The following is a 60,948-nucleotide window of genomic DNA, read 5'->3' as shown; positions in this document are numbered from 1 at the left end:
AATGTTGAGTTTTCTAGAAAATAATCTACATCATTAATATGTATTATATAGCTTTTTTATTCCCATCTTTTTAAAAGATTTATTTATTATTTGAAAGGCAGAGGCAGACAGAGAGAGAGAGAGAGAGAGAGAGAGAGAGAGAGAGGTCTTCCATCCGTTGGTTCACTCCCCAGATGACCGCAATGGCTGGAGTTGTGCCAATCCGAAGCCAGGAGCCAGGAGCTTCTTCCAGGTCTCCCACGTGGGTGCAGGGGCCCAAGCACTTGGGCCATGCTCTGCTGCTTTCCCCGGTGCATTTGCAGGGAGCTGGATCAGAGGTGAAGCATCTTGGTTTCCAACCGGTTCCCATATGGGATGCCGGTACTGCAGGCGGCTGCTCTACCTGCTACCCTGCAGCGTGGGCCTCCCCAACCTTTCTTAGTTTTACTAAGAATGGTTGCTGTTGATCTTTTGGAAATATTTTCAGGGTAAAAGACAATACAGTGAATGGAGTTACTGCTACTCAGCATATAAAAAATACACAAATCATTGTGAGACCATGACTACAAGAGAGATAACTATCCAAGCAGAGCTAGAAATTTAGCTTTTCTAACATTCAACCCATGGAGACGAACTAGGATCTCATTATCTTTCTTCCTTTTTAATACCGGCTTTTCTGAGTTGCATTTCAAGTGCTGTAGAGACACATTTACCACTTCAAACACAAACAAAAGGGACTCTGTGGGAAATGAAGAAAACCAGTGGCAGCTCTCCCAGACCCAGGCTGCTTCAGCCCCACTACTCCATGTGGTTTTAGCAGGCAGATCTGTCTCCTAAAACGGTTTGACAGCAGCGCCAGGAGCTCGCCAGGTTTACAAACATTTGCTTCCACTTCCCTCATTCACAGCCTTCGATTTACCAGAAGTCTGTCTGATGAAACTCCGGTTGAAGCTAAAATTACCATTAGAGGTACTGTTAAAAAGGCTATCTAGAAAGACATTCAGTGGTTCAAGGTGACATGGTGGACGGGGTGGCCTTTGGCAGAGGCAGGTTTTTCTTTTTCTTCCCCAGCCCTCTCATTAAACTTCGCCCCGCAGCCCCCAAAGCAAGCGGCGAAGACCCTCTCGGGCGCTCAGCCTGGGCCAGGCCTAGAGCCGCGCAGAGCCACAGGAAACGCCCGCTCCCGGGCGTCCGGCCTCTCGGCCCCAAGGCCGCCGCCCGGCGCCGACGCGCTCGCCCGGTGCATTGTGGGCACTGTAGTCCGGCCGGAACCTGTGCCCGGCCACGGGCCCCGTGACAGCGCAGCGACTCAGGTCCCCAGCCGCAGAGCCCCTCCCTGCCTGCGCTGGGCCTCCCGGCCCGGGGCGCGACTTTGCGGCGAGTCAGCTGTTTCTCTCCTGGACTCCGAGGCGGAAACCCGAAGGGGCGTGGGGAGGAGCTTCGCGCGCGGGGGTGAACGCCCGCCCTACGTGCTCGTTCCCTCGCGACCGCAGCGCGCGAGCCCCGTGTCCCCGCGGCGGGCGGCAGCGGCGGCGTCCAGCGGAGGGGGCAGAGGGAGCCCGCGGCGGCGGCGGCGGCTACAGCGAAATGGCGGAGACCGTGGCGGACACCCGGCGGCTGATCACCAAGCCGCAGAACCTGAATGACGCCTACGGGCCGCCCAGCAACTTCCTCGAGATCGACGTGAGCAACCCACAGACCGTGGGGGTCGGCCGGGGCCGCTTCACCACCTACGAAATCAGAGTCAAGGTGAGGCCGTCTTCCGTCTCCCCCAGACTCCGCCCGCCGGCCCTGGAGCCCCCCACCCCCGCCTTGGGGTCGGCTCCCAGCGCCCAGGCCTGGAGCCCCCTGCAGACGCGGCGGGCCAGCCCTGTCCCCGGGCCGGGGTCTTGAGGAGCCAGGGCCCCTCTTGGTTGGGGGGGCTTTTCTGGGGGCTGCGGCGCTGGCCCTTGAAGAAGGTGCTGGGAGAAGAGGGCGTGGGCCGAGCGCCGCTGGCCCCTCTGGCAGCTGATCTGGGAATGACATTTAAGTTGGGAACGGGTGGATCTTTCGAGAACGCAGCGTTTCGCGGGGAGGGTGGCCGCGCGAAGTTGGAGCCTGCCAAGGTTCTCGGCCGGGCTGAGCGCCCCAGGCCGCCCCACCAGCCTTCTGGACGGAGCTGGGAGGGAGCTCTCGGAGGCCAGACCGGTTCTTGGTGGGGCTGAACCGGCCGCCCAGGGCCTTTGGAAGCCCTTGACCGCAGCGCGGTGACCACAGTGGCCGCAAAGGCCGAGCGAGGTGTGGGGGGCGTCGCCTCCCTCGCTTTAAGGAAAGCCTGTTCATTTGGGGATCTTACTCTCTTTGGTTCGCGATTTACTTCACTGAGTGAAGGCGTCAGCTCAAGTAGAGACATAGAGACACACTTTGAACCTCATAGCTGGTATTTGTTGGCAGTAAGTCATTCAGATGGTTTGAAAGGTGCTGCTCTGTATTTCAGGATTAAAGACCTTTGCCCATGTGTGGAAGTCTATAAAAATTAATGTGTAGAACTAATCCAGCCGTTGAAGACAACATCAAGAAGTTACTTTATTAGAAGAAGTTACTTTGTTAAAAATTAAGCGTAACATTTCGGCCTTAGAGTAATCAAAATTTATGTAAACAGTTACCATCAACATTTAAGTGGAATAATTTCTCATTAACTTAACACATTTGTGTGTGTATGTGGTTTCCCACGTGGGAAACCCGGAGAAAGCTCCTGGCTCCTGGCTTCTGATTGGCACAGCTCTGGCTGTTGTGGCCATTTGGGGAGTGAACCAGTGGATGAAAGATTCTCTCTCTCCCTCTCTCTCCCTCTCTCTCCCTCTCTCTCCCTCTCTCTCCCTCTCTCTCCCTCTCTCCCCCTCCCTCTCTCCCTCTCCCCCTCCCCCTCCCTCGCTCCCTTTCTCCCTCTCTCTCCCTCTCCCCCTCCCCCCTCCCTCTCTCTGTCTCCCCCTCCCTCTCTCCCTCTCTCCCTCTCTCCCTCTCTCCCTCTCTCCCTCTCTCCCTCTCTCCCTCTCCCCCTCTCCCCCTCTCCCTCCCTGTGACTCTGCCTTTCAAATAAATAAAATCTTAAAAAAAAAGGCTAATCATCTAATTGTATTTGAAGATAAAGAGCTGTTACCAGTCACCTGGAGGCTTTCTTCAAGTCCAGGCTCCATTCCATGTGGGGAAGTACCCTTTCATGTAAGACTCCTGAAAAAGTGGTTTTCTTCTTCTTCTTCTTTTTTTAATACAACTTTTGGAATGATTTTGGATTGTCCTTAATATGTGGCAGCTGGTTCACTAAAAAGAACTTCCTCTTTTGCTCTCATTTGCCAGCATGTTTTCCTTTTATTCTTGTACTAAAACAGAACTGGAATTCCTGTTTCTAAACTTCCATAGCTAGAGCTTCCTGTCACACAATTGGAGTCTCCTGCCTCCACTTCCTCCTCTTAAAAACTTTGTGTTTACCTTTCTGAAAGCATTATTTTAAGTGGATTATAGTGTGATGATTTAATCCTCTTTTTTTAATGCATCTGATACAGTATTACCAGATAATGTGAGAAATTGTTTATGGTATTGTCATTTGCATATTAGGAAGAATAATCCTTTTTAAGAGTGATTTATGAGTTAGGGAATTAAAAAACTCCTACTTCGGTTTGTATTTTTATGTAAACCAATTCACTGCCTGCTAATGACTGTTACAGTCTTGAAATGCAGTTGCCCTGTAAGAAAATATAATTGAGTTTTTAACATTTTTGAAATGCCATTGGAGTTTCCTTTAATGTGCAATGTGTTAGCTTAAAATTCAGGATACCAAAGGAGAGTTAGACATTAGGCCTTATTTCAGCAGTGTGTGATTTTTGAGAATAATTACAATCTTATATTAAGGTGGAATGACCATGAGATGAGTAGGTTAATCATTTGGTAATTTTATTTATTACTGCTTGCCTAAACTGTTGCTGCTCTCCTTAGCCCCTACGTCCTGCCTTTTGCTGTTGAATTTGCCATGTAGAAAACCATTTTCTGTTCTAGAGTTTGGGCCCTTAAACAATTTTGTAGTTACTCTGTAATTCTGGTCTTGAGAAAAATGTTCAATTTTATAGGATCTGATTGAAATTACTCTAATTCACAGGGTAATTTTATCTGGATGGTGGCACTTTGTAGTGCAAGTTTCCCAATCTCCATTTATCTTTTGGTTTGAGGATGGTGTTTAAAACTATTAGGATCGCTTGATTGGTATCTCTGGGCTTTTGAAAATAATTGGCACAGTGTTCTTTTTTTTTTTTTTTTTTTTTAAATTGTTCTAATGGATAGGTACAGCACAGAGCACCATAAATGATTAAAGGTTTGGCAAAGCTCAGGGGCTAGAATTATTTTGGCATATTAAAGGGAAGGCTGAAAGGGAAATGCAGTCACTCTTTATGAAGTTTCTGTTGTAACTTTAATTTTCTAATATTTTTAATTAAGATCTGCTATTTTACCTGGAGACAGTGTTTTGAACCGGATTGAGTTAAAGAGCTTTCTGGAGCTCTGAGCTAGTTCTAAGTTCAAAGAATAGATACATACTAGCAGCATACTGTACAAACTCAAAGCTGTACTTCCCCTCTGTGAAATAGGTTTGCTGGTAGTTGTACTTAATACGTAGGACTGAAATAATGCAGTCAACCCCTTGAGCACTGCCACACATGAAAAGGTTAAAGCCAACACTCTGGAGTGCTGGCGGAGCAGGTTAAGCCTCTGCCTGCAATGCTGACATCCCCTGTGGGTGCTGGTTGAGTCTGGGCTGCTCCACTTCTGATCCAGCTGTCTGCCAATGCACCTGGGCAAAGCAGCAGCAGATGGCCCAAGTGCTTGGGCACCTGGCCCCATGTGGGAGACCCACAAGAAGCTCCTGTCTCTTGACTTCGGCCTGGCCCAGCCCTGGCTGTTCCAGGCGTTTGTGGAGTAAACCAGCAAATGGAAGATCTCTTTGTCTCTCCTCCTCTCTAACTCTGCCTTTAAAATAAATAAAAAATATCTTCAGCACCCAGGTATATTTTCTGTGTTAATATGCAGTTGAACTACTAAAATCACGAGATTTCCTTTCAGGAAATCTACTTGGCCTGGAAATACACTTTTGCTGAAGCAAATGTGATATAAAAAGAAGCCGCCACCTCTTTTAGTACTTAACCAAATAGACTTTTGAAGTTTAGATTTTTTAAAACATCCCCTTGGGGCCAGTGTTGTGGCACAGCAGCTTAAACTGTGACTTGAGATAACTTGCATCCGATCTCGGAGTGCTGGTTCATGTCCTTGTTCTCTGCTTCCAGTCCAGCTTCCTGCTAACGTACCTGGGAAGACAGCTAATTGTGGCACAAGTGTTTGGGTCCTTGCCACCCACATGGGAGATCCAGGTGGAGCTCCAGGATCCTGGCTTTGGCCTGGCCTAGCCCTGATTGTTATAAGCATTTGGGGAATGAACCAATTGATGGAGCATCTTTCTCTGTCTCTCAAATAAAATGAAAATAAATAAAAAATAACTCTGTTCTGTTATTTTGAGCCATTAGGGACTCTGTTCTTTATTCATTTTAACTTACCAGGAAACAAGGCACAAATGGTTTTCTCTCACCCAGGGTAAGTTATCTAATTAGTCTTGGAGCCAGTGCTCAAGTATTCTGTTCTTGGTTTGGAATTGGTCAGCAGCTGCAGTTCATTTAATTAAAGCAGTGCATTAAGAACTGTGTTATATATAGCCTAGTCTTGGGGCCCCCTCCAATGTCTGAACCCTTTGAAGGAAATATCAGTGTTGACACCCTTGAGACCTGGAAGCTGACTTCATTTCAGTAATTCACCATAGGTAAGATGCACCCAGGAAAAATGAGCTGAAAAGAGCAAGCTTACCATTAAATTCTGTGCTCAGGTGAGGTGACCTCAAAAGGAAGGCATGCTAGTGATCATCTAGTGATGCCTATAGAAGGCAAGTTATTTTTCTGTATTAAAGTTGAGTCGTGAAGGGATCTATCATTTGAATACCTACTCTGTGCAAGGCATTGTGTTACATATATGTATATATTATGTGTGTGCATACATATAGAAATAGATAATTCCATCTTTGAGGGGACCAAAATCAGGATGTCCTGATTTTGCAGGTGTAGAAGCTTTTTTTTTTTTTTTTTAAAGATTTATTTCTATTTATTTGGAAGAGTTACAGAGAAAGGGAGAGACAGAGAGATCTTCCATCTGCTGGGTCACTCCCTAAATGGCTGCAACAGCCAGGGCTGGGCCAGGCTGAAGCCAGGAGCTTCATCCAGGTGTCCTGTACAGATGCAGGGACCCAAGCACTTTGGCCACCTGCTGCTGCCTTTCCCAGGCACTTTATTAGGGAGCCGGATCAGAAGTGGAGCAGCCGGGACTCAGCCGGCACCCACATGGGGCCCGTGCTGAGGGTGGTGGCTTAACCCGCTATGCCACAACACTGGCCTCTGAAGTCAGTACTGATTCTCATCTCTTGTGCCTTCCTTGTTATTGTATGCTCCAGTCTGCCATCTAAGCTGAGTTCTGTTATATGCGGACCTCTGCACACACTTCCCCTTCTGTTGAAAGCGGCCTGCCTTTAGCAGGTGCTACTGTGCTTATCCTGCAGTACCCAGACCTGATGGCCCCATTTCAGAGGCTTTGCTGATACCTCTACTGCAGACTGGATTGACTTTCTGTGTGCACTAACAGCTGTGTTGGGATTAAGTTTGCTTGTCTGTAGCTTTCTGTAATTCCTGTATTTTTCCTCTGTAAACTCCTAGAGGACAGGGACTGTTAACAATCACCTGAACACAACACCTGATATTTTGTAGCACACAAAGGGCACTAAGAAAGATGAAGTTTAGAAAAGTTCCAGGGTCACAGCCATTAAACAGCAAAGCTGTGATATAAATGTGGATTTTTCTGAGCTTAAGAACCATAATTTTGGGGCCGGCACAGAGGTGTAGGCTGAATCCTCCACCTGCAGCGCTGGCATCCCATGTGGATGCCAGTTCGTGTCCCGGCTGCTTCTCCTCCAATCCAGCTCTCTGCTTATGGCATGGGAAAGCGGTGGAAGATGGTCCAAGTGTTTGCACCCACTTTGGAGACCTGGAAGAAGTTCCTAGCTCCTGGCTTTGGATCGGCCCAGCTCCGGCCATTACGGCCATTTGGGGAGTGAACTAGCAAATGGAAGACCTGTCTCTCCCTCTCTCTGTAACTCAACCTCTCAATTAAATAAATCTTAAAAAAAAAAAAAAATACCATAATGTTGGGGCTGGCGCTGTGGTGTAGAAGGTTAAGCCTCTGCAGTGCCAGCATCCTTCATGGACAGTGGTTCAAGTCCTGGCTGCTTCACTTCTATCCAGCTCCCTGTTAATGTGCCTGGGAAAGCAGCAGAAGATGGCCCAAGACCTTGGGCCCCTCCACCCATGTGAGAGACCCAGAAGAAGTTCCTGACTCCTGGCTTCGGCCTGGTAAGGCCCCAGTTGTGGCCGTTTGGGAAGTGAACCAGCAGATGGTAGAGATATTTCTCTTTTTCTCTCTCTTGTCCTCCTCTTTCTGTATCCCTTCCTTTCAAATAAATAAATTAATAAATCTTTAATAATAATTTTAAAAACCCATAATTTTTCTTTCACCCTCACTGAACAGATTGCCTGGGCAGCTTTTGAAACCATTGGATATTTTTGAATTGGGATGAGGTCAGATATGGCAATGGAAACTTAAAAAAGAGCACCCCAGTAAGGGTATTGACTGATTCACAGCAAGAATTTCTTCTGATGTGCGCCGTGTTTTCTGTCTCACTGAGAAATGACATGGAATAGAGAAATAATGAGAACATAGAGAGCCACAGTGATTGGAAGCCTTCATGGAGTTTAAAAAAGCAGATTCTAAAATTGTAGTAAGTACATAAAACAAAACCAGAAAATAGCAGATCCTGACAGCAGAGAGAAAACCCAGTGGCATTTTTCAGAACTGTTTTGGAAGGGCAGAGGATTTAAGTATGTGCTGCAAGCATGCTGACTTCTATAGCTTAGGTTTGGGAAAGGGTGGCCAGTGACTGTATGCAGCCAAACCAGATCATTTGCCCCTGTCTTGGAACAAGCGTGTCTTATATACCCATATAAAGATCATGTAAGTAAGCCAAAAGTCAGGAAAACACAAAATATTCATTTAAGAAAGGAATCTATATTTTATAAATATTGCTATTCTTTACAGTTTTAGAGCAAAGTCTAAACATGTTTAACTTAGCTACCCTGGTGATTGCCTGTGATAGAGGTTTTCCTTTACTGCTCACATTCATAATCATGGTTGCCACCCCACCCTCAACAATACTGGACTGTTACTGTTAGTTTCTCTGATGTTTGTGCTATATTGTGCTATTGCCATGCAAGAGTCAGCAACTTTCTGAACATCAGGTAAAGATAGTGTCCAAGAAAATCTTGGAGTAGCTGTTTATCGATTTGATTTTTTTTTTTTTTGACAGGCAGAGTGGACAGAGAGAGAGAGACAGAGAGAAAGGTCTTCCTTTTGCCGTTGGTTCACCCTCCAATGGCCGCTGTGGCCGGCGTACTGCAGCCAGTGCATCGTGCTGATCCAAAGCCAGGAGCCAGGTGCTTCTCCTGGTCTCCCATGCGGGTGCAGGGCCCAAGCACTTGGGCCATCCTCCACTGCACTCCCGGGCCACAGCAGAGAGCTGGACTGGAAGAGGGGAACCGGGACAGAATCCGGTGCTCTGACTGGGACTAGAACGCGGTGTGCCGGCGCCGCAAGGTGGAGGATTAGCCTAGTGAGCCGCGGCGCTGGCCTCAATTTGATTTCTTAGCTAGAAGGTTTAAAGTGTTCAACTAAAGTTCTCATTCTTTCTTAAAAATGTATGTATTTAACTTAGAACCTAGGAATTTGGACGTGTTAGTAGAATGTGACATTTGCTCTAGCTTGCCAATAAGATTGTATCAGAATACTGTTGGGGCGCTACTCACAGATACCTCAAAGTAAAGAAGAGAGGGTTGTTTTTGTTCTGTTTTTTATACATGAAAAAGTCTTGGTGCAGTACATGGCTGGTATCATGGCTGACTGGGAGCTCCTAACTTTCCCCCAGGAACCAGGAGCTTCATCTGGGTTTCCCACCTGCGTGGCAGGAGCCCAATCACTTGGGCCATTTTCCGCTTCTTTTCCCAGACCATTAGCAGGGAGCTGGATCAGAAGTGGAGCAGCCAGGATATGAACCAGCACCCACATGGGATACTAGTGTCTCAGGTAGCAGCAGTGGGTAAAGCTGGTTCCTGGCTTCGGCCTGGCCCAGCACTAGCCATTGAAGCCATCTGGGAAGTGACCCAGTGGATGGAAGATCTCTTTTCCCTCCCCCCCCCCCACTCCCACCATGTAACTCTTTCAAAATAAGTATATTTTTAAATAAAATTGTAGGGGCCGGCGCTGTGGCATAGCAGGTAAAACTTCCGCCTGCAGTGCCAGCATCCCATACGGGCCCCCGTTCGAGTCTTGGCTGGTCCATTTCCGATCCAGCTCTCTGCTCTGGCCTGGGAAAGCAATAAAACATGGCCCAAGTCCTTGGGCCTTTACACCTTTGTGGGAGACCTGGAAAAATCTCCTGGCTTCAGATAGGCACAGCTCCGGCCATTATGGCCAATTGGAGAGTGAACCAGCAGGGCCGGCGCCTCGGCTCACTAGGCTAATCCTCCGCCTGCAGCGCTGGCACCCCAGGTTCTAGTCCCGGTTGGGGTACCAGTCCTGTCCCGGTTGCTCCTCTTCCAGTCCAGCTCTCTGCTGGCCCAGGTCCTTGGGCCCTGCACCCGCATGGGAGACCAGGAGGAAGCACCTGGCTCCTGGCTTCGGATCAGCGCAACCCGCCGGCTGTAGTGGCCATTTGGGGTGTGAACCAACGGAAAAAGGAAGACCTTTCTCTGTCTCTCTCTCTCACTGTATCTCTGCCCGTCAAAATAAATAAATAAATAAATGAATAAATAGAGTGAACCAGCGGATGGAAGACCTCTCTCTCTCTGCCTCTCCTTCTCTATGTAACTCTGACTTTCAAATAAAATAATTCTTTGAAAAAAAAATACATTTATCAGCTATGAATAGGACCTCCTCCCTCCCTCCATTTTATTTGAAAGGCAGAGGGAGAGAGAGATCTCCCATCTATGGGTTCACTCCCCAAGTGCCCACAACAGCCAGGGCTGAGAACTCAATCCTGGTCTCCCACGTGGGTGTTGGGGGCCCAAATCAGTCATCATCTTTTGGCTCCCAAGGGTGCTCATCAGCAGCAAGCTGGATCAGAAATGGAGGAGCTGGGACTTAGCCAGGCATGCCGATACAGGGTCCTGTGCCAAACTACCCACCCATGACGCTCTTGATGCATACACCTGTTGATGAGTGAATGAAATATTAGTCACCGCTTTTTGTTCTAATAGAGATCTAAGTCTTTTGTAGACTTTGTATTATTACTCTACTGTTTGTTTACAAAACTTGTTTTCTCACACCTCTTATAAACTCTGAATAACCATGTAAAGTAGCAAAAGTTGGTGCTGATAAAACTAACAGGTAGCTAGATTCATGGTGGTTAGAGTCAATCATCAAACCAGTGATAAAACTGAAGAATGGTGTCTAACAGAATTTTTTTCCTTAAGGAGTTATCTATTTATTTGAAAGGCAGAGTTATAGAGAAAGAGAATGAGAGAGGGTGAGAGAGAGATCTTCCATTGGCTGATTCACTCCCCAAATTGCTGCAATGGCCAGGAATGGGCCAGGCTGATGCCAGGAGCTTCATTTGGGTCTCCCACATGAGTGCAGGGGCCCAGGCACTTGAGCCATCCTCTGTTGGTTTCCCAGGTGCATTGGCAAGGAGCTGGATCCGAAGTGGAGCAGTTGGATTCCAACTGGTGCCCATATGGGATGCTGGTGCTGCAAACAGCAGCTTAACCCACTGTGCCACAGCACTAGCCCCAATATCAGTGATTTTTTTATTACTTAAGTTGGTTTTAGTTGAACTAGTGACATAGAAAATTTACTTTATTTGAGAGAGAAAGAGCTCCCATATGCTGGTTCACCCCTCAAGCCAGGAAGTACTGGTCAGGACGAAGCCAGGAGCCCAGAACTCAGTCTGGATCTGCCAGTTGGGTTCAGGAGCCCGTGCACTTGGGTATTGTTCCACTGCTTTTTGCAGGTCTTTAGCAGGGAGCTGGATCAGAAGTGGAACAGGTGGGATGAGAACTGGCACCCAAATGGGATGTCTCAGGAGTCAGCTTTACCTGCTCTGCCACAACACTAGTCCCTGTTTTATTTATTTCCAAAGCAGAATGACGGAGAGACACAGAGAGAGATCTTCCATCCATTGATTTATACCACAAATGGCTGCAACAGCCAGAGCTGAGCTGGGCTGAAGCCAGGAACTTGGAACTCCATCCAGTCTCCCACATTGATGGCAGGGCCCAGTCACTTGGGCCATCTTCCACTGCTTTCCCATATGCTTGAGCAGGGAGGTGGGTGGGAAGTGGAGCACTGGGACTTGAACCGAACTCACATGGGATGCTGGCATTGCCTGTTGATTAAAATTTAACTTAGGAAAGATTTCTTATTTTTATTTATTTTTTTTAAGTTTTTTAAATTTTTTATTTATTTGAAAGAGAGTTAGAGATAGAGAGGTCTTCATCTGCTGGTTCATTCCTCAGGTGGCCACAACGGCTGGAGCTGCGCTGATCCGAAACCAGGAGCCGGGTGCTTCTTCCGGGTCTCCCACGCGGGTGCAGGGGCCCAAGGACTTGGGCCATCCTCTACTGCTTTCCCAGGCCATAGCAGAGAGCTGGATCGGAAGAGGAGCAGCCGGGACTAGAACCAGCGCCCATATGGGATGCCAGTGCTTTAGACCAGGGCTTTAACCCACTGTGCCGCAGCACCGGCCCCTCATATTTTTATTAATCCTTTGAACCATCATAATTCCAAAAGAGGTGTTAGAAGCAATATATTGTCTTCCTTTTTTTTTTTTTTTTTTTTAAGATTTATTTATTTATTTGAAAGGCAGAGGCAGAGAGAGAGAGAGAAAGTTCTGCCATCTGCTGGTTCACTCCCCGGATGGCCACAACAGCCACAGCTGCACTGATCCTAAGCCAGGAGCCCAGAACTCAGTCTGGGTCTGCCACCTGGGTGCAGGGGTCCAAGGCTTTGGGCCGTCTTCTACTGCTTTCCCAGGTCATAGCAGAGAGCTGGATTGGAAGTGGAGGAGCTGGGATTTGAACTGGTGCACATAGTGGATGCCAGGTGTTGGCTTTACCTGCTGTGCCACAGCGCTGACCCCTATTGTCTTCCTTTTACTACACACAGTAGGAGAAAAATCCTTTGAAATTTTTTAAAAAATATTTTTTTGTTTTTTTGTAAGGCAGAGTGACACAGAGAGAGAGAGCGCGAGCAAATTTTTCCATCTGCTGGTTCATTCCCCAAATGGCTACAACAGCAGGGGCTGGTCTGGGCTAAAGACAGGGCCCAGGGACCCAGGTACTTTGGCCATCTTCTGCTGTTTACCCAGGTGCACTGGGGCAAGAGAGGGAGCTGGATCTGAAGCAGAACAACTGGGACTCCAGCCTGCACTCCCATACTGGATGCTGGCATTGAAAGCAGCTTAACCAACCTACTGTGCCACAATCCCAGTCCTGGGATTTTTTTTTTTCCTTAAGCTTTACTGGGGCCTGCTCTGTGACATAACAGGTAAAGCTACTGCCTGCAGTGCTGGCATCCCATATGGGCACCAGTTTGAGTCCCAGCTGCTCCACTTTCGATCCAGCTCTCCTCTACGGCCTGGGAACTGGGCTGGAAGAACAGCAGCCAGTACTCAAACCCGTGCACATATGGGATACTGGCGCCACAGGTAGAGGCATAACTTACTACTACATAATGCCACCCCCACCCCCCCACCCCCCGTCACACCCCAGAGAGGTACACACAGATCTTCCATTGCTGGTTTACTCCCCAGATGGCTGCAATGGCCAGAGCTGCACCAGGACAAACCCAGAAGCCAGGAGCTTTATCCTGATCTCCCATGTGGGTGTAGGGGCCCAAGGACCTGCGCCATCTTCCACGGTTTTTCCCAGGTCATTAGCAGGGACCTGGATAAGAAATGGCATATCCAGGATGTGAACTGGCACCCATATGGGATGACAGCATCACACGCTGTGGCTCTACCTGCTTGGCCACAGTGCAGCCCTAGTTGATTATTTTCTGAAATATCTTCCTTTGCACTTAAAAATAGTTACTTATTTTGGTTATTTGAAAGGCAGAGGAAGAAAAAGCGATTGAGTCTGTTTGGTAGATTAGTCCAAAATGCCTGCATAATAAATAAATCTTCAAAAAAAATTGAAAATACTGTGGAGGTGGGTGTATAAATAGTATAGTGGTTAAGATACTAGTTCAGGATCCAGCATTGTGGTGCAGCATGTTAAGCCGCTGTTTGTGACTCCAGTGTCCCATATAGGAGTGCCAGTTTGAGTTCTAGCTGCTCTACTTTGCATCCAGCTTCCTGCTAATGCACCTGATAAAGCAGCAGAAGATGGCCAAGTACTTGGGCTCTGCCACCCAAGTGGAGGACTTGAATGGAGTTCCTGGTTTCTGTCTTCTGCCTGGCCCAGATCTGGTTGTTGTAGCCATTTGGGGAGTAAACCAACAGATAGAAGATCGGTCTCTCTCTCTTTCTCATTTTCTGTCACTCTGCCTTTCAAGTAAGTAAATAACATAAATCTTTTTAAAAAATAAGATGCGGCCAGCGCTGTGGCTTAACAGGCTAATCCTCCACCTTGCGGCGCCAGCACACCGGGTTCTAGTCCCGGTTGGGGCACCGGATTCTATCCCGGTTGCCCTTCTTCCAGGCCAGCTCTCTGCTATGGCTGGGGAAGGCAGTGGAGGATGGTCCAAGTGCTTGGGTCCTGCACCCCATGGGAGACCAGGAGAAGCACCTGGCTCCTGGCTTCGGATCAGCGAGATGCGCCGGCCGCAGCGGCCATTGGAGAGTGAACCAACGGCAAAAAGGAAGACCTTTCTCTCTGTCTCTCTCACTATCCACTCTGCCTGTCAAACAAAAAGGAAACACTGAAGTGTACAGAAAATGTTAACTATAGATATATATATATAAAAAAATAAGATGCAAATTGAGGTGCCTGAGCGTCACATCAGAGTACCAGTCCAGCTCCTGACTCTAGCTTCGTACTAATTTAGACCCTAGGAATTAGCAGTGACCGCTCAAGTAATTGGGTTCCTGCCACCCACATGGGAGACCTGTGTGTGATCCTGGCTCCTGGCTTCAGCTCCTGTCCATTGCAGACAGTTGGGCAGTAATCCAGCAGATGAGAGAGTTTGTTCTGTCTCTCTTTCTCCTTTACCCCTTTTTCAGAAAAAACGATTATTTACAGCTATCGGGTATGTTTTAAGAAAGAAAAAAATTTTATGAAGTATATCAAAGTCAAATATATAAAGATCCCAGTGATTCTACATAGAGAAGGTTAAGGAATGTCAAAAAGCTGAGGAAACAATAGGGCCTGTGTTGAGGTGTAGCAGGTAAAGCCACTGCCTGTGACACCGGCAGCCCAAATGGGTGCCAGTTCTCATCCCAACTGCTCCACTTCTGATCCAGCTTCCTGCTAATGGCTTGGAAAAAGCAGTGTAAAATGGCCCAAGTGTTTAGGCCCTTGCCACGCACTTGGGAGACCTGGAAGAAGCTCCTGGCTTCTGGCTTTGGCCTGGCCCAGCCCTGGCCGTTGAAGCCATCTGGGGAGTGAACAAGCAGATGGAAGATATCTCTTTCACTCTCTCTGTCTCTCTGTCTCTTGTTCTGTGTGTCTCCCTCTGTCTTAACTGTCAAAAACAAGCAAAAAAAGCTATAGGACCATTGTAGAAATATATTTATAATTATATAGAATCAGATAAAACATTCATAAAATTGAGAAAAGCTTTAAAGGCTGAAATAGGCCATCAGTTTTGGATTTAGTTATTTGATTCTTTAAAAGGAGCATGTTCATTGATCTGCTTTCCTTTTTTTTTTTTTTTTTTTTTTTTTTTGACAGGCAGAGTTAGACAGTGAGACAGAGAGACATGTCTTCCTTCTGTTGGTTCACTCCCCAAATGGCCACTGTGGCCGTTGCGCTGCGCCGGGTGCTTCCTCCTGGTCTCCCAAGCGGGTGCAGGGCCCAAGGACTTGGACCATCCTCCACTGCCTTCCTGGGCCACAGCAGAGCTGGACTGGAAGAGGAGCAACCGGGACAGAATCCGGCACCCCAATCGGATCTAGAACCCAGGGTGCTGGTGCCGCAGGCGGAGGATTAGCCTAGTGAGCCGCGGCTCTGGCCCAATCTGCTTTCCTTTAAAACTGCCCTAAATACTATAGCCGTTAGCCACACATGACTATTTGAATTGAAATGTTGGGCGCCAGCCTCCAGACATTGTCCAGTTTCCTCGACTTGAAGTTGACTTGTTAGACTTGTCCTTAGTGATTGTAAGTAACACTGGCTTCTCTGGAATATATGAGATTGCTCATAGGGGAAGGGGCAGTGTATGGTGCAGGACCTTTTCTCCTGAGCTGTTATGATCAGTTTGCCACGTCTCACTGTGACTGTCGTTACTGATCACTCAGTCTGGTCGCTGTTACCTTTGTGCCATTCTGTGTATAGACTGACTATACACACCCCATTCTGTGTAGATCAAGACAAAGGAGAAAAGATTTCTTAACCAGAAGTTAAAGACTTATTTTCTTGACCATAATATTTTATTATGTTAGGATATTAAACATCATTTTACATAGTCTGCTGAGACTGTAGCTTAGTTAAAAGTGAACCAGGATGAGTAAATGGCACCTCTCGGAGTGCACAGTATCTTAACTCCTTTCTTTTCAGTCCCAGTAAGATGGTGAAGATTTGAAAGTGCCTGGTCCTAGATGGATTTCAGTTAGATCTGCTCTGTTGAGGACTCCAGTCTGTCCCTGGATACTTCAGCTCAGGGCCCCGAAGGAATTTCCTGTTCTGTGTCTGTGCTGCCAGTGGGAGAGGAAGTGCTCCCCCAGTCCCCTTCCTGTCCCACCTAATCAAAGTTTCTTTGCAGTTTACACACAACGCCCTCAAAGTCTGCTAGATCAAAACATTGAAGTCTTACGACTTAAGTTCTCATGTAGGCAAACCTAAGGTTAGTCAGCATGGGTATTAAGTTTAGATTTTAAAGCACTTCTATGAGTCATTTTTGTCATAAGTTGTGCACACTGACACTTATATGTTCTTTTCTTAAACACCTGAGATTGGTAAGGAATCAGGGTGGGCCATCTTGAGTAAGCTGCAAAACAAAAATAACTTCAGTTGTTGCTTTGTTAAAATGCTCTAGAGAACTTCCATTTTTATACTTCCTAATTTCAGTTCTTGTTGCCGAGTCACTTTCTGTAAAGGTTGTTTGAATTGCTTCAACACTTTTTCTTTGGCAAGTTTTTTTCTTTTGATTATTTATTTCAGTGGCAAGGAGACAGAGATCTCCCATCTGCTGGTTCACTCTCCAGATGCCTGCAGCAGCTGGGACTGGACCAGGATGAAGCCAGGAGCTGGGAACTCAGTCCAGGTCTCTCATGTGGGTGTCAGGGACCACCTACTTGAGCCATCACTCTTGTCTCCCTGGGTCCACTTGAGCAAAAAGCTGGAGTTTGGAGCCAGAGCTAGGAATTGAATCCAGGCACTTGGATATGGGACTCATGCATATTTATAGCAGGCCAAAGGTGCCCCTCCCTTACTTGTCTGCTTACATTATTTTAAACATGGATGTTCTGGAGATGGATGGTGGTGGCGGATGCATAATATTATGAACGTACTTGATACCATAAAGCTCTGTACATTTAAAAATCACTAAAATGGTACATTATATGTTATGTATATTTCACTGCAGTGATAAAAAACAGGTAACAAATAATGGGGAAGACAATTGCTTAAGTTAGATAATCTTGCCCTTCAAGTTACCAAAGCAAGGGAGAACAGTTCTTTATGGCCTTTTATCAAGAATCTTAGTACTTTTTTTTTTTTTTTAAAGATTTATTCATTCATTTGAAAGGCAGAGTTACAGAGAGGCAGACGCAGAGAGAGAGGTCTTCTATCCGCTGGTTCACTCCCCAGATGGCCACAATGCCCAAACCTGTGTGGACCCCAAGCCAGGAGCCAAGAGCTTCTTCCAGGTCTTCCACGCAGGTGCAGGGGCCCTGCTTTTTCAGCAATAGCAGAGAGCTGGATTGGAAATGGAGCAGCCAGGACTTGAACCAGCACCCATATGGGATTCTGGCACTGCAAGTGGCGACTTAACCCGCTACACCACAGCGCCGGCCCCAATACTTATTGTTTATCAAGTCTTCAAGTCTGTTTTATCAGATTAAAACTTTTTTTTTAATGACACATGATGATGGTACTTGTTATGGGGTACAGTGTGGCTTTTCAATACTGGTATCTAATGATGGGATTAGGGTGGTTGGCGTATCTGTTACCTCAGATATTTACCACTTCTTTGTTTTGGGAACCAAATCTTCTCTACTAGCTCTTTAGAAATATCCAGTTGTCAACCAGCTATCCTGCACTGTGGATCATTAGAAGTTCCTCCTAAACAACTGCACCACTGTCCCACTAACCATCCCTTTCCCCTCTGCCCACCTCCCTCTCCCCTTTGCCCTTCCTGGTAACCACTATGAGATCAACATTTTAGCTTTCACATAAAAGTGAGAACATGTGGTATTTATCTGACTTATTTCAATTTTTAAAATTAATTATTTATTTATTTGAAAGGCAGAATTAGAAGTATCTTCCATCTGCTGGTTCAGTCCCCAAAATGGCTACCAAGGCTGGGCTGGGCTGGGCGGGAGGCAGGAGCCAGGAACTTCATCCCCCACATGGGTGCAGGGAGAGACCCAAGCACATGGACCATCTTCCACTGCTTTTTCCAGGCCATTAGCAGGGAGCTGGGTCAGAAGTGGAATGGCTGGGACTTGATGCAGGTCCGATGGTTTAACCCACTAAGCCGCAATGCTGGTGCTGGCCTCCCTCACTTATTTCATGTAACATAATGTCCTCAGTCTGATGCTAATATTGCTACTCCAAGTTACTTATTTTTAATTGACAAACAAAAAATGTACATATTTATGAGGTACTAACTGATGTTTTAATACATACGTGTTTTGTGTACTGTTCAAATCAAGGTAAGCATATCTGTCCTGAGACATGATGGTGAAAACATTCATCCCATGTGGGATACCTTTCTTCCAGCTTTTTTGAGCTGTGTATTATTGTTATTTGTGGTCACCCTGCTATGCATAGAACACTGCCATTCTAGCATTTTTGTTTCCTAAATGTTTACTTATTGTTTCCATCTACTTGGAAGGCAGAGCAACAGAGAGAGGGAGAGGCAAAGATTAGAGGGATCTTCCATCTGCCAGTTCAATCCTCAAATGCCTACGACAGCCAGGGCTGGGTCAGGCTAAAGCTAGGGGCCTGGAACTGCATCTGGGTCTCTTTGTGGGTTTCCGGAATCCAAGTAGTTGAGTCATGATCTGCTCCCTTCCAAGCATATTAGCATGAAGTTGGATTGGAAGCAGAGTAGCCAGTATGCAAACCAAGCACTCCGGTATGGGATGTAGGTGTTGGCAAGCTGCATTTAAACTAACTACAATGCCCATACCATCCAGCATTCTTATGGTCATATTCAGCATATATAATTTCCCATCTGCGCTGGCGCCGTGGCTCAACAGGCTAATCCTCCGCCTGCGGCACCAGCACACCAGGTTCTAGTCCCTGTTGGGGCGCCGGATTCTATCCCAGTTGCCCCTCTTCCAGGCCAGCTCTCTGCTGTGGCCCGGGAGTGCAGTGGAGGATGGCCCAAGTGCTTGGGTCCTGCACCCCATGGGAGACCAGGAGAAGCACCTGGCTCCTGCCTTCGGATCAGTGTGGTGCGCCAGCCACAGTGCACCGGCCGCGGCAGCCATTGGAGGGTGAACCAACGGCAAAAGGAAGACCTTTCTCTCTGTCTCTCTCTCTCTCTCACTGTCTATTCTGCCTGTCAAAAAAAAAAATTCCCATCTACTCACCTTTTTCTTTTTTGATTGATTGATTGATTGATTGATTTGAAAGGCAGAAGGAAAGACAGATCTTCCATCTGCCGAGTCCCTTCCCAAGTGGCCACAGGAGCCAGGAACTCCATCTGGGTCTCCCACATGAGTACCACTGGGCCATCTTCTGCCTTCCCAGGCACAGTTACAGGAAGCTGGATCAGAAACGGAGTAGCCAAGACTTGAACAGGGATTCTTACATGGAATGGTAGTATCATAAGTGGCAGTTTAACCTGTTGTGCCACAATGTGGGACATATTTTTTTTTTTTTTATTAAAACCTCACTTCCTAGGGGTCACTCCTGAGTTGATTTAGCTTAGTGATCAGCCAGTCACAGCATATGCTTGAATACTCTGAGCCAGCAAGGTCTGCGTATAGGCCAGGAAATGCATTCATTGTTCAGACAGATTACAAATTTTCCCCAGCTTTTACTTTGTACTGAGTCTTCTCATGTCTATGGCCCTTTTTTTTTTTTTTAGCTATGAAAGGCCTCATATTCAGCCATGGATATGTAGATAACCAAGGCTCTCTTCAGTCTTTCCTAGGCTTGTGTACAGCTTTGTGCAAAGCACACAATTCTTCATACCACCAGGTCACCATGGTTGTGTGATTGTATGGATTTCCCTGCTGTACTTTAAAGTCTGCTGGTCTGTTTCTTTCCCCAATGTAGCAACCTTACATTGCTACTAGAAGGTGACCAGCTTTAGACTCTGAGAGAGGAGAGGATTGAAGGGTGAAGAGATATGGCTACCTTTTTTTTTTTTTTTTTTTTTTTGCTTCTTTTAAAATGTTCCATTTTTGCTGTCATCCTCGTAAGTCTTCTGTTTTTTGGGGTCGGCATTGTCATCCTCATCATCTTCACCTGCCTCTTTGCCTATAGCTGCCTTGGCCTCCTCATTTTCATCTTCATTCTTTTCCTCACCATCATCCTCTTCCTCCTCCTCCTCTGCTTCCTCCCCTTCTTCATCTACCTCCAGTGTCTACTTCCTGCTCCTCATTTTCCTCATTAGCATTCCCATTAACGCATCTCTTCACTCTCTACAACATCCTCCTCTCATTAAAGTCCTGGGTGGTGATCTTGGATCTTGGATCCAATGAAGCAGATTTAAGAGAAAGTTCAGGGTCACAAGGCTGCTGGACTCTGCTGCGATGGTGGCTATGGCCAGTAGGGAGGCAGACCCAGAACAGTGCAAAGGTGGCTTTTCAGAAAAGCCAGTGGAGGAGATGCTTATTAAATGTTATCTTAGTGTAGTATTGAAGCTTTATTTATTTATTTAATGTCTGCTTTGAATCAGGCACTGTAAGAATAGAATGCCTTCAGAGCATTGATTTTGGAGTCACATGGGCAAGAATTCTCTCTGCCTGTTAGTAAACATGTGACCTTGCACAAGTTACTTCGCTCTTTGAATTTCTTCAGCCATACAGTAAAACTTAGGAGGATTAAATGTGACATAAAGCATAATATTTGCCCTATAGTAAGTATCCAATAGGTGATAATTTGTGTGAAATAATAATAGTTCTTTACTTATTGGCAGTATTTTCATTTTATCTTAAATTTTTTTTAAGATTTTATTTATTTGTTTGAGAGGTAGAGTTACAGTGAGAGGGAGAGACAGAGGGAGAGGTATTTCATCTGCTGGTTCACTCCCCAAATGGCTGCAATGGTTGGCCTGCGCCGATCCAAAGCCAGGAGCCAGGAGCTTCTTCCTGGTCTCCCATGCGGGTGCAGGAGCCCAAGCACTTGGGCCATCTTCTACTGCTTTCCCAGGCCATAGCAGAGAGCTGGATTGGAAGAGGAGCAACTGGGACTAGAACCGGTGCCCATGTCAGATGCTGGCACCACAGGTGGAGGATTAACCTACTGCACCACGGCGCCGGCCCCAGTATTTTCATTTTAAAACTGATAAAACTCATGGGCCTGAGTTGGCGCCGTGGCTCAATAGGCTAATCCTCCGCCTGTGGCGCTGGCACACCAGGTTCTAGTCCCAGTTGCTCCTCTTCCAGTCTAGCTCTCTGCTGTGGCCCGGGAGTGCAGTGGAGGATGTCCCAAGTGCTTGGACCCTGCACCCGCATGGGAGACCAGGAGAAGCACCTGGCTCCTGGCTTCAGATCAGTGCAGTGCGCCAGCTGCAGCTGAACCAACAGAAAAAAGGAAGACCTTTCTCTCTGTCTCTCTCTCTCTGTCCACTCTGCCTGTCCTCATGGGCCTGGCCATCTGGTACAGTGGGTCTAGCCATTGCTTGCAACACCAGCATCCCATATTGGAGTGCTGGTTCTAGTCCCATCTGTTCTTCCAGTTCAACTTCCTGCTAAAGTGCCTGAGAAGGCAGAAGATGGCTCAAGTACTTGGGATCCTGCCACCCATGTGGGAATATCCGGATAGAGCTCCTGGCTTTGGCCTGGCCTAGTCCTGACTGTTTTGGACATTTAGGGAATGAACCAGTGCATGGATGACCTGTTTCTCCCTCTCTGTCACTCTGCCTTTCAAATAAATAAAATAGATCCTTGATAATTTTTTAAATAAATGTAATGAAACTCAGATTCAGAAAAGGAAAGTAACTTGATATACTGTGAACAATTTCTACAGGAGGACTTGAACTCAGGTCAGCTTGACTAATGTTCTGTTCCTTGCTTCTTCAAGGAACCAGAAATGGTGTCATAAAGTTGTGATTAGCTCCTGTTAGGCTAAATCTAAAGTCATGGTACAAAGCAAGTATTGAATTGTACTCATATATTTGCTTGTACTTTTTTCTCCAACAGTGCACCATATCCATAACTTCCACAGAAAGTGGTGTAACAGTTTGAGCCTTATGTCTTTAAGGTACAACATTAATTATTGTAATTTCTTAGGCAAATGGAAAAACGGAGCTTAAAAACTCTTCATCCACAAAGATGAGCATCAAAACCTCAACATTTTTGGTATAAGCAGCCGTAAATAGTACACATAGGAAATTTTTCTGTTAGTTGAAGTCTCTGAGGCTTAAAGTTTGCACAGACATGTATTTGTGATAAAGTACTACCAGAATTAGGTACTGTGTTACCAAAACTTTGCCAACAGTATTCCAGGATCATCATTAATTCATCTCTTTGCCCCAGGCTGTTCTTGTCTGTATGGTGGCGCATGTTCTGCTTTGGTATCCCTACAGCGCTTACCTGTGTTAGTCAGCCAAGGCAGGCACCATGCCCCCATACTCAGTGCAGCATAGTTGATGCCTTTTTTTCCCTTAACTTTAATTTTATTATTTTAAAGCTTTTTATTTAATTTGCAAGTCAGTGAGAGATTTCCCATCAGTTCACTCTAAATTCCCTGCGGCTCAACCCGTTGGGCCACAATGCCGGCCCCTGTCTTGAAAATATTTTAAATCCTGCTGAGCTAATTATGTCTGGAAACCTTTGATAGCAAGTTGCAGCTCCTCTGGTGACTTGTACTCTTAGGCAGGGTTTATTATAAGAACTCTTAGACAAAGAGTTACTTCCTGTTTGTAATAAAAAGATTTTTGTGTTATGACTTGAGTACTGTCAGGCTGTTAGAACAATAATCACCCTTTGTGGGACTTTATGAAAGGATAAGAATTGCAATGACACTGCTGTCAGTCTGCAGATTTAAAGCGTGCGTGTGTATAGTGTTTAATGTCATTGTCTGGTTGCTCCAATTATAGCTAATCACTGATTAGAAGAGAAAGGAGTCTATTAATATATATATCACTCATGTTTTAGAGAATTAAGATTCCTTTTTCATGCTTTTTATAGTTTCCAGGTAAAATTTCATGCTTTGAAGAAACAGCTCTGCTTTCTTGTTGTTGTTTTTAAAGATTTATTTATTTATTATTTGAAAGGAAGAATTAGAGGGGCCAGCGCTGTGGCATAGCAGGTAAAGCCGCCACCTGCAATGCCAGCATCCCATTTGGGCGCCAGTTCGAGTCCCAGCTGTTCCACTTCCTATCCAGCTCTCTGCTATGGCTTGGGAAAGCAGTAGAGAATGGCCCAAGCCGTTGGGCCTCCTGCACCCATGTGGGAGACCCAGAAGAAGCTCCTGGCTTCAGATCAGTGCAGCTCCAGCTGTTGTGACCAATTGGAGAGTGAACCAGCAGATGGAAGACCTCTCTCTCTCTGCCTCTTCTCCTTCTTCTCTCTGTGTGTAACTCTGACTTTCAAGTAAAATAAATAAATCTTTAGGGGAAAAAAAAGGAATTAGAGAAAAATTGGATGTTTTTGGAGGGGGATGCTGGGTTTAACTGCCGATTTTGTTTGTAACTAATCATTTACAAATAACATCAATAATTCCTAATTTACACGTACAATATCCTGCCCAGGAGAACCTCATTGTAAACCAAGATATTATTACTACTACCAGGGCGTCTCAAAAAGGTAATAGAATGTGTGCATATTGTTTTAATTTTTTTTACCATGAACTTTTTAAAGTGCTCTTGGGTTTAGCTTAGGCATTAACTAAAAGTGAGAATGTCTAATGCAGTTCTTTTATGTGAACATGCTTCTAAAAAGAGTTCACAGAGGGGCCAGTGTTGTGCCACACAGCAGGTTAAGCTACTTACTGCCTGTGAGGCCAGCATCTCATAAGTACTGTTTGAGTCCTGGCTACTCCAATTCTGATCCAGCTCTCTGCTAACGCACCTGGGAAAGCAGCAGAAGGTGGCCGAAGTGCTTGGGCACCTGCCGCATATGAGAAACCCAGATGGAGTTACAGGTTCCTGGCTTTAGCCTGGCCCAGCTCTGGCTGTTGTGGCTGTTTAGGGAGTGAACCAGCAGATGAAGATCTCTTTCTGTCTCTGTCAGTCTGCCTTTCAAATAAAAATAAGTTAATTAATTAGAAAAAGTTCATGGAGGGGCTGGCACTATGGCATGGTGGATTAAGCTTCCACTTGCAGTGCCAGCATCCTATATGGGTGCTGATTCGAGTCCCAGCTATTCGACTTCTCATACAGCTCCCTGCTGGTGGCCTGGTAAGGCAGCAGAAGATGGCTCAAGTCCTTGGGCCCCTGCAGCAATGTGGGAGACCCAGAAGAAGCTCCCAGCTCCTGGCTTCGGATCAGCCCTTCTCTGGCCATTACAGCCATTTGAGTAGTGAACCAGCAGTTAGAAGACCTCTCTCTGTGACCCTGCCTCTTGAACAAATAAATAAATATTTAAAAAAAAAAAAAAAAAGGTCATGTAGAGGCAGGCATTGTTGCTTAATGGGGTTGGAGTGCTCCTTCAAGTCCCCTTCTTCATCTACCTCCAGTATTTGCTGCTGCCTCCTTATTTTCCTCGTTAGCATCCCCATTAACGAGGCATCTCTTCTATCCTCCACAACTTCCTCCTCCTCCTTAAAGTCCTGGGTGGTGATCTTGGAGTTGGTGCTCCCTGCCTTTTCTTATATGGGGGAGCATGCCTGTGAACTGGTGCAGCAGGTTTAAAAGAAAGTTCAGGGCGTTAAAGCTGCTGGACTCTGCCACTGTGGTTGGGAGTGGCAGATGAAGGCTCAAGTGCTTGGGTACCTGCCACCCATGCATGAGACCCTGATGGAGTGCTGGCCTGGCCCAATCCTGGCTGTTTGTATATTTGGGGAATGAACCAGCAGATGGAAGATGTCTCTTCTGTTTCACTCTGATGCTCTACCTTTCAAGTAGATGAAAATAAATAGAGAGAGAGGGGAGAGTGAGCTAGCTTCCATCTTCTGGTTCACTCCCCAAGTGACTGCAACAGCCGGGGCTGGGCAGGCTGAAGCCAGAAGCTTCTTCAGAGTCTCCCATGTGGGTGCAGGGGTCAAAGCACTTGAGCCATCCTCTACTGCTTTCCCAGGCACGTTAGCAGGGAGCTGGATCAGAAGTGGAGCATCTGGGACTTGAACCAGTGTCCATATGGGATGCTGGCACTGCAGACAGTGGCTTAACCTGCTGCACCACAGTGCTGGCCCCAATAAATAACTAATAAATAATGTTCATAGATGGGGCCAGCACTGTGGCACAGTGGGTTAAAGTCCTGGCCTGAAGCGCTGGCATCCCATATGGGCGCCGGTTTGTGTCCTGGCTGCTCCTTTTCTGATCCAGCTCTCTGCTATGGCCTGGGAAAGCAGTAGAAGATGGCCCAAGTCCAAGGGGGCCCTGCACTCATATGGGATACCTGGAGGAAGCTCCTGGCTCCTGGCTTCGGAGTGGCCATTGCAGCCATCTGGGGAGTGAACCAGCAGGTGGAAGATCTCTGTCTCTCTACCTCTCTCTGTAACTCTTTCAAATAAATAGAATCTTTAAAACAAAAACAAAAAACAAAAGTTCATAGAAAATGGAATTAAAATATAAGTTTATTTTGGGACAAAAAATATGAAATCTGTATAGTTTTCCATGTTACACATTTCCCATGAACTTTTCTTTTTAAAGATTTATTTTCATTTGTATGAAAGGTAGAGTTACAGAGAAAAAAGAGAGAGATCTTCTGTCCACTTGTTCACTCCTGCAAGTGGCCTTAAAGGCTGAAGTCAGGAGCCCAGAAATTCTTTGAGGTCTCCCATGTGAGTACAAGGGCTCAAGCACTTGGGGCATCTTTTGTTGATTTCTCAGGTGCATTATCAGGGAGCTGGATCAGCAGTGGAGCAGCCAGGACTCCAGCTAGCTTCCATATGAAATGTCAGCATTGCAGGTGGTGGCTTAACCTGCTACACCACTATGATGGTCCCTCCCATGAATGTTTTGAAGAGCCCTCAGGTATCAGTTGCAAACCCGATTTCTACTAATAGATAATCTGATAAAAATAAACACTGTTATGTTTCAACCTTACTGAACAACAAGCTATCAAGAGGAAGTTATTAGTGAAGAAAAAGATGGACCAAAACCTAACTCCATTTACAAAGAAAAAAAAATCAAGTTCTTTTGATCAGGTCATTATGGAAGAGTTGATACTTCCCTTGGTTAATATTCCCAAATGAATTTAAACCTTCGAGTTTTGGGGAACCTCATCTACTCAGAACATAGTCAAAAGCTAATTGAGGGAGCAAAAAAGGAGTAAATAGAGTTAAACAGCATGTCTGTATACTTTTGCATTACCAAGTTTTATATATAAAATATTCTTCTATAATCTTACTGTGTAATCAGATTCTGTCAGAGGTAAGTATTGATTCAGTTGATCTGTTGCTGTGTAACAATGCATCCCAACAATCGATGACTTCATAGTAACAGCCGAGCATTGACTTCATCACAGTTCTGCAGTTGGGTGAGACCTTGTGAAGGGCTGGCTTATCTCTGTACCACTTGTACCTGCTGGGCAGCTTGAGCGGAGGAGTTCCGAGATGACACAGTGGTAGGCCTGACTGGCAGCTCAGCTGAGACTATTGATCATGTACTCAGTTCGCCTTCGTGTCAGAATTCAGACTTCTCATTGAACAGTAGTGGCTGGGTTCAAAGAGAGAATGTCTTTATGAACAAATATTCTAAGAGGACAGGCTCCAATGCTCAAATGTTTACTTCCATGCCTTGGGAAGTCACATGACCATGCCAAAACCAAGAGGATACCGAGAGATGTTTAAATGTGGAGAGGCCTGGTTTTTTTGTAGGCTACCCAAGTATTAGCCTTCTGCTGTGTTCCTTAGTGTGTAGCAAAGTAGCCTCTCTGGAGGACAATTTGTAGCTTTAACATTTATAGCCCCCGGTCCAGTAATTTCACCTTATGGGGTTTGTCCTAAAAAAAAAAAAAAAAGCAAATTCCCTGGATCTATATATGAAGGCATCATCTGGCTATCATCCATTTTTCCCAGAGCCTGCTGTTTAATGCAGGAGTCAGGATTAGAACCAGATTGTCTAGTTGCAGAACTGTGTGAATATCATTGTGCTACGGGGCCTATGATCTAAATGATGTCTATGATCATAGCAAGTAAGACTTTAATATATTTAATAATTATTAGATTTATCTAAAAGTCTAAAAGGCTATCTGCCAAAATGAATATCTGCACATGAACATATTCTAATGTTTTTAATTATAAGGATACATTTTTTGAGCCCAGTGTACAAACTCAGTATATTCATGTGCATGTGTGTGTATTTAAAATTTCTACCCTTCATACTGCTTTCTACCCTTTCATCTAAACATTAAAGGTCTGTGATGAATTATTATAATTGCCAAGTGCAATAAATTTTGGAAGACTGCCTTTTTTTTTTCCCCTGAATTCATGCTGTAAGTATTACCCTTGAGGAGGATATCTCGTAAGACCCCTGTCATCCATAGGTGCCTAGGCACTGCAAGTGTAGAAATTTACAACATGCTTCTGGTATAAAAGTTTAAAAAAAAAGTGTATATATGTAGGATATACAACTTAATGTTCTGAAGTACATACAGGGCATTGTGATGCAGCAGCTTAAGTTGCCTTTTACCATGCTAGCATCTCACTTTGGAGTGCAGGTTTGAGTCCTGGCACTCTGATTCTGATCCAGTTCCCTGCTAATGTGCCTGGGAAAACAGCAAGATGATGGCCCAAGTGCTTGAGCCCCTGCTACCCCTGTGGGTGACCCAGATGAAATTCTGCGCTCCTGGCTTCTGCCTGGCCCTGCTCTGGCCCGTGCAGCCATTTGGGGAATGACCCTCTGACTTTAAAATACGTAAATCTTGGGGCCAGCGCTGTGGCGTAGTGAGCAAGGCTGCCACCTGCCGGGCTGGCATCCTAGACCTACCTCTCTCTCTCTCTGCCTTTCAAATAAATAAATAAATCTTAAAAAAATACATAAATATTTTTAAGAAGACATGCACATAGAGTAAAATGGCCACCATAGTTATGCTAATGAACTTATCTGTCAAATAGTTAACTTTCCCCCCTGTGGTAAGAACTCATTCAGAGATATCCTGACTGCAGTACATTATTATTAACAGTAGTTTTCATGTTACACATTTGATCTGTTCATCCTACTTATTTACCATTTAGTATCCTTTGGCCTACGTCTCCCCATTTCTTCTTCCCCATCCTGACCCTGGTAACCATATATAGACATATGTGTGTGTGTGTGTGTGTATTTACGTTTTTAAAGATTCCACCTAGGGCCAGTACTGTGGCGTAGTGTGTAAAGCCATCATCTGCAATCCCAGCATCCCATATTGGCACCGGTTCAAGATCCAACTGTTCCACTTCTGATCTAGCTCTCTGCTATAGTCTGGGAAAGCAATAGAAGATGGCCCAAGTCCTTAGGCCCGGGCACCCGCATGGGAAGACCCAGAAGAAGCTCCTGGCTCCTGGCTTTGAATTGGCACAGCTCTGGCCATTGCAGCCAATTGGGGAGTGAACCAGTGGATGGAAGACCTCTCTCTCTGCCTCTCCTTCCCTCTCTGTGTAACTCTTTCAAATAAATAAGTAAATAAATCTTTAAAAATTCCACCTATAAGTGAGGTCATACAGTGTTTTCCTCTCTCTGTCTGATTTCACTTAGCATCTTCCAGGTCCACCCATGTTCTGGCAAATGGCAGGATCTCCTTTTTTAAATCTGACGATACTCAATTGTATAGACATTCCACTCTGAATAATGCTGCAGTGCATATGGGAGTACACATATCTTTAGGAGGTGATAATTTCATTTCTTTTGGGTGTATACATAGAAGAGGGATTTCTGGATCATGTCCTCTTTGGAGAAAGGTCTATTCATGTTCTTTGCCCATTTTTAAATTGAGTTGCATGAGTTTTCTCTAAATCTTTGATGTTAACCTTTTATTTGATAAATGGTTTGCAATTGTATTTTTTTCAAAATCTATAGGTCACCTTTCTGTTTCATTGTTTGCTTGCAGATCCATTTTGGTTTGATGTAGTCCCATTAATTTTTTTTTTTTTTTTTTTTTTTTTTGACAGGCAGAGTGGATAGTGAGAGAGAGACAGAAAGGTCTTCCTTTTTGCCATTGGTTCACCCTCCAATGGCTGCTGCGGCCGGCGCAATGCGGCCGGCGCACCACGCTGATCCAAAGCCAGGAGCCAGGTGCTTCTCCTGGTCTCCCATGGGGTGTGGGGCCCAAGCACTTGGGCCATCCTCTACTACACTCCCGGGCCATAGCAGAGAGCTGGCCTGGAAGAGGGGCAACTAGGACAGAATCCGGCGCCCCGACCGGGACTAGAACCTGGTGTGCCGGCGCCACAGGCAGAGGATTAGCCTATTGAGCCGCGGCGCCAGCCTGTTTTTGCTTTTGTACCTTGACTTTTTGGTGTGATATTGCTAAGATCAAAATGAAGAGCTTCTCCCCTAGGTTTTCTTCTAGAAGTTTCATGGTTTCAGGTCTTAGCATTTAGATTTTTTATTAATTTTGAGTTGATAGTGTATAGTGTTAAGATAAGGATCTAATTCTTTTGCGTGTGGAAATCAAGTTTTCCCAGCACCATTTACTGAAGAGACTGGCCTTTTCCTAGTATGTCTAACTGGTGCCTTTGTTGATAATTAGATGACCATACTCAGGTATGTTTGGATTTAGTTCTGGGCTCTTTATTCTGTTCCACTAATCTTAGAGTTCATTTTTATGCCAGGATCATATGGTTTTGATTACTATAGCTTTGTAATATTTTAAATCAAAAGGTGTGAGGCCGTCAACTTTATTTTTTTACCCCACAGAATTACATTGGTAATTCAGGGTCCATGTGAAATTTATAATTGTTGAAAAGAGCTTCTTAAGTGATATTCTTCCACTAATTTCCACTTCATGGTTTTACTTAGAATGACTTTGCATACCATTCCCAGGTCAGTATTCTCATAGTATTAGATTGAAGTCGCTGTTCTTGAGGAAGTAAGACTTTATTTCCCGTATTCATCTCAGCTAAACCAGAATCACTTGGTGATCACGCAGCTTTCTAAGCGTCTATTCTGTCTTAGTGATGTTCATCTAGAGCAATGGTTTTCAACTCTGGCTGCATCTTAGAATCACTTAAAAGTGCTTATGTTCAGGGTTGGCGTTGTGGTGCAGCACATTAAGCTGCCACCTGTGACACTGGCATTGCCATCCGTTGTCTGAGCACTGGTTGGAGTCCTGGCTACTCCACTTCCCATCCATCTCCCTGCTGATGTGCCTGGGAAAGCAGCAGATGATGGCTCAAGTACTAGGGCCTGTGCCATCCACATGGGAGACCTGGATGGAGTTCCTGGCTCTAGTATTGGCCTAGCCCAGCTCTGGCTGTTATGGCTGTTTGGGGAGTAAACCAGCAGATGGAAGATTGACTTCTCTCTCTATCTCTGTCTCCCTGTCTCTCCATTACTCTGCCTTTCTAATTAGTTAATTAAAATTATCATTTTCAAAATTCTGATGTCCAGGGCAGGTGTTTAGCCTGGTGGTTAAGACACTTGCATCCCTTGTCAGAGTACCAGGGTTTAATTCCAAGCTCCTGACTAACTTCCTGCTAATGCAGACCCCAGCAGGCAGCAGCGATGGCTGAAGTAGCTCAGTTCCTGCCACGCATGTGGGAGACCTTCCCTGTGTTCCTGGCTCCCAGGCCCCTGGCCCAGTCCCAGCTATTTGGGGAGTGAACCAGTGGGTGGGAGCTCTCTTTCTTGCTGTCTCTCCATGTGCCTGTCAGTACTGGTGTTCAAACTCTACTCTGAGAAGTTGAATGAGATTCTCCAGATTACAGCACTTAGGGTTATGATTTTTGGGATTATGCAAGTTGGAAATATAAATAAAGAAAATACTCTGCACTACAAAAATTGTAGAAAAAAAGATCTTAGGCAGTTTTCTTTCACCATAAGCCTGTAGGATTAGTAAATGCTCATGAACTGTTATGAATGAATTTTCCTTTACCATAGAATAACTATTGCATAGTTCAGGTGAAGATTGTTCAATGAAAATCTTGCAGGAGCTCACAAATGTTTCTTGTTGCTAATCCACAATTGAAGACTATGGACAAAAGTAGGAAAGGTATATGGAATTACTTGGTTTATGCATTAAACTAATCTAGATAATTCATTCTCTACTGTTTTAGAAATAATACCATAAAGGATACTTCTTTTAAAATAGCGAGGAATTGTATCCCTGCAAGGCTATGTCCTTATTTTTTAAAAAAGAAAGAAACTAAATACCTTGGCCTAGTGACAATCTACATTTCAAAGGTTCTCCAGACTAAAAGCTTATTCTTCCTGTAAATGACTTCTCTCTAGCCATATTTAGAGTTCATCTAGGTTATAAACCATATCTCCAGTTATTCATGCTGTTCCAGATAGCGTAAAACAAGTATCAAAAGTATTGAAGGGAGAGGTAATAGCTTAAGCACGTCTCAGCTTATCCTTTATCTCTAGATGTAGATATTTGGAGAAATGCAGCTGTTTAATGAGAACCGTAGTGGGCATCCATTTACATCTCTTAGGATTGGGTGAATAGAGTATGGCCTATTGAGTATACTTTTGATGTTGTTGCCAGTCTCTTTTTTAAATGTACACGTGACACTATCTGAAGAAATACTAGACACACCTTGTAAACATTTTTCTAGTATCTATTGTTAAGCTATTTCAGGTGATCACATTTTCAGGCTTGATTTTCCTGCTTGGCTATCAGAGATAATCAGGTTACAGATAGGGTATCAGTGAGCTGCTGACTTTAACAGGTCAGCCTGTCTAAGTATTTCAGACTTAGCTTTTTGGAGACCATAGTGTGGCAGTTTCCTGTGCTTGGACTGGAAGGAAGCACTTGTTTTAGACCTCCATACCATGGTTTCAAAAATCTGTTCTGTGACTGTGTCCATTTGGATTCCTGATGATCTGATCTTGTGTGATTAGTTATACTTTTTGTAGAAAATGGGTGGTTATTCTTTTCTATAAAGAGTAGGCTGAGGCCTGTGCTGTGGTGTAGTGGGTAAAGCCATCGCCTGCAGTGCCAGCATCCTATATAGGCCTCACTTCTGATCTGGCTCTCTGCTGTGGCCTGGGAAAGGCCCCTGCACCCGGAGGAAGCTCCTGGCTCCTGGCTTCTGATGGGCACAGCTCCGGCCGTTGCGGCCAATTGGGGAGTGAACTAGTGCATGGAAGACCTCTCTCTCTCTCTCTCTCTCTCTCTCTCTCTCTCTCTTTCTCTCTGCCTCTCCTTCTGTGTAACTCTGGCTTTCAAATAAATAAATTAATAAATCTTTAAAAACAAAAAGAGCAGGTTAAGAGTGTCAGACATAAGGCTGGCGCCGCGGCTCAATAGGCTAATCCTCCGCCTGCGGCGCCGGCACACCGGGTTCTAGTCCCTGTCGGGGCGCCGGATTCTGTCCTGGTTGCTCCTCTTCCAGGCCAGCTCTCTGCTGTGGCCAGGGAGTGCAGTGGAGGATGGCCCAAGTACTTGGGCCCTGCACCCCATGGGAGACCAGGAGAAGCACCTGGCTCCTGGCTTCAGATCAGTGCGGTGCGCTGGCCGCAGCGCGCCGGCCACAGCGGCCAACGGCAGAGGAAGACCTTTCTCTCTGTCTCTCTCTCTCACTGTCCACTCTGCCTTTCAAAAAAAATTTAAAAAAAGTGTCAGACATACAAACATCTCATAACATTTCATCACATTGGAGTTTTTGGTTTTGATGTATTATAAAAGCAGACAGTGACAAAATTAATATTAAACAGTTCTCGTCAGGATTTTAGTCTTAGTCTTTTCTAGTTTTATGAATATACTAAGAACTTATAATTAATCCATCACCTTTTCATGAGCCAGTATGCAAAATATAGTATCATCTTGCAAATAAAAAGCCAGGTCATGCAGAAGCGAAAGAATTGCCCTGGATTTAAAATTCCACTTCATTCTACCAAAATAAACTCCTCATATTCTGTTTACTAAAATAAATTGTGAACATATTGTACTTATAAATCTGCATATTTATACTAAATTTGGCAGAGTGTGGTGCTAATCTGTGATAGTCTTACTCCTAATGGTTAAAATAAGATAAATAACTACCTAAAAATGTGAATTCTCCTAGAAGCAGAATTCACTGTGTGCTTTGATAAAGTTTTTTTGTTTGTTTAGCCGATTTCTTTGTTTAGCTGAGACTCCACCCAGGCACTCTGATACAGGATAGGGGTGTCCCAAGTAACAGCTTAGCCTTTGTACCAAGCCCTCTTGGAGACTTTTTGTGAAACTACCCAGGCTCATTACCATGTGAAAACTCATTGATCTGTATTTTTTTTTCTGTTAAAGTATTAAAGTTTATTTTACTACTTTGAAAGGCAGAGTTAGAGAGAGAGAGAGAGAGAGATCTTCCATCTGTTAGTTCACTCCCTAAACGGCTGTGATGGTCAGGGCTGGACCAGGCTGAAGCCAGGAGACAGGAAGTCTATCCTGGTCTCCCCTGTAAGTAGTAGGGACCCGAGCACTTGGATCATCCTCTGATGCTTTCCCAGGCATTAGCAGGTAGCAGGATCGGGCATTGCAGGCAATGGCCCAGCCTGCTGTGCCACAATGCCAGCCTCCAACTGTCTCTTTGATGTATTTGTGCATTTTTCTCTATTTGTGTTATACCTCCATTTAAAAAATTATTTTAAGATAATCCAGGTAAGGGCCAGCGCTGTGGCATAGTGGATAAAGCCGCCACCTGCAGTGCAGGCATCCCATATGGACACCGATTCAAGTCCCAGCAGTTCCACTTTCAATCCAGCTCTCTGCTATGGCCTGAGAAAGCAATAGAAGATGGCCCGAGTCCTCAGGCCCTGTGGGAGACATGGAAGAAGCTCTTGACTTTGGATCGGCACAGCTCCAGCCGTTGCAGCCAGATGGGGAGTGAACCAGTGGATGGAAGACCTCTCTCTCTCTGTCTCTCTCTCTCTCTTTGTCTCTGTCTCTCTGCCTCTGCCTGTCTGTAACTCTGCCTTTCAAATGAATAAAATCTTAAAGATAACCCAGGTAATTCTGCAATATAACCAGATGGAAGAGCCACTGATACCTTTTTGTTTAACCACTTTTTTTTTTTTTTTTTTGAAGATTTATTTATTTACCTGAAAGTTACAGAGACAGAGGCGCAGAGAGAGAGAGAGGTCCTCCATCTGCTGGGCTGATCCAGAGCCAGGAGCTTCCTGCAGGTTTCCCACGTGGGTGAAGGGGCACAAGCACTTGGGCCATCCTCCATTGCCCTCCCAGGCCATAACAGAGAGCCAAATCGGAAGTGGAGCAGCCAGGACTTGAACTGGCACCCATATCATTTACCAGCATCACAGGCAGCGACTTTACCCGCTACACCATAGCACCAGCCCCACTGATATCTTTTTGATTTTAGTGGCAGTAGCAGAATATGGAAGGTGGGAATTTTTAATTGAATAATGTTTATCTAATTTTATTTAGTTTATTAGATGTGCCATCCTCTGGTCCTATCCCCAGATGTGTACAGTGGCCAGGCTGTAGCCAGGAACTGAACCCAGGTTTCCCATGTGGATGACTACTTGAAACCATCACCTACTTCTTCCCAGGATTAGGTGTGGCTTTTTTTTTTTTTTAGACAGGCAGAGTGGACAGTGAGAGAGAGAGACAGAGAGAAAGGTCTTCATTTTGCCGTTGGTTCACCCTCCAATGGCTGCCGCGGCTGGCGTGCTGCGGCCAGCGCACCACGCTGATCCGATGGCAGGAGCCAGGTGCTTCTCCTGGTCTCCCATGGGGTGCAGGGCCCAAGTACTTGGGCCATCCTTCACTGCCTTCCTGGCCCACAGCAGAGAGCTGGCCTGGAAGAGGGGCAACTGGGACAGAATCCGGAGCCCCAACCGGGACTAGAACCCGGTGTGCCGGCGCCGCAAGGAGGAGGATTAGCCTAGTGAGCCGCGGCGCCGGCCTGGTGTGGCTTTTTAGAAAAAATATTTTTAAGATTTATTTATTTTAAAGGCAGAGTTTCAGAGAGAGAGAGAAACAAAGACCAACATCCGGGCCAGACCTGGATTAGATGTGATTTTAAAAGCTGTTGGCGGTGGGTTAAGCTGTGGCCTGCTGCATTGGCATCCCATAAGAGCACAGTTTGAATCCCTGTTGCTCCACTTCAAATCTAGCTCCCTGCTCATACGCCTGGGAAAGCAGCAGAAAATGGCACAAGTACATGGGCCCCTGCCTCCCAGGTGGGAGACCCAGTTAGAGTTCCAGACTCCTGGCTTCCGTATGACCCAGTCCTAGCCATTGCGACCATTTGCAGAGTAAACCAGTGAATGGAAGTGTTCTCTTTCTCTCTCTCTCCTCCCCCCTCTTCCTCCCCTTCTCTTTCTCTCTCACTCTGCCTTTCCAATAAATACATAAAGAAATCTTTTTTTAAAAAAATTAAAAGCTCCTTTCTATGCCAGATATAAATATTCTTATATTCTCAACTTTTGTCTCCTTTGATAATTATTTTGTAGTTTTCCAGTGTTTATGTTAGCAAACAGTGGTAACAAATTAACTATCGTTTGGCATATGAAAATACTTTTGGGTATGAAAAAAATGTGATAGATTTATGGACTTCATGGATTCCAGGCAACCAGGTAACTTTTTTGAGCTACCTATAATTACAATTCTTTGCTTTTTAAGTATTAATTTTGGCCATTACCACGATATAGATTTAAATTATTGTTTATAGTGGGTTTCTTATATAGGTCCTGAGATCTGTCTGGCTTATTTGAACCTCATCTTTGCTTCAAGTATATAATTAAATATGATTTGTAGAACTTTTCACTAACACCATGAATGAAAATGAGAAGTCAGAAGTAGACCAAGATTACCCTGTTCACCTTTTCTGACATTTGCTAAGAAATACCCATACAAATTGATGGAGCCTGTGACCTGGCTGATGCTCCTTTCCAATGCTAGACTTTAGGAATATTTTTGCCTGTCTTTTAAAATTAGGGGAAATATGTGAATGTCAGAGTGAGAGAATACTAAGTGTTGCTGTTTGAATTTCCAGAGTTTTCATCATCTTAAAGTCAGTCATATTTAAGCCTGACTTACATTTAATTTAATTTATTTATTTTTTTGCTTTGGTTTTTTTTTTTGACAGGCAGAGTGGACAGTGAGAGAGAGACAGAGAGAAAGGTCTTCCTTTGCCGTTGGTTCACACCCCCAATCGCCGCTGCGGCCGGCGCACCGCGCTGATCCGAAGCCAGGAGCCAGGTGCTTCTCCTGGTCTCCCATGCGGATGCAGGGCCCAAGCACTTGGGCCATCCTCCACTGCACTCCCAGGCCATAGCAGAGAGCTGGACTGGAGGAGCGACCAGGACTAGAACCCAGGGTGCCAGCGCCGCAGGCGGAGAATTAGCAACTTTTAATTTTAGAATTCAGTACTCTTATTTCTCTCTGGCTAATCCTAAAGCATTTTAAGTGGACACCCAAAGTAAAACTTCTAAGGAATTTCGGCTATAATTTGCTTGAGTAGTCTGACTCTTGTCCTTGTACTTTGAGCAGATAAACCTTAGGACCAGCTGTCCTATCACGACACCTAAAACACACCTGCAGCTAAACTGCCACATTCTGTAGCTTCTGTTTCTGTGGTAACATCTCCTTTCTATTTTCTGTTGAAAAATGCCATTTTCTTGCTCAAAGGTGTTTATTAATACCTGATGCTCACAGATAGATATCTTTTCCAGACACTCAGAATGACTTTCCCGTTGTCTCTATGCTTTAGGCTATACAAGAATTAAGAATTACATACTAAGTCTTTTTTTTTTTTTTTTTTTTTTTTACTTTTTCTTTGAAAGGCAGAGTGACGGGCAGGGGGTGGGGCAAGGATGGGCCATTGGCCGATTCACTTCTGAAATGGCTACAGCCAGGTATGGGTCATGCAGAAGCCAGGAGCCAGGAGCCAGGAACTCCGTCCAGTTCTCCCACATGGGTGGCAGGGACCCAAGTACTTGGGCCGTCTTCTATGGGTTTCCAGGCCCTTAAGCAGGAAACTGCATAGAAGTGGAACATCTGGGACTCGAACTAGAGCTCTGATGTGGAATGCTGCATCACAAGCAGCAGCACTGTACTACAGTGCCAGCTCTAAATCTGTTTTTGCTGCACCTGTTTTTTTCTCTGCATTTAGTTCATACCATTAACACCATTTTCAGCTGTCATCCTGTGGTATGGCTGGCTCCCTGTGTTAAAAGAAACCTGGGCAAATCAGTTGTCAGTTCCTTTGCGCTTCGTTGTTACCATTCGGATACTCTGCTTTGTATACTGTTTTGAAATAATAACACATCTCAGTAGCCTTTCTCATCAGTCTAGCTAAGTCATATTGTATAAAAGCTACATAGTATTTTGTGTTTATATCAGTTTCATTAGGTTTCTAAATTTTTTGTATTTCTGGTTTTCTTTTTGTATTGGTGGTGGGTGTTACGAAACAATGCTAGAGTAAATTTCTACTCACTTATACCTTATCATACATTTAGAAATATTTGTAGGTTTAATTCCTAATGGAATTGTTGGCTCAAAAGATAGATGCATTTGGGGCTGGCATTGTGGCACTGTAGGTTAAGCTACCGCCTACAGTGCCAGCATCCCATACAGGCACTAGTTTGAGTTCTGGCTGCTGCACTTCTGATCCAGCTCTCGGCTAATACGCCCAGGAAAGCAAAAGATGGCCCAAGTCCTTGGGTCCCTGTATCCATGTGGGAGACACGGATGAAGCTCCTGGCTTTGGCCTGGCCTAGCCCAGGCCGTTGGGGCCGTCTGGGGAGTAAACCAGCGGATGGAGAGCTCTCTTTCCTCTCTCCCTCTTTTTCTGTCTCTCCTTCTCTCTGTGTAACTCTGCTTTTCAAAGGAATAAAATAATTTTTTTAAAAAAAAAGATAGATGCATTTAAAAGAGTTATAAATCTACCAGTATGCTCTATTTAAAGGTTAAACCAGTTCTCAATACTATCAGTAGGCTTTTTTTTTTTTTAAGATTTATTTTATTTATTTAAAGATAGAGTTACAGAGAGAGGTAGAGCCAGAGAGAGTGAGAGAGGTCTTTCATCCAATGGTTCACTCCCCAAATGATCGCAGTGGCCAGAACTGAGCCGATCCGAAGCCAGGAGCTAGGTGCTTCTTCCAGGTCTCCCACGTGGGTCCAGGGGCCCAAGGACTTGGGCCATCTTCTACTGCTTTCCCAGGCCATAGCAGAGAGCTGGATCAGAAGTGAAGCAGCCAGGATTCAAACCAGCTCCCATATTGGTTGCTTGCACTGCAGGTAGCAGCCCTACCCACTGCACCACAGCTCTGGCCCCAGTAGACTTTTAAAATGACTGTCTTGGCTGGCGCTGCGGCTCACTTGGCTAACCCTCCACCTGCGGCGCCAGTATTCTGGGTTCTTGTCCCAGTTGGGGCACTAGATTCTGTCCCGGTTGCTCCTCTTCCAGTCCAGCTCTGCTGTGGCCTGGGAAGGCAGTGGAGGATGGCCCAAGTCCTTGGGCCCTGCACCCGCATGGGAGACCAGGAGAAGCACCTGGCTCCTGGCTTCAGATCGGCACAGCGTGGCGGCCATTTGGGGGGGTGAACCAACAGAAGGAAGACTTTTGTCTCTGTCTCTCTCTCTCACTGTCAACTCTGCCTGTCAAAAATAAAATAAAATAAAATGACTGTCTGTATCTCCTCTCAGCAACACTGGGCATTTAAAATTTTGCCTGCCTAATGAAGTGAAAGTGGAATATTGCTGTTTCAATTAGCATGTCATATATGAGTGATCTTAAACATTATTGGCTACTGGTTTTTCTGTGTTCTGTGAGTTTTATTGGTTAGTCTTTTTTATATTTACTTTTATTTATTTGAAAGGCAGAGTTACAGAGAGAGAAAGAGCGAGCGAGCTTCCATCTGGGTCATTCCCAAAATGGTCACAGTGGCCAGGGCTCTGCCAGGCTGAAGCCAGGAGCTAGGAGCTTCTTCCAGGTCTGCCACGTGCGTGCAGGGGCCCAAGCACTTGGGCCATCTCCCTCTGCTTTCTTTTCCCAGGCCATTAGCCAGGAGCTGGATCGGAAGTGGAGTAGCCAGTAGTTGAACCAGTGCCCATATGGGATGCTTAACTGGCTGTGCCTCAACACCAGCCTTGGTTAGCAGGAGCCGAGCCAATCTGAAGCCAAGAGCCAGGAGTTTCTTCAAGGTCTCCCATGTGGGTGCAGGGGCCCAAGGACTTGGGCCATCGTCTGCTGCTTTCCCAGGCACATTAGCAGGGAGCTGGATGGGAAGTGGAGCAGCTGGGACTTGAACCAGAACCCATATAGGATGCCAGCATCACAGACAGCGACTTTACCCACTACACCACAGTGCCGGCCCCTTGAATTGTTTTCTGAGTTCTCTACATTTTAATGAACTTAATTCCTTTATTGTTTATTACAAATATTTGTCCATAATTTGTTGTCTTTCAAGTTTGTTTATGGTTTATAGTATTTTCTTTGTAATTTTCATTCTAAATTTTTTAAAAAATTATTTCCATTTTGATTTGAAAGGCAGAGGGACAGAGACGTAGAGATCTTCCATCCCCTGGTTCACTCCACAAATGGCCACGCGGTGACAGGGGACCTGCTGAGGCCAGGACTGAGAGCTCAGTCCAGGTTTCATGTGGGTAACAGGAACTCAGCTGTTGGACTCATCACTGGTGCCCCAGCCCAAGGTCTGCATTAGCAAGTGGTTAGAATTGGGAACCAGTATGGAAGCAGGCACTCCAGTGTGGGACGCAGTTTAACTGAGACTGCGCAGGAAGAAGTTTCAAGGCAGATTTACCACTCTAGATGTAAAGGGCATGGTGTGACTTTGTCAGAACTCTAAACGGCCCTCATCGTAGCCACCTTAAAACACTAAAAGGAATGTTCTTAAACTATGATCCTGTTGGTAATGTATAATTTATCAGACTGTTAGCTAAGGCAAGGGACTTTTCCCGCACTCACTCCCCCTCCACTAGGGGGAATCAGATGGAATCATGATTGTGTCAAAAGTTCAAAAGGGAAAATGGGAGGTAAAATGAGCTGAATTGGCACTTTTCCCTCAACGTTGTACCTGTAAGCTTGATATGTTGGTTCAGAGATTAACTTTATAGACTTCCGTGCCCAGAAGTATGAAAATTCTTAAGGAACTCTTTTCACAAGCTTGATCTTAACATATTGAATAAAGAGAGCAGTTAATCCCTTTTGTAAAGTAATTTGAGAGGAGGGGATTCTAAATGTAAAATCTCACCTGCAGAAAACACTCAGCTCTGTGAAGGCCTTTCTATCTTTAGACACTTACAAAGACTTAATATTTTAATGCGGAAGGGTGAACTTGGTTAAAAAGCCAATGGGTGAAATTAGAGAGAAATAATCCAGTGCTTTCTTTCTGGAATTATCATCCTGTCTCCAGGGGACCTGATTTTATTCTCTGTGGGGAATGAGAATGCCTCTCTGTACAACAAGCCAGCACCTCTAAATATAAGCTTGACTTTTAGTATAATAAGAGTCTTGTTAGGTGCAATTTTGCTCTTAGTCATTAATACAATGAACAAATGTTGTGGTTACCTGGGAAAGAAAATTCAAGTGCTTTAAACCTCTTTTGAGATTGGGTTTCGTGCTTGAAACCTATACACTGTTACGCCCAATAGCATCCGTAGAAGATTCCAGGCTGTAAGGTATACAACACAGAGGAGTTAATACACTTTGGAAAAACTTGAGGCCACTACAAATGGATTTAAGGTCCTGAATAAAGAGCTTTTCTTTTGCTGAATGACAACTATTTGCCAGTGGCATTAGGTTTAACAAATAAGAGGAATGTTCTTTGGAGTGAATTCTACAGGACGGTGATGTCCCTTTGTACAAAGCAGGACACCTGTCTTGCCCTACAGCTGGCATTTTTTTCTTTTCAACTATAAAATAGCTTGCAGTTCTAGAAATAAAGACTAAATAAAGGACAAAATATATGGTCTAAAAGAATATATGGTATTAAGTAGCATTTTGGTAAGATATGGTGTTGTATTACCTTCATAATGCTATATGCATATGCATTTTTAAAAATGATATATTTATTTGTTTTGAAAGAGTTAGAGGGAGATAGAGAGATCTTCCATCCACTCATTCACTCCCCAGATGGCTGCAATGGCCAGCACTAGGCTAGGCCAGAGCCAGGAGCTTCTTCCTGGTCTCCCACTTGAGTAGCAGGGGCCCAAACACTTGGGCCATCTTCTGCTGCTTTTCCTAGGCCATTGAGAAGGAGCTGGATTGGAAGTGGAGCAGCTGGGACATGAACCAGTGCCCATGTGGGGTTCCAGCATCTCAGGCAGCTTAACCTGCACACAGCACTGACCCACGCACTGGTTTTTTTTATAAGAACACCAAACATATTGTTAGCACAACAAAGCAGCCATCACAAGACATGTCTGACACCTGTGTTGTAAGATATTTCCCATTTTTCTCCTCTTTATCCGTTGACTGTGACATTGGTCAGTGCCCTCAGGGAAGCCGCATCCTGGGTACCTGCAGCCAGGCAGGACAGGTGTGGCCAGCAATCACCAAGAGGATGTGCCCTTCCACATGGCGGTGATACTGTCCTTTCCACAGCACAGGCAGCCCAGGCTTGTTTCCCTTGGGGCTCCCTCAGGCCCTGCCACCCTCCCCAGCTTCCTCTCCTTCACCCTCTCCTCCTTAAATCTTTTGATAATAAAATGATGGCATTATACCAATTCTAAAAGTCTTTTGTCATAAATCTTTTTACTGGACTTGTTAGCATATTTTTTCTTCAAAGGGACTCATTAGAAGATAGTGCAGATGTTTCTTGTTTTTTAATTTTGGAAGTTGACAGAAGAGGTAACAATTAGTGCTTGCACTCTTGTAAAGAACAAAGTTGTGGGGGACCCGGGGTGTGGGGCAGGCGTTTATCACAGCAGTTAAGTTGCTGCCTGGGACATCCACATCCCACGTGGGAGTTCCTCGTTTGAGTCTGGCTCCTGCACTTGTAATACAGCTTCCTGCTAATTTGTATCCTGGGAGTCAGATGATGGTTCAAGTACTTGGGTCCCTGCCACCCACATGGGAAACCCACATGTGTTCTGGGCTCCTGGCCTCAGCCTGGCTCAGCCTTGGCTGTTGGGGCATATTGGGAGTGAACAATGGGTAAAAGATGTCTCTCTCTCTCTCTCTCTCTCTCCCCCCGCGTGTGTGTGTGTATGTGTGTGTCCTTTTGCCTTTCAAAAGAAAAAAAAGAGTACATGTTTACCTTGCCCTCTATTTGAAAAACTCTGGACCTATGAGGATGACTTTGTTTCCTTTTTTTTAAGATTTTATTTATTTATTTGAGAGGTAGAATTATTTATTTATTTGAGAGGTAGAGGGAGAGACAGAGAGAAAGGTCTTCCATCTGCTGGTTCACTCCCCAAATGGCTGCAATGGCCGGAGCTGCACCAGTCCGAAACCAGGAGCCAGGTGCTTCTTCCTGGTCTCCCATGCAGGTGCAGGAGCCCCAAGCACTTGGGCCATCTTCTACTGCTTTCCCAGGCCATAGCAGAGAGCTGGATTGGAAGAGGAGCAGCCGGAACTAGAACCGGTGCCCATATGGAATGCTGCCACCACAGGCAGAGGATTAACCTAGTGCGCCACAGTGCTGGCCCCCCTTCATTTCCTTTTATGTTCCCTCCCTCCCTCCACCCCTTTTTCCTTCTTCCCTCCCTCCCTCCCTCCCTCCTTACCTCCCTCTCCTTTTTTTTTTTTTTTTTTTTTTCCTGGCGGAGAGGAAGTGTTTTTTTGTTTGACTTTTTTTATTTTTAAGATTTATTTTTTATTTTGAAAGAGTTACAAGAGAGAGAGAGACAGAGAGATCTTCCATCTGCTGGTTCACTCCCCAGATAGCCACAACAGCCAGGGCTGAACTAGGCCAAAGCCAGGAGCTTCACCAAGGTCTTCCACATGGGTGGCAGGGGCCCAAACACTTGGTTCATCTGCTTTCCCAGACCATTATCAGGGGGCTGGATAGGAAGTGGAGCAGCCAGATGCCACTGTCACAGGCAGTGGCTTTACCCACTATGCTACAACGCTGAACCCTTTTTTTTTTTTTTTTTTTTTTTGACTCTTAATTTCCTTCTAATGGTAAGAGTATGGGCATCGCAACACTTCCTGGTTTTTGGCATTCTTTAGAGGGCCATTAAGACTAATACTTTATAGTGGAAGATGACCCAAGTCCTTGGGCCCCTGCACCCGTGTGGGAGACCCAGAAGAAGCTCCTAGCTCCTGGCTTCAGATCAGCACAGCTCCGGGCATTGCAGGCGTTTGGGGAATGAACCAGCAGATGGAAGACCTCTTTCTCTCTCTCTCTTTGCCTCTCCTTCTCTCTCTGTTCAACTCTGACTTTCAAATAAATAAATAAATCTTAAAAAAAAAGAATAATGCTTTATAGCCAAAGAAACAGAAGTAGGATGGGACAGGGAAAGAGGGGAGACACTGGTCAGTGGGTACAACATCACAGGTGGTGAGCACAGGGGTAGGTTCTAGTGTGCCGATGCTCGGCCAGGTGACTGCAGACAAGGAAAAGAACTGTAAAGGTTCTCACTCTTTTCTCTGATGTGATCACCCCACAGTGTGTACACATATCAAAATATTTCACACCCCATAAATATATACTTACTTGTGACTTTTTTTAAGAAGTAAAACTTAAAACCTTACTCGTGTCTTTTATTATGCTGGCTCTAATCTAGTCCTAATAACAGTGTTTTGTATTTCGTGTGAAAGTAGGTAGCATGTATTTTCCGTCGGAGCACTGTGTACCAAAGTACTAGCTGAGCTGGATAATAGAGCTAGCTTTGCTTACCCCTACTCACTGCAATAATGAGGTGGAAAATGACCTATATTTATGTGAAAAACCTCAATGATATCCAGAAGCATATATGTAATGGTATGTCTTAAAAGTTGTATTCTAGTTTAAACAATACACTTTTTTTCCCTAAGTTTTGCTATAGGTAAAAATGTCTTACTAAGTTAATGATTTTCTTATCTAAAGTAGCCAGAATCACATGATCAATTTGACAGATTTCTCCTCTACCCCCAACCGTTTTCTTTTGAAGCCTCCTTAACCTGTTTCAACTTAGGGGTGACTTTTTTGTTTCAGACAAATCTTCCAATTTTCAAGCTGAAGGAATCTACCGTTAGAAGAAGATACAGTGACTTTGAATGGCTGCGAAGTGAATTAGAAAGAGAGAGCAAGGTAAGAGTTGTTTTTAAGACAAAACATCTCAAGTTTATCATTGAAGACCTTTCAGGAAAATGATCTTGACCGAAGTAGGGTTAAAGCAGACACAGCTTCTTGTTTTCAAATCTTCAGTTATTTCCTGGGAGTTGGGGAGGAGCCGTTGTAGTTTTTCCTTGGAACTCTTTTATTTTCTTCAGTGCCAACCAAGGCCTTTGCTGATCCACACTGGAGTGATACTTATTTCTTTGAAGTTTCTTGCTTTACTTCCTTCCTTTCTGTCTTATCCCACCTCACCCTCTCTGCACCTCTTGCCAAGTGTCTCTTCTTCCATACATCTCATGTCAGTGTATTTCCAGTTTTGTTTTATTGACTCATCACAAGTATACTTTTTCATTGCCACACATATGTACATGTGACAGTTTTCATGAAACAGTAATTACCTTTGTGTAATATAGGCAGATGTTCTTTAGATTAGCTTTTCCTCAGTGGTGGCCCTGACCTGCTAATAGGTTGTCACCTGTGGTCTAGCAACACTGTTGGATTTCTTCTCTTAGAAGAAACTTTGATGGCTTTGGCTGCAAAGTAAATTGGATGGAGCAAAGTCTCATCCTAACGTCCCTCATTTCAGCTCTGTTCCAGAGTGGCATCGCGACCTGGAGCCATGAAGGGCATGGGATGCTCAGAAGGATGAAAAGTGACTTTAGGACTAAAATGCAGTAGACGCGTACTGTGGAAGGCAGTAGGTGATAGCTCAGGTACTTGGGTCCCTGCTATCCATGTGGGGAACCCAGGTTGAATTCTCAGCTCCTGGCTTCAGCCTGGCCCAACCCTGGCTGCTGTGAATGGGAGTGTGTGTGTGTGTGTGTGTATGTCTCAACTAAATAAAAAATAAGCTACAGGAGAAAGAAATGAGTAGGGTAGGAGTCCTAAAGTAGATTAAGGTTAGGCTGTGCTCAAGTCCCACCTCTATTTCCAAACCAGCCTCCTGGTCATGTGCCTAGAAGTGCTTACTGTCCACCAATGTGTAACCTTAACAAACATATCTTCCCTTTCCTGCTTTTCACAATTTTAGCTAGTAAGAAGTGACTGCCACTCTTGTAACTTACCTGTGTCTAATCATGTCACTTATGCTGTTTGCCTAAGAATTTCAGGACCCATTGTCTTGCCTGACCTTTAAAAGTGGGCCTGTGGGCTTACAGAGGGGGTGAAGAGCTTATGTGCTTATGTGGTGGGCCACAGAGTCCACCTTCCTCTAGATGACCACTCTTTTTTTTTTTTTTTTTTTTAAAGATCTATTTATTTGTTTGAAAGGCAGATTGAGAGAGTGATAGAGGCAGCTGGGCCGATCCAAAGCCAGGAGCCAGGAGCTTCTTCTGGGTCTCCCACTGTGGGTGCCAGGGACCAAGGACTTGGGCCATCTTCTACTGCTTTCCCAGGCCATAGTAGAGATCTGGCTCGAAAGTGGGGTAGCCAGAACTCAAACCAGTGCCCGTACAGGAGGCCGGCACTGCAGGCAGCAGCTCTACCCACTATGCCACAGCACCAGCCCAGGTGGGCATTCTTATAAATGCCTCATCTCCCCCTGTCTGCTCTGGTGCATTGACATTACCACTCTCTGCAGCCTGGGCCACTTTTTGTCCGGTAGCACTGGTGTTGGTTTGGCAGACCCGACTCTTACCAGTGTTTTAGGGAGCGAACCAGTAGATGGAAGATTTCTTTTTCTCTCTGTGAATGTCTGTGTGTGTCTGTCACCCTGCCTTCTAAATTTAAAAAAAAAAAAAAAAAAAGCTTTAAAAAGAGAAAACACTGAAACTTCACTAAAAAACAAAATAAAACCTTAATAGGAAAAAAATACTACATTCCTGGTTCAAAAAACTCATGTTTAGAGATTCATTTACTGTACGAATATTGAGAGCTTGAGTTGTGAACAAATTAAAGTCCCCTTTTTTATGGTGTTTATATTCTGTTGGGTAAGCCAGGGTAATGAAGATAAGACAGATAAAAGTAATACAAAATATAGTATATCTGATTATGATAAGCCCTGAAGAATCAAAGCTAAACTGAGGGAAATAGCAGGGGCCAGGGGAGCCATTATCACATGAGATGGTCAGGGATAGCCAAAGAAAGGCCTCTCTCAGTGACCTGAGGAAGAGGTAAGGCAGTGTCTTGTGAGTTGTGTATCAACTCATCATATTCTAATAGAAACTGAGGGTGCGTCCTTATAAACTTGCAATGTTATATATCAACTTTATAAGCAGAGAAAGCTCAAGAACAGCCAAAAGTTGTCTTCAATATATTGAGTAAACATTTGTTCTACCAGACATCAGACCATATCCTAAGACGAAAATGTTAAAATAGCATGGTGTTGCCTGAGGTTGGGCACACAAATTAGCAGAAGGTTTCAGAGTTTAGAAGCTGACCTTTGTGTCTTGGGGAATTTAGTTCGTAACAGGAATAACATTGTCAGTGGGAAAAGTAGTTCAGTAAATGGGGTTGAAACATTTGCCTGCCTGTTTGGGAATAAAGATTTATAACTCAAATATATACAACTTACAGCTGGTTAGAAGACCTAAGTGTAAAACAGACGATTTGGGAAAGGTAGGGATATTGCGCAAAGCAGAGTTTATGACCCGGGGAGGAAACGTGTTAGTGGGCTTTGGGCTTTTCTTAACATGGCACAAAGCCCTGGAACACTAGAATGTTTAAAAATTTATTCAATGTATTCTTCACTTGTTTATTTTTTAATTTATTTTTTAGTGTTTGGCAGAGCAACAGAGAGAGAGAGAGAGGGAGCGAGCGAACTTCCATTTGCTGGTTCCTTCCTCCAAATACCCAGGGCATCCAAGGCTGGGCCAGACTGAAGCCAGGACCTTGGAACTCCTCCTGGGTCCTCCATATGAGGGTCAGGTGTCCAGGCATTTGAGCCATCACTGCTCCTCCCAGGGTCTTTATTAGCAGGAAGCTGGAATCAGAGCCAGAACCAGGGATCAGACTCAGGTGCTCTGAGGTGGGATGCCAGTGACTTAACTGTTAGGCCGGATGTCCACCCCGCATTCACCCATTTCAAGTGTATCATTCATTGGTGTTTAGTGTATTCCCGGAGCTTGCAAACATCACTGCAATCAATTGTAGAGCATTTTTATCACCCTATAAAAGAAGCCCTGTTCCCATTAGTTACTTCCAATTTCTTCCCAATTGCTCCTTACCAGCTCTCAGCAACCACTACCTGCTTTCTCTGGACATATTATATAAATGGCATGTAGCAAATATTTTAGCTTATGTTTGTTGTTTGCTCAACTTTTTTTAAAATAACTGGAAAATCATAGGATATGTGATCCTTTATGTGCAGTTTATCTCACTTTGCACGTTCCTGAGGATCAGCCTGTTGTAATATGTGTCGGTACTTCAGTTCTTTGCACTGATAAGTAACATCTGTTGTGTGGATAGACAATATTTTATCTGTCCATCATTTAGTGACCTTTTGGATTGTTACATTTTATATATATATATAAACAATACTCTGAAGAACATTTATGCACGTGTTTTTTTCTGGACCGGCTTTCCTTGCTCTCAGGCATAACTCTTTTGCCAGGCTGTGTTCCAGAGCAGCTGCACCAATTTCGTTTCTACCAGCAGTGTGTGAGGGTCCCACTTCTGTACACCTTCTCTTCAGTACAGCTGTCCTGTGCCTTGGAAATGCTGTCTTCATTTGTTGTTGGCTTTGACTTTCTTTGTCTGATGGCTAATAATGTGGATCCTCTTTTCATGTTCTTATTGGCCATTTAGGTGTCTTCTTTGGAGTAATGTTTATTCAAGTCCTTTGTCCATTTATTTTGCCATTTGCCTCTTTATTTGGAGTTGTACGTAGAAAGTAAAAGGAACTCTCACAGGTCCAGGTCCTTTATCAGATACATTATTTGCCAAAATCTCCCAGTCTGTGGCTTATTTTTCACTTTCTTCATGGTGTCCTTTGAAGCACAGTGCTTCACATTTAACAGACCAGGTAAGTATCTTGGGGACTGAACCTGTGCAAGTTTTACTCATGTTAGAGCATCGCCAAGGGCAGCAGCATCACGTTATCATATGTGAATACTTTTAACTGAGGTGAATCAGATCTGCTCTAAACTAGGTGACATTGGTTGTCTTTACTGGGGAGTGCGGTTCGGTCCCTCAACTTTTATTCAAGTGCTTTGCTTTCAATGTATTAGACTTACCAGGTGTCTTCCTGTTTCTCACACATGATCTAAAGTGGTGTAAGAATTCTAATGAGGTCTTTTCAGACTATTTAAGCAAAACTAATTTAATGTTGAAGAGGATCTTTTTAGCTCTCATGATTTTTGCTGATTGTTACTCCTACTGTATGCAGTCTTAGCATCCATTTGAAAGACTGTTTTGAATGTATCTTACCCACATAGTGATCTTTTTCCTAAATTTCCTGTCAACTTCTACCATGAGTTAATAATGGTCACTTTTTTTTTTTTTTTTTTTTTTGACAGGCAGAGTGGTTAGTGAGAGAGAGACAGAGAGAAAGGTCTTCCTTTTTGCCGTTGGTTCACCCTCCAGTGGCCGCTGCGGCCAGCGCATCTCGCTGATCCGAAGCCAGGAGCCAGGTGCTTCTCCTGGTCTCCCACGCGGGTGCAGGGCCCAAGGACTTGAGCCATCCTCCACTGCCTTCCTGGGCCATAGCAGAGAGCTGGCCTGGAAGAGGGGCAACCGGGATAGAATCCGGTGCCCCGACCGGGACTAGAACCCGGTGTGCTGGCGCCGCAAGGCGGAGGATTAGCCTGTTAAGCCACGGCGCCGGCCAATAATGGTCACTTATTTAGCACACCGATTCTACAGGCTTTTTTTTTTTTTTTTTTTTTTTTATTTATTTGAGAGGTAGAGCTACAGACAGTGAGAGGGAGAGACAGAGATCTTCCATCTGCTGGTTCACTCCCCAAGTGGCTACAACAGCTGGAGCTGAACTGATCCGAAGCCGGGAGCCAGGAGCTTCTTCCTGGTCATCCTCCACCGCTCTCCCAGGCCATGGGAGAGAGCTGGAGAAAAAGAGGAGCAGCCCGGACTAGAACTAGTAGCCATATGGGATGCAGGGGCAGCAGGTGGAGGATTAATCTACTGCACCACAGCACTGGCCCCCTCTAGAGTCCTTTTTTTTTTTTTTTAAGATTTATTTATTTTATTTGAAAGTCAGAGTTACACACACACACACACAGAGAGAGAGAGAGGGCCTCCATCTGATGGTTCACTCCCCAAATGGCCGCAATGGCCGGAGCTGCGCCAGTCCGAAGCCAGGAGCCAGGAACTTCTTCCAGGTCTCCCACGTGGGTGGCAGGAGCCTAAGGACTTGGGCCATCTTTTACTGCTTTCCCAGGCCATAGCAGAGAGCTTAATGGGAAGTGGAGCAGCCGGGTCTCGAACTGGCACCCGTATGGGATGCCGGTGCTTCAGGCCAGGGCGTTAACACACTACGCCACAGTGCCAGCCCCACAGAGTCCTTTTTTATGTAGTAGCTTTTATTTTATTATATTATTATTATTTTTTTTTTTTTGACAGGCAGAGTGGACAGTGAGAGAGAGAGAGAGAGAGAGAGAGAAAGGTCTTCCTTTTCCATTGGTTCACCCTCCAATGGCCGGCGCGCTGCGGCCGGCGCATCGCGATGATCCGATGGCAGGAGCCAGGTGCTTCTCCTGGTCTCCCATGGGGTGCAGGGCCCAAGTACTTGGGCCATCCTCCACTGCACTCCCTGGCCACAGCAGAGAGCTGGCCTGGAAGAGGGGCAACCAGGTCAGAATCCGGCGCCCTGACTGGGACTAGAACCTGGTGTGCCGGCGCCGCAGGCGGAGGATTATCCTATTGAGCTGCGGCGCCGGCCAGTAGTAGCTTTTATATTATAGCTTTGTAGATAGAGGTGTTTTCTGCTGCCCACCAAGTACTGGTCAGTGGTCAGGATCTTTTTATTTCTCAATTGTAAGATCCCTGTAGATTTTAACATTCAGCTAAACAATTGATGAATATTAAAGGAGACGTCAGGAAATAAAACCTTAGATGTTTATAACCACTGGACTCCTGGAGTAATAAATGTCAGAAGAGGTTATAATGTCTAAGTTAGGCATCTGGTTTCATGGCTTCTTTGTTGTCATTTTTGTTGCTTGTTTGTATGCAGTTGAACTGCAATTTTCTTTTTTTTTCTGTAAAATTGTTTTAGGATAAATTTCTAGATACAAAAATTACAACAAGAACTTAGTTTTTACTCTCGGAGTAGATATACTTTGTGTTATCAGTGAAAGAAATGTTTTAAATATATGTTTGTTATTTTCATTTCTCCTTGTTCTAATTGTTCACTTAAACCTTTTCTGTTTTGATATAAGGAGCCAGCTAAGTGGTTGGTCATTTAAGATATTTAAACTTCTGTTGTGTGCTCACCTTTTCTTGGCCCATAAGAAACCTAAAGCAAAGTCCTTGGTTTGAAGGCATTAAGAGGACACTTTCCCTCCAGAAGGCCTTTGAGGATGTCTGGAGGCGTCTGTGGGGCAGAGGGCGGCAGGAGTGCAGCCGAGTATTCTGCAGTGCACTGGGCAGTCCCCAGCCCCTCGCCCCAGGACAGAGTCACCTGGCTTAGAACATCAGTCCTGCCGTGGTTGAGAAACCCTAGGATGGAGAAGCCCAGTGACCTGTGAAATACAGAGCTAAGTGCTGACTGAGATGAGTTGATCTTCAGATAGCTTCCAGAAGGGAAAGATCAGCGTGCCTTGGTCCTCTGTTGGATGTTGCAGGGGTAATTTGGGTATTCTGACAGTGAGGGAAGGAAAAAATGGCAGGCTGTTAGGGAAAGATCCAGAATAGGGGATATGAGAGGAAGTTGGAAGAGTGGTGACAAATGGGATTTTATGTTTTGTCATCACCTCAAGCACAAATCCGAAACTTGCAGATGGTTAGAGGTTGAAGAAAGCGCGGAACTCTGACCCACCCATGTCGCAGTGAGAACACACTTAGTGTTTTATTCGCGCATGTCCTCAGTCCTGGAGGAGCACCAGCAGCCCTTCGTTTGAATTTGTGAATACTGTTGCTTTGATGAGTCCAAGACAAGCTGTGGACCTAGCCTTTGAGAAACTTTGACCCAGTGGGTTTTTCTGCATTTGTTTATCTTGCTTCCAAAATGCTGTCTTTTTTTCAGCGTTGTTTCCTGTATTTGAACGGGAGTGTGTGAATGCGCTAGCTTTCCTTCACGTTGTGCCCAGCCAACATAGTCAAGAATGTTCTTTCTGCCTTTTAGGTTGTAGTTCCTCCACTCCCTGGGAAAGCATTTTTGCGCCAACTTCCTTTTAGAGGTGATGACGGAATATTTGATGACAATTTTATTGAGGAAAGGAAACAAGGACTGGAGCAGTTTATAAACAAGTAAGTGCTTTCTCCTCTACAAGGATCAGTGTGAACAGAGTCTCGAAGTGACTACTAGTCATTCAGATGCTGTGCTCAGCTGTGAGCATGCCTTTCCTTTTGGCCGTTTCCTAACTTGTCAGAATTACTTAAAGTGAAAGTATCTGACAAGTTGAATATCATGTGATAAATATTAACACACCTGAGGAATTGAAATGAATAGCTTTGTGTTGGCCTAAGTTTTGTATTTATTTTTCTTGGGTAATTTATGCAAATTGCATTTAAAATTACAGCATTTAAAAAATAGTTTTACTTATGATTCTTTCTGATTTAAGGTATGTTCTAGCATGAACAATAAAGCTAACAATATACTTGCAATCATTTTGTTTGATTGCAGATCGAGGTTATTATCAGCACGTCTTGTGTAAAGGTGTACATTTTTAATTTTCACAGAAAATGTACTCTTTTGAAAATGTAAAAAGACTTAGGATTATTTGTCTTTCAGGTTAGAAACTCTTGATAAATCCAAGCCAGTATTTCTAGCTTTTAGTTTATCCCCACTTGAACTATTAGACAAAGGGACTTCAAAACACTTGGAGAAAATTGAATTAAAAGATAAGTTTACTTGGGTGCAAAGACATTTTTATTTTTAACCATAATATGTATTTGTCAGTGAACGTTTTGAAGATTCTTTCTACCTGTTTTTAAGAAGCCAAAGTAACAGCAAATGTTACATCAAGAAAGGGCTCACTGTAATCGCACATTGGCCTTGTTTGACCAAGTAAAGTCAAAACCTAGAGAATATTGTTGTGTGAGCCAACACTTAAATTTTTACTTAGTAATTTGAAGATCTGTGAGTGGTTCATAGAAGAAAAGGAGCTACACAAAACCTTTAACTCACTGTTATCTATTGTAGCATACAATCTTCATTTGTCTTTTTGTGACCATATAGCTTCCTTTGGGGAAGGGCAATGCTATATTAGAAGTCTGGTTGCCCAGTTTGGTTTTGTATTGGGCAGGGATGGAAACCTTTAAAAGCAAGTAAATATATTATACACACACACAGACACACGCACACACACACACCTGGATGTTTGTGCCTGTATCTTAGTTGTTTAGACTTTCACTGAGCTTCACTGTATTTCTAATTTCGGTCCTATATCCTCCTCTTTAAAATGAATTCTTAGAGTGTATTTCACTTTTAACATTACAGTCCATTTAAATTTCTCGTGAATACATCAGCTAATAGTTAAGAAGCTAATTGGATACACATGCCAGAAGCTATGCAAAGTTAATCTGCAATTAAATGTGTTCTGAATTACTCTTGTGAACCAAAGGAAAGTGCAGATGTCATTAGTTGAAGGAGCCTAGCTTTATAGGCAGCCCAGAACAACACTTGTTGGTAGTAAACTGTATATGTGTATGTTTGGACCACTACTACTACTACCCCTTTTATAAACTCTTGTACTAAATTCACACTTTTTATTCCCAGGGTCGCTGGTCATCCTCTGGCACAGAATGAACGTTGTCTTCACATGTTTTTACAGGATGAAATCATAGATAAAAGCTATACTCCCTCTAAAATAAGGCATGCCTGAAATTTGGTGAGAAGGGGCAAAAATGTGACCATTCGTGATTCATGGGCACCAGTGAAGAAGTTCTAACTAACTTTAGCATGCTGCACAGAAACTGGTAGAACATGCCTTCAGTATACTAATACTCATGTGCTCAGTTTTGTTTCCTTTTGTTTTGGCAGTTGACAAGAAGTTAATTTGCTTTAGTGAAAATCCCTCATCCCCGCCTTTCTCTATAAATGACTCCTCCTCGCTGTTTTAATGTGGTGCACACTATAGCCTCACCAGCCTTCCAGTACAATCTGCAGTGTCCTAACTAAAGTTACTTTGTCTTATTTGCACAGTTTTTGTGTCATGTTTGCTTCTTGAATCTGATGAACTAGAATATTTCTCTCCCCCCTTTTTAATGTGTGGTGTCACTTGACCTAATTTATGTGTAGGAGCACTACACCGTTTGTTTCCAGAACCAACCACGTGAGATACACATTTGTGTGCAAAAAGTTTCTTCCTTCAGGCCTGTAATACCCTTCACATGGAAGATTATGAGGGAAATCTTTATATTCTGTATAAAAATAAAATAAAATTTATATACTAAAATCATTTGTCTAAAAATTTAAGTTGTTTTCAAATAAAAATTAAAATGCATTTCTGACATGCACCGATTGTGTTGCCTTCGACTTTTCTCCCTCCTGGCTTTCCTACTTAACTCGCTTGTTGAGAGGGATTATTTACTAATTATACACTCCTCATTCCTGTAACTCCAGTCCTCTTTCAGCAGCAGTGATATCAAGTGTGCCTCCACCCTTTCAATGGGGTGTTTTCTTTTAGACAAGAAAAAAAAGTGATGCACTAAAACAAGCATTCCTTAAAGCTTCTGGGTTGTTATGAAGCACTTTGTGCATTTGAAAAATACAATCGCAAGCGATTCTTTCAAAGGCCTTTAAGATAGGTCCGCCCCATGCCTCCTAGTTTTCAGAAGAATTTTTTTCCTGGTTTATCTGAGTGACTTGTGTAATCTTCACAGGGGTGGAGTCAGCCTTTCCTTAGTTAGCACATTTGTGCTTGCTTTAATGTGACGCAGGATTGTGGCACACCTTAACCTCTTTAGGGGAGACGTGCTCTACCCTGACTAGATCAGAACATACGTGACTGCTGCTCCCTGACCTGTGCTGTTGCCAGCTCTTTGCAGCTGGGGCTGTGGTCTCCAGAGGAGTCGGCACTACCTCCCGGATTTAGGTCCCCCAGCAAAGAGGGGGGATCCTGCACTTCAGAGGCCCCTCCTGGACAAAGCCCCAGCCATTTGAGAGGAAACTGGTTTAGGCTGTGGCTCCCCAAGGGTGGAGATGGGAAGTCATGGGAAGAAGTCAAGGTTGCACTATAATTAGGCCCTTTGTTGCCCAAGCAGTATTTCACAATTCCCGAATTCTGGGTGCTTCCGACACATGAAGAAGCACAAAGCTAAGCAGCATACTGATTGCATTTCCGTGAGCTGGAGAAATAAGCTCAGGGCTGGCTGTTTGCATGTGCGGCCTGGAGGATGGTAAGGCTGCTAGACGTGTAATTTTTCTAAAGCAGTGATTCTCAACCAGGGATGAGTTTGCCACTGGGGGACGTTCCACAGCGTCTGGAAATACATTGTCACAGCTGGGGAATGCTGCTGGGATCCGAGGTGGGAGGCAGAGATGCTGCTAAACCTCCCGCAGCGTCCAGGACAGCCTCCCATGGCACAACCATGTCCGTAGCGCCCGGGAGTTCTTTTGGTTTTGATCACTTGGAACAAAACGAGAATGGGACTTAAATTAAGCAAAACGTTGCTTATTCCAGAGAACGTGTTTTTGCCTAATTTAGGGGAGGATGCTTTTCAGTGTTACCTCGAACTGAGACCATGGTCTATAGTAAAACTACGCCTTTAACCTCTGAAGGAAAAATCCGGGTGCTCTTAACTCAGCGCACATGGTGGTGGGGTCGGGAAGGGGGAGGTTGGTGGTTAGAAGCCCTTAAGCCCTTGTAAGTCTGTCTGGGGCCGGCGTTGTGGCAGAGCAGGTAAAGCTGCCACCCTTGACGCTGGCATCTCATATGGCTGCTGGTTTGAGTACTGGCTGCTCTTCTGATCCAGCTCCCTGCTGATGGCCTGGGAAAGCAGTAGATGATGGCCCAAGTGCTTGTACCCCTGCACCCACATGGGAGACCCAGAAGAAGCTCCTGGTTCCTGGCTTCCAATCAGCTCAGCTCTAGCTGTTGCAGCCATTTGGGGAGTGAACCAATGGATGGAAGACCTCTCTCTGCCTCTCCTTCTCTCTGTAACTCTTTCAAATCTTTAAAAAAAAAAAAAAATGGCCTGTTAACCTATTGTCATGGTAGTTTCTGGCACCTGGTTTCCTGCTCAGGAGGGCAGAAGAGGGGTTAAGGGCAGGGCATTTCCATGTTACTACATCCTATGGGTTTGCTTGAACTGTTGCCTCAATGTCCTTTGTTTTGGTTACAGGAGTGGGGAAGGGCATGCCCAATGAAAGCAGGAGGCTGCTCGCCCCTAGGCTTTTACAGGTGCAACACGTGTGTCTCCATCTGTTTGCACACTGCGTGGCATGTGGGTTCAGCGCTCAGCAGATGCTGGCCGTGATGAGTACAACACGCCAGTGTTTGGACTGGGCAAGGAGTTAGAAACCGATTTAGGACAAGAGTGTACATCTTCAGTTTTCCCACTATGATCTCTGTCACAAGTTCGTGAAGTAGGTCATGTTTTCCTTCACAGATGGGAAGACCAAGGCTCACCATGGAACCAGGAGGCACACACTGGGTTTACACTAAAGATGCGAGACTCCAGGTCGTGCCTGGGCCCACTGGCTTTTAGCACAGTTACTGACTGAATGAAAGGGTGACTTTCCAGTACCATTTCCTGCGTCTTCTAGCTAAGTGGAATGTGCTTTTGTCTTGCTTTTAAGTTTAGGTGCAGACAGCTCCTGTAGAGTGAAGAGCTAGCTTAATGGACTACCACCTTGTCCTAAATGTAGCTGTACACCTGTTGCTCTCCAAGACTGGGTCCGGGTTGGTCAGTCCCCCCCCCCCTTCTTTGTTTCTGAAATAGCCATTTGGGCACTTCAGCTTGGAGGCCTTTTGGTTTCCTAGAATTTGGTCAGATTTAATATTACCTGGCTGTCAGTCATCACAAAAATAAACCAGGAAATTGAGAACAAGGATTTGTCAGTTCTTGAGATGCTGTGTTTGTAAGTCAATCTGCAGTAAGTGCAGCTTGCCATATTGCAGCCTTGCTAAGGAAGTAAGACCTTGACTTGGGGCCAGGAACATCAACTCGGAAGCACAAAGGGAAGTTTGATGATGCTCTTTCCTGTCAGTGCGTGCCCTTAGTGGACGTGAGCCAGCAGTGCAGCCCGGCACCGCACATGTGCAGAGTGCTAACATGCACGGAGAGGTCAGGACAGCGGTCCTCTCCACTCTGCCTGGCTTAGGACACTGTCACGGGAAGACTCACTGATGGCACAGCTGGGCTGTAGCCAACCTGCCTGGCGTGGCAGTCTATGGAGGGAAGGGAGTGACCGTCCCAAGTGAACTCTTGCTACTTCAGCGCCTGCACAGGAAGGTTTTGGAAGCTGGCCCCCTTGAGCTTACAGCAGGACAAAGAAGGGCCCCTTGGAGCGTTGAAGCTGTAGGGCACACCATGCCAAAATCGAGAGGCGCAGCCAGCGGGTGCCTACCAGGAGCACAAGTTGCTGAAGCCAGAAACTGGGAACGCTTTTCATGGAAGTGTGGATGAATTGCTGGGGTGGAGCATGAGAAATCCCTGGGGATTAAATAGTCTTTTAGCCACCTCCCCCCCCCCCGCCCCCCGCTGCCATGTGTTCAGAACCCCCACACCAAAGCCTTACTGGGAAAAGTTAAAAAAAAAAAAAAAATCCCTTTGTACCTGGCAAGGGAATCAGATGAATAACCTTTGTGAAGTGACAGCCAGAACCTTCTGAACTAGAAAGAGCTACTGGCCAGGGTGCAAGACTGTCAGAGGCTTGCCTGGGTTGGGGGATGGTCACTCTCCCTGCCCCAGCCTTCCTCGCCTGTGTGCCCTTTTTTTTTGGGGGGGGGGATTATTTATTTGAAAGAGTTTACGCAGAGAGAGGTCTTCGTCCACTGGTTCACTCCCCAGATGGCCACAACGGCCGGAGCCAGGCTGACCCCTAGGAGCCAGGAGCTTCCTCCGAGTCTTCCCACGCAGGTGCAGGGCCATCTGCTGCTGCTTTCCCAGGCCACAGCAGAGAGCTGGATGGAGTGAAGCAGCCAAGACTCACTGCAGGTGGTGGCTTTACCTGCTGTGCCACAGCGCATGCCCCTGTCTTCCTGTGTTACCTGAGGAAAAGTCACCAACAGAGTGGATCTGGACTGTTGCAGCCTGGGAAGGGGTGAGGCCAGAGGGGAAGCCGCTCCACTGTGCAAACACGTGGGAAGATCACGGGCTCACAGGAACGCTGGTGTGGGTGGCCCCTCGCCGGGGCCTTAGCACCGCCCCAGTGGGGCCCCAGGATGACGGTGGTGGATCACTGCTGCAGGGAACCCCAAGGTTAAGAAAGGCATATGGGAAAGCAGTAGAGGATGGCCCAAGTGCTTGGGCCCCTGCACCCACGTGGGAGACCCGGAAGAAGCTCCTGGCTCCTGGCTTCGGATCGGCACAGCTCCAGCCTTTGCAGCCATCTGGGGGGTGAACCAGCCTCTGCTTCTCTGTGACTCTGCTTTTCAAATAAATAAATAAATCTTTAAAAAGGAAAAAAAAAAAAGGCATAGCATGCATCTAACTGAGATAAGAAAGGAGAAAATGGGATGGGGATGGTGGAGGGGAAGTGAATGGCCACAGGTTAAGGAAGCTGAGAGAGCACGAGAATCCCGAATAGAAAAAATACACCTATGCCCGGGGTATTCAGACTGCAGGAAACCAAAGCCTAGAGAAAATCTTGAAGTCAGAAGTAAAGTTCAAGAGTCCTGGTTTGCTTGCTTTTTTTTAAAGATTTTTTAAAATTTTACTTGAAACTCACAGTTTCACAGAGAGAAAAGGAAAGGCAGAGAGAGAGAGAGAGAGGTCTTCCATCTGCTGGTTCACTCCCCAGATGGCCACAATGGCTGGAGCTGTACCAATCTGAAGCCAGGAGCCAGGAGCTTCTTCCAGGTCTCCCACGCAGGCACAGGGATCCAAGAACTTGAGCCATCCTCTACTGCATTCCCAGGCCACAGCAGAGAGCTGGATCGGAAGTGGAGCAGCCGGGTCTCGAACCGGTGCCCATATGGGATGCCGGCACTGCAGGCGGCGGCTTTACCCACAATGCCACAACGCCGGCCCCTGGCTTGCTTTCAAAACCTTTATCAGTAGTTTTTTTTTTTTTAATATGTATTTTGAAAATGATTTAATAATCCCTTAAGTAAAAACAAAGTATGGCTACAGAAGGAGAGAAAATATCCAAGTTATCATCAACACAGATTGTTTACTTGTTTACTTAAGGCATTATATTTGTCCTTGTACATATAACACATCAGAGCACAAAAACACATGCCATCTGGCTCTCTGAAGATACAAGACACATCAGAACAGCAGTCCATGTCCACGGAATAGGGTCATCTCGGGATGTCTTTACAACCGGTGTAGGTGTGAATTCAAAATTGCCAAGGGTCTCTCTCAAGACTCTTCTTTCACTTCAGTATTTTTTATTCTCTTATTTCCCTTCTACTTATAAGAAACTGACAGCATGTCATCTAATGTCCAATAGGCATCACTTAGCCCATGTCAGTTCCTTGAAATGTTACTGCCCATAAAGCATGACCTGTACTTTTTACAACAGAAGCTAAAAGATGTAGACATCACAATTTAACAGCTATCAGTAGTCTTGAAACCGAAGGTGGGATGATACTTTCCCAGCCTGGAGTCTCATTTGGAAGGGGAAAGAAGCTGTACCTTCAGTATCGTGCAACTTAAATTTAGCACTTCTTCAACGATGAACATAGGAGCAGACCACAGGAGTACTCGCAGAACTTGGGATTCTCACCAATTTTTAAAAGTGCAGATATATTAATTATATAACATTTTTGTACTAGATTTTGATCACTTCTTGAAAACTGTAGTTTATAGTGGATTTCAACAAATTGGTTTCTTGTGTACTTTATTTATTCATTTGAAAGGCAGGGTTACAGGGAGAGAGGAAGTGATAGAGATCTTGCATCTACTGGTTCACTCCCCAAATGGCCTCAATGGCCAGGGCTGGGCGAGGCTGAAGCCAGGAGCTTCATCTGGGTCTCCCACATGAGTGCAAGGCCCCAAGCACTTGGGCCATCTCGGCCTTCCCAGGAGCTTTAGCAGGGAGCTGGAATGGAAGTGGCACAGCCAGGATTTGAACCAGCGCCCGTATGGGATGCTGGCATGGCAGACAGCAGCTTTACGTGCTACACCACAGCGCCGGCCTCTCTTGTATAATCTTACTTGTTTTATGCTTTTATAAACTGATACCTGACTAGGCATTTTTGGCACAAAAATGGTGAAGCACCCATGGTGTGAAACTCCTGCCTGTCACGGAATGAGATTTGGGTGTGCCGAGCTAGCCTGATGGGGAGCAACCTTGGCTCCGTGTTCCAGGTGTGGGTGTAGGAGAGGAAAAGGAACAGTGGCTTAGGTTTCAGCCTTGCCCCTTTACCCCTATTATCTCATTTAATTCTCAAAATAATCCTAGTGGATGGGTATTATCCTTGTTCTACCAAGACAAGAACCGGGGCAGAGTTTCATTTGTCCAAGTTACAGCCAATAAATGGAATGGGGATTCAAACCCAAATCTTTTTTTTTTCCCTCCAGGAACCTTTTATTTAAGGAATACAAACTTCATGCATTTCATAAATACAACTTTAGGAACATAGTGATTCTTCCCACCTTACCCGCCCTCCCACCCACACAAACCCACGCATTCCCCGGATGCTGCCCTGATACGGATTGGTTTGGCCAGGGCCCATGCCGGAACATCCATCCCAGCGGCCTGTGCCTCTGGACACCACTGCCCCCAGTGCCACACAGGTGCCTTGGAGGCCAGCGTTAGCCAGTGAGCAGGGACTTGGCTGTCTTGTGCTAAAGGAAAAGAACTTGCTATGAGCCAGGAAGGAGCAGGCCTGCCTGGCAGGTGCACACAGCAGCTTTCTCCCTCCCTGGCTTTCCCAGCCTTGCCCCTGGAGCCAGATGATACTTTAATCCAGTTGTTTTCACGTTCAGCAAGTCGAGCCGTGTTTAACCGGTTTGCTAACCAGCAGGAGGTGAGGAGATTTGGGTCCTGAGTTGCTGTCTTTCCTGGCCTGGTAATCTGAACACTCTGAGGCTTGACCCTTTGTGTGCCGTGCCGTAGAGGCAGTGTTTGTCACTGGATGGTTTCTGGCCTCTGCTCCCTCCCTGGGAGGGCGGCAGCGTGGCTGAGCCTGAAGTGCGTGCACTGGGCTGTCAGACAACAGGTCTCTCTGACACTGGATGGGAAGTGGAGGAGCCGGGAACTGAACCAACACTCCGAGATGGGGTGAAACCTGCTGTGGGACCCTGGTGAGGAGACGCACTGTGCAGCCTCCCTGGAGGCACTTGGTGATAACGAAACCATGAACTCTGCAATCCCACTGCCAGGGACTCACAGCCGTGCTTTCCCTCTGAGGAATGTTCTGTAGAGAGCATTGATGTTTTCTCTGAGCATCGATTGAATGTTTCCGAAACCTAAGAAACACACTGGGGGGACGGTTTGGCTTCACAGTGGAGACACCGCTCAGGATGCCCACATCGCCCATCGGAGTCACAGTCACAGCTCCACTCCTGATTCCAGCTTCTGGCTAATGGTCACCCTGGGAAGCAGCAGGTGCTGGTTTCAGAAGTAGCTGGGTCTCTGTCTGTCACCTGTGTGGGAGA

General features: G+C 45.2%; 1 protein-coding gene across 1 annotated transcript; it reads left to right on the top strand.

Annotated features, from left to right (window-relative positions):
• Positions 1 to 1,449: 1,449 nt before the first annotated feature.
• On the top strand, positions 1,450 to 53,691 carry SNX3 (sorting nexin 3). Its single transcript, XM_062186580.1, has 4 exons — positions 1,450 to 1,728; positions 43,999 to 44,094; positions 51,356 to 51,480; positions 52,952 to 53,691. The coding sequence occupies exons 1-4, from the start codon at positions 1,567 to 1,569 to the stop codon at positions 53,055 to 53,057; spliced, it is 489 nt and encodes a 162-aa protein (XP_062042564.1). The 5' UTR covers positions 1,450 to 1,566; the 3' UTR covers positions 53,058 to 53,691.
• Positions 53,692 to 60,948: the final 7,257 nt, after the last annotated feature.

This window comes from Lepus europaeus, chromosome 3 (genome assembly GCF_033115175.1).
Source record: "Lepus europaeus isolate LE1 chromosome 3, mLepTim1.pri, whole genome shotgun sequence".
NCBI lineage: Eukaryota > Metazoa > Chordata > Mammalia > Lagomorpha > Leporidae > Lepus > Lepus europaeus.
The sequence above is the reverse complement of the archived record's forward strand: the minus strand, read 5'-3'. Positions and strand labels throughout refer to the sequence as shown.

What these genes read in the sequence shown, in the direction of transcription:
- SNX3 (XM_062186580.1), top strand. Translation starts at nt 1,567, where the DNA reads ATGGCGGAGACCGTGGCGGACACCCGGCGGCTGATCACCAAGCCGCAG. An exon ending in CCTACGAAATCAGAGTCAAG is followed by an intron (nt 1,729 to 43,998) that starts GTGAGGCCGTCT and finishes TTTTTGTTTCAG; the next exon opens with ACAAATCTTCCAATTTTCAA. An exon ending in AATTAGAAAGAGAGAGCAAG is followed by an intron (nt 44,095 to 51,355) that starts GTAAGAGTTGTT and finishes TCTGCCTTTTAG; the next exon opens with GTTGTAGTTCCTCCACTCCC.